Source organism: Apus apus, chromosome Z (assembly GCF_020740795.1).
Source record: "Apus apus isolate bApuApu2 chromosome Z, bApuApu2.pri.cur, whole genome shotgun sequence".
In the NCBI taxonomy this organism is placed as follows: Eukaryota; Metazoa; Chordata; class Aves; order Apodiformes; family Apodidae; genus Apus; species Apus apus.
The window spans coordinates 58,610,925-58,683,013 of NC_067312.1; the positions used below are offsets into that span (position 1 = coordinate 58,610,925).

Sequence of the window (72,089 nt, forward strand, 5' to 3'; positions counted from 1 at the left end):
CCAGTGCAGAGTGGGACAATCACCTTCCTTGACCAGCTGGCAACGCTCTGCTTGATACACCCCAGGACACAGTTGTCCCTCCTGGCTGCAAGGACACACTGCTGGCTCATCTTCAGTTTGCCAACAGCCAGGGCCCCCAAGTCCCTCTCTGCCACACTGCTCTCCAGCCATTTGTTCCTTAGTCTGTGCTTACCACCAGGGTTACCATGTCCCAGGTGCAGAATCCAGCACTTACCCTTGTTAAACTCCATGTGGTTGGTGACTATTACATTCAATAATATGACTGAAATATTACATATTATAATATGACTGGGCCTAAACTTGGCACTCCAGTTTTCCCTTAAGCAACAGAACTGGCATTTGAGTATGTTTTTCCTTTATCTTTCTTACATATAGATAAATTTTTGTAATATTTTGACAGGTAACAAGTCAAAGTATATCTAAGTCCTCTTTTCCCTTAATTTGCTTGCCTAGAAAGCTCATCCCAAGATCTTTTTAGTGCTGTAGTAACATGCCATTTCAATGTTAGGTCAGTGCAGTTAGACAGAGGTTTGGGGTGATTTTTAGTCACAAGAGCCATTCTGCAAAAATGGTGACAGTATGTGGAGACAGAATGCCAAAACAATTTCAAGGTTTGTCTCTTGAAAGGAGAAGTCTCCAGAGAAGAGCTTGCACAAGAAGATAGACTGTAAAATGGGCAAAGTATCCATTGGGCATGCAGACCACCTTGAAAAGTCCCACAGTCTTCTCCTGTGCAGGTACTCTTTCAGTGTCTCCAGAAGTCCACGTGGAGCGCAGGAGAGTAAGAATGCAGACAGCAAAAGCTTTGCTGCAGACATTTAAAATCAAGTAATTTTATGTTTTTCAGCAGTGAAACAAGGTTTTACTACTAGGTCAAAACACTCTGAGCAGCAAGGCATAAATAAAAGCCAAAAACAGTTTCCTGTCCCATTAGAGCAACTGAAACTTTGGTTTTCCTATTGGACTGTCTCTGCTCAAAAGTCAAAACTCATCTCCAGAAATACACAATCCTAACTTACTACCTTACCTAGGGAGCAGCCATATGGCCTGGAGGTGAAAAAGCAGGATGCACAGTGAATAATGCACAACTATTCTGAGAGACATGTTTTGGTTTGATGGCTGGTAGTGTCTGCCTGCTTTGCTCTGTCTTTTTAACTCAAGTATTATCTGAAACTCTATAGCATGAATACATCCTCATGTGTCCTTTGTTCCTCCTTATAGGTTTTCCTTCTTTTAAATTTTGTAATTTTTCCTCTTTTTTCCTTCATAGCCAAGAATTGAGATAATTCTTTCACAGCAATCCTTTCTCACAGCTTTTCTAATACCCATGTGCTTTAAAACCTCATCTATCATTGTTTTCAGAGAATCAGCCTTTTAATCAGATCTGTATGTATATTGGTTTGAGCATGTGGCAGTTTAATTACCCTGTTGAATATGTGAAACACATCTTCATCACATCTACTTATATCTGAAGAGAGACATCCTATAACACTAATTAAAGAAGGATGATGACAATTTTTCCATACTCAAATTATGTCTCATCTGCCTAGTCATCCTCATGTTCACTCTCTGTATTAATTAAGGGTGGGGAAAGGTTGTTTCACTGGAGTTTTGCCTTACGCAGGATGAAAAGTCTGTTTTAATGAAGAAACATACAAAATTCCTTTCTTCTCATATCAGAGTAAAGCATATGGTGAAGTAAAACAGAATTCATTGTTTTACTGCTGTCTAATCAGTTAGTCATATATTATATGTCATCGGGAATCATGCTTATTCAACTGTTTATTGAAGCTAGCAGCTGGTCTGCAGGGACATGCAACACTGTCAGCAAGTCACAGCTTGACACTGTGCCCTGATATCTGGACCCAGAGCTAAAACCAATTTTGTGTGAATAATATGATTAAAGGACAGATTGATATAGTACCAAATGGGTACAGTGTGAAAGCATGTCAGTTTTTCATCATTTTCTTTTGTCAGCCTGGGAGCATTTTGTGCATAGACGTTTTCTTCAGGTATCTCAAACATCTAGGTAAAACACAAAGCCTCCTGGACTTGCCTTGTCAGAAAAGTTTTAAATAATTTATTCTTATTGATGACTGTTTTTGCTTCTAACTAAACCCAGCTACAGTTTCTCTTTGTTTTGAATTGTCTGTGCACACAAACAGACCTCTCAGCTGTCTAGATCATTAAGCTTCATCTAAATAGCAACCACAAAAACTTTTAACACAAGAAAGGATGGAAGGCCCTGAGGAGTCAGAACTCTGTGCCACCAACAAAAATGGGCATTACTGGTACCAGAAGCTGCCAAAGCCATGCTTTATCTGTAGGAGACACATGCCAGCTGCCATCTTGTGCATAAAAGTAAAAAATTAGACAGAAGAAGCTGTTTGACCAAGGCCTGGGCTTCCCTGGCCCTCACTGCACAAGGGGACTGAGGATGATGATCATTTTGATCCATGAGCACCTTAAAAGTTTTTCCACTGCTCGTCCTTTTCTGCTCCCTTTTTCTTTTGTTTCCATTGCTGAGACTAATGATGGAGTCCTTCACCCAGAAGAATATGCAACCAGAGAAGGCTTTATTAGCTCAGAGGGTGGTGGTGGTTTTACTGTCATGGCTTTCCCCTATTTGTACATGGCACTGCAAAAATACTATATGAAATTAATTTATATATATATATATATATATATATATAACTGCATAGTATTCATTTAGGGTCATGAATCACTGAGTCTCTTCTGATCCTCCATTTAGGGCAGGAGATAATAATGGCTATAAACTTGCATGAAAACAAAACAGCTAACTGCTGAAGCTGTTAACATGTGTTTCCTTATTAGCCATCATATTTCATTGTCATTGTTCATATACACTATACAAACCTTATTTTCTTTTCAGTATTCTTCCTGCCTAGTGTATGCTGTCTTTTTTTTTATTTCTCTAAACAATGTGCTTACAAACACTTCTCACTTCAATTTACATGTTATCTGCCACATGCTGATCCATTCTCCAAAATACAATATAATATACCGCTTGCCAAACACAAAAGAGTAATTATAAAATTTTTTCTTAAAGAAAGTTGAAGCTTGTAATTTTAAACCCTTAAAATAAAATGTTCTAGGAAATATATTAAACTCAAACCATGCTAAATTAGAAATGTAGCTTCTTGCTAAATATTTCAGCAGTTGTTATGGCAGTAGGTTAAAAAGAGTGTTCTACATTCTCAATTTATTTGTTGTACTTTGCATATTTTTTACCATAGTCTTCTCATTATTAAATTCCACATTTCTCTCATCATTTTCTCTTCAGTTAGAGCTAAACAGCCATTGATTCTCCCATCAAAGTATTTATTTTCTTATTCTGTGGTTTCTCTTTCTCTAACAAATCTGTGGATTCTTTTTCGTCTGTATCAAACCTCCCTGGAAAAAAATGAGCTCTTCAAGTTAAATTACAGAAGCTCTCTCACACAGACATGCCAGGTTACTCTTATATCAAAATCACAGAGGAAAAATTATATATATATATAAACACACACACCACACACCAGTTTCTGACATATGACAGCCAATGGATACACCCCAAGTATTTCAAGTAACTCTTCCAGACATGCTCAAATCTTCTACCTTTTCTATAGACATAATATCTTGTGCCATTTGCATAGTAACTTTTACCTACAGTTTGAAGTGCTGTTTTCTCCCACACAGTTCTGCAAATAGTGAGCAACTCATAACTGTTTGGGTTTTTTTGGCGAAGTTACACAATCACGTTCATTAGAAAAGTCTATAGACTCCAAAGGATTTTGCATCTGGCTCACCAACTAAGAACACTTTATATGAGACATTAAAAAGTTCCAGCAAAACATACCTGGATTTCTGCAATAAATTTATATTTGAGTCCTTAGAGAAATATTCTCTCATCAAGTACTGTGAAAAAATAAGCTGATGTAATAATGGATTCTGTTTTTAGTATTTTTCATTACCTACAGCCCAATTCTGCACCATGAATGGTTGAGCAGCAGGAGAAAATCTAAAGGGATAAGAAGAAAGTTTTTTCTTAGTTCAATATCAACATGAGAAAACAAGATAACAGAGTAGTATGCGGTTTCAACCTGTGTGTGGACAACAGGATAACATTTTTTTTATTCTCCTACTCCTAGGAAGTCTCAATATAATGATCAAATGTGATTAATTCATCTCATCTGTCTGCAAAATAGAAAACCCAGCCTTGTAGAAAGGTATGACAGTATTTTGTTTTCAAACTATGTATATTTCCTATGAGTTTACAATTTTAGTATCCACTTCCTCCCCTTACCTCAACCATTGCCAAGTTAGTTGTTGGTGTTTTCCTCCCTGTTTTGAAAAAAAAATAACACCATTTTGTAAATAGCCAATACTGGAAAAGAAATATGAAAAGGAGTGGTTTCGTTCACAAACTACGTTTAAACTAGTTCATCGTTATAAGCATTTCCATGAATTTAATAATAGCACTAATATCCAATATTCTGAACTTAATGTAATAAATGAAGGGTGATCACATTACTCAGTTTCAAAAATTGCTTTACATAATGAAATCACTTACTTGCTCTAATTTAATTTCACTTTATATCATTTAATAAATTAATGCTGATCATTTAACATCATTGAACAAGTAGTTCAGTTCGTTCTCTGTACTTAAATCTTGAAGTAGGTTGGGTTTTTGTCATGCTCCAGGATGGTATTTTAAGAGTTGGGTTTAATTTCTCCTCTCAGCTTCTTGATTACCCAGTATAATACCACCCTGTAAGAAGGAACTTAGCCAGCCCTGGAAGATGAAATTTTCAAAATAATTACTTAAAGCTGACAAACTAAAACACATTTTTCGAGGAAGTCAATGAGTCCAGACAACACAATTACTTCTTCCATCATCCCTCCAAAGTCAATAGGGAAATGCTCAGTTTTCTCTTTTCAACACAGGCAGAAAGCTGCACCTCCTTCCATTTCCTGTACACTTGCCAAAATCAACATGATTGTGCTCCTGAAGTTCCTCTGGACATATACCACAGCCCTCAGACCACATCTTGAGCCTAACAAACATTGAAAAGTCTCTCTGAAGCACAACAGAGCCCTGGGCATTTTTGGAGCAGACAGGCTTTTAGAAAAATTTATTAAAATACCTGCAATTCAGTGTAGGCCTTCAGAAAAATGAGGTCACAGACGCCACCATGCCAGTACCACTGCGCTTTTTAGTGATAGGCTCATGATAACAAAGGAGGCTGTGAGGATAGAGAATATCAGCCTATTGATATTACTCTGATATAAACTAAATAAGTTATATGTAGGCAGATGTTAGCAAGGAAAATTTGTTTCCATATCACAAACTGTGTGCTTCAGGTCTTACAGTACCAGTGAAGGTGAAGATCTTTTCTTCTTGGAGATGGTCTGTTTAGAAAGTTCTTCTTAGCCATTCTAAAAGTGCTTTTGACAGGGGCAGACCTCATCCAAAGAAACTGTATGGAAATATCTTCTAAAAGAGAAATGTTTGAGAAGAGCTGCTGCTTTTCCCAGTATCTCTTCCCCATGTAAACAAATCTTAAACTCATTTCTACTAGAAATTAGTTATTGTGTGCCTGTGGGTACAGTAAACCTTAATCTCAGTCTCCTCCAACAGAAGTGTAAGCTCCTGATACCTGTTAACATGCCTGAAATGGCTTTCTAAAGACAAAAACAGAGCAAAAAGCCTGGAGGGTTGGATTCAATATTGTATTGTTTAAACAGTTAAGCGAGTTCTTCACACTTTGAAAGGATTTTCTCAGACTGTGATTATTACTTTTTTCTTTTTTTTTTTAAATTTCTAAGGCCAACAAAGCTTTAAAACTTTTTTTCATTAATTTAGATGCAAAATCTCATACCTCCACTCACAAAGCTGTATTCTGGCAAATGTTCTTAGGAAGAAATGCATAAGTCATGGCAAGAAATTAACAGTTTAAAGTCTAAGACAGGCATACTGACTGTATCTGTTGAATTACCAGAAAATATATTAGTTGACATGACTCACAAAAATTAAGAGACAGATGAGAGGTTTCCTGTATGCAAGTCTCCTGGAAATTTCCAGTGGTCTACAGCTACCATTTGAAGCTTCTTTAATTAGAAAGGAACTTTTTGGAAAAAAAATACTAACTCCCATATGCAATATGTTTCAGCATTTTCATCCAACCCAAGTCTATGCAGAGCACAGCACTCAGAAATGTATTTCTTACAATTAATTATATATTGCTACAAGCTGAATAACGAACTTTTGACTTACTGTTATAGAAGGGGCCACAATAATACCCGGATACGTTATCCATGAATATATGCAAACTTATACACATAAATTGCATATGGTATATTGAAATATTCTCTCTATGAAAAATACATAGATGGTTTGGAAGGTATTTCTCTAGGAGTACATATAGAAGAGGGACAAAAATTGAAAGGAATGCATGCATGGCTGATTTAAGGATTTATTATGGCTCCTAGGTTCTCTGCAGTTCTACAGCCTACTACTTCTATCTTTCATGACTTGAGCAAAAGATTAATATTTCTTTTTCACCAGAGCCATAATTTTTTAAAAAACTTGCTGTTCGTTTAGCTTTAGCAACAATATGGATGCATTTTGTGTTGACTTGTTTAGCTTGTGCAACTTTCTCCTCTTTCAGCATTCCTACATTGTTCTAACTATAGGTTCATACAATTTTTTTGTTAAGAAGGCACAGTAATCTGCAACCAGCTTTAAGGTGAAACTGCAAACATGTTCTCCTGGGTAGTTTTACCCATGTGAGTTTTCCTGAAAAAATTAAGTTATTCACATGCACAGCTGCTTTTAGAGCTGATCCCCTCAGGCATTAAGTTAGTACAGAAAATATTTAGTTTTTCCTGTAGTGGAAAAGATAGATGACATCACTCTTCACTGCAAAACAAACTTATGTGATATATCTGAGCAATACCAAAGCAATTAAACTCACTGTAGGAACTTCCTGAATTCTTCAATAAACCTGTATATCTAGATGGAAAACCAAGTATTCTTTCTACAGTGCTTTACAGAATACAGCAGGCAATAACAGAATGCTTATCTTCTTGAAGATATAGTTACATTATTTTTATTTTAAAAAAAAGTAAACCTCTGGATAAAAACTCATTTCTGACACCTAAAAAAAATTAACAACAGATGACATGAAGTCTTCGTCTTCCATGCTTCAAACCAAATAAATGTCAACTTGGCAACTCTCTGGCTCTCAGAAATGTGCTCAGAAAATGCTCCACTGCTTTGAATAGGTTATTTGGCTCAAGGGACAACCATACACAATGGGATTTCTTACTGATGTTTGAAGTCGCAGCTGCCAGATATTGGCAAATATCTTACTATTGGTGTTGCCTTAGAGAAAATACTCTGTTTAGCATGGAAGAAAAAAAAAAAAAAAAAAAAAAACCAAACAAAAAAAACCCCACAACAATAAAACCTACTCTGTTCCACGTAATCTTTTCTAGCTGGTGGAGATCAGCCAACTCAACTTCTAAGAAAAAAAACACATGGCATAACACTACAACCTCCTTCTTCATTGCACAGGTAAGAAAACTTACCAAATCATAATACCCATAATTTTTATTGAAGAGTAACCTTAAATGATTTAACAATATCTATGGAAGGAACACAGGAGCTGAGTCTTCAATCACCTTTTAGCAAACACTGATCTTTCTGCTCTGTGATACAGAATTTAATTTTAAACTGAAAAAAAAACAATACATTTTATCAAAGTCCACTCATAACTCCAGGATCTGGATTATGAAAGAAACTGTAAGGGATGAGAACTGTTGTAAGAAGAAAACCACCACCTTAAGAAAGCTAGGTGGTAAGAAGTCACTGCATCCACTCCACTTCTTTCTTCAACAAACTTAGCCTCTTACTGGACCACTTGCTGTCACTTTAGTTTCATTGCATCTTCATAGTGTCATAGCAATAACTTCGCATTACAAAACATTTACCTGTCAGAGTACCACAAAGTTGTAAAGACCCAAATCGCAGTGCTTAACTAGACAAGTGTTTTCACTGCAAAATGCATTCTGTGGCAAGAAAACAGTAAGAAGTATTTTCTTCTCTTATGTTACTCAAAGACACAGATATTATCCTTTTGCGCTTTGGAACATTCCTTCTTTTTTTTGGAGGAATTATTCACTCCTGATGAATTAGTTCTTTTATCTAAATGAGGGTTTGTTTTTTTTAATGAAGCTGCCCTGCAGTATATTTCATGTTTGGTATCGACATAGTTACTAATAATTCTGTCAGAGTTCTTGTTCTTTTTTCCCCATGAAAATCAGTATCTGGTGATTTGAGGTCTAAAATCCAGAAGTGCCTGACATTTATTAGAACTTTAAGCAATACTCTGTTAAATCCTTATTGCTTTAAATATTCTAAGAGAGTTGACCAGTCCAATGTTTTTTGTGACTCAGAAGGTTTCCTTGTGCCCAGTCTGGTAAAGTCTAACATGCACTTTCAGGCTGGCCCTGTGGATTCCCCACATACACTTGCCAAAGGATGCAGCAGCTGCAGTTCCTCTTTGCAGGTCAGTAGTGAGGCTGAGTGCATTTCCCCGACAGACACACATGGACAAGCACACCCATGCACACACTGCACAGTCCAGCACAGGTAGAGCACGGCTTTTACTAGCACCTCCCTGAACACCAACAGCGCTGACATAAACAAAAATACAGAGTCCATATGCTGACTTTGACATGTCCCTTTCAGCACACGCAGACTAGAACGACACTCCCAGAAAATGGATAAAACAATTTAGAACAGACATATCTTAAGCAAAAGGCAGCATATTGCTGTTGTCATTCAAATATGCATGGAACTCCGCTTATCTTTTCAGAAAAGGAGAATTGACCCATTCCTTGCTTTGGTACAAAATAAATTAATAAGTGCAGACTTTTCTTCTCCTCCTTAGTCAAGGAAATGCTCCTATGCAACTCTCAAGATTACTCTACCTCCTATTGTATGTCATCATAGTGTTTACTTGGATATTAAACATATATGCTCCATTTAGACTGCATCCTCATACCAATTTAAAAAAAAAAAGTTGCATTTATTTTCGTTAAAGAATAAGTTAGTTTTTAAACCAGAATTTGAAGGAAACAAAGAAAAAAGTATTGCACCTCATGAAAAGCAGTTATTTTAGAAATGCCAAAGCATTAAATGCACATTTGAAAGTGGAGGAATCTGCTCTTTAATTAGTCAAGATTTAGTACAGTTAAGATTTATTCCAAAAGTTCAGGTCATGACCTTGCAACATACTCCTCTGAGCAACACATACTACTGCACATACAACCTACTGCTTCCTCCACACTCATGCATAGTATTTTCATGTTTGCACATACTGAAGACTCTTGCCTCCCTGTTGTGACTTCAAGCAATTGTGTTTTAAAAAAAGAACTGGGGGAAAAGTGATCTAATATTGTAACATTAAAGAAAAAAAATTGAGCAGCCTAAAATCGGTTTGATTTACATACAAATACATCCCGCAACATCCAAAAATGTTCTCTTCCAGTACAACTGCTGAGTGTTACAAAACCAAGAAAACATGCAGCAGGTTTAGTAATGCTGCTAGTGTCTTCAGGCCTTGGAGAAATTAGATGAGTCCAGAATTTGGAAGTTCCAAGAAGGCATTATCATGAGCATGCCATTGCTGACACCAGCCAACAGCTCTAAGACACTTAGCAAAATACAGCACCAAAACACATAGAGCATACCAAAACACAACCGGTCTTCCAGCTTCTTTAGACAGCCTTCCTGAAAAAGCCACTCCAGATGACTTAAGTCACTCCCACAGTGAGAATACTTCTCCTTACAGCAGCTTTCAGGGACACGAGCTTTTTCAGCTGGAAAATGCCAAGAAGCAGCTGTTGCCTTTAGCCAGTCTGTGTAGTTCTGGACCCCGCAACACTGGAGCTTCATCTGTACCATATCCACAACCCTGTTATCAGAAGCCTGGGATTGTGTCCTATTATATTGAGATACAAGGTGATCCAAAGTGCTTTTCAGTTCAGAAGCCATACGAATAGAGTAGGAGTGTGCCATAACTCCAGAAGATATTTCTAGGCAAAGCAACACCAAAAGCAAGTACATAAGAGTCCCTTGCTGGCAGCGGGAGCTCTTAGCAGAAAGAGAGATGGCCAAAACTCCGGTAGGTAGCAAGATAAGTGCAGCTGCAAGAGCCAGCCAGCCAGGGACAGACAAGAAAGACTCCTGAAGTAAATATCTGTAGCTCTTGTACATCAGGATCACAAGAACTCCACCAAAGGCCAGAGCTGCAGCAGTGCCACAGAAGATGATGCCTAGGAACCTCAGCAGAGACTGAGCAAAAGGTCTGAGCCAGGAGTACTCACAGCACCATGATGGCCACATCACCACACCTCTACCTCTCCTCCTTCTGCTCACTCCTAGCAGTTCAGACCCTCACAACCAGCTTTTAATAGGTCTCAAACCCACTTATCCAGGTGCAGTAAATGACATATCCACTCAAAAACAGTTTGTAAAGAAGCAGCACTGAGGAGATTCTCTCAGCACAAAAACTAGGCTCTGCATCAGCTACCCACATGCTGATGCTTGCAGCACAGTCTACAGAAACCAGGAAGGTATGTGCCAAGCTTGCTGTTGAGGGGTCATTTACTCTTGTCATTGGAGACATTTGCTTTTGAAGGAAGAGAAGAGCTGGAAAAGCGCTAAATGTAGAGAAACAGTAAGGTGGTAACCAGCTGTTTTCATTCAGATCACTTAGAGTCCCCAAGCAAAAGAAGTAATCCAACCACCTATCCTGCAGCAATAGCTACAATGGAAACAAATGCACAAGTCAGAGTAATTAACAGATTAACAGTTTAAGCAAACCTATTCAATCAGGGACCTCGGTAGGTACCGCTCACCTAGAGTAATTATCCTTCCAAGTACATTTACCACTTGTTAGATTTTACGAGGGGCATAAAGATGACAATAATAATATTTTATCCTTTTTTTCTCAGTAAGGTTTCTGTGTAGATAGTTTCAATTACTCAAGACACCTGCATGAGAAATTCCTACCATTTCATATTTGTACCTCTCAGTTTGTATCACCAGTGATTTGGCTGAGTGCTGTAATGACTGAATACAAACAGCAAAAACTTTATTAACTTTTCCTTGTGTGTAAAGAAACTGAATTACACACCAGCTAAATTACTTCACAACAATCCCAAAGAGAATTAATGCCACTTATCAGCCAGCAGAAGAGCATTATTACTCAAACATGTGATACAGAAGAGCCAAGCAGGATTGGAAATCTGTAAAAAACTTGCCACAGGCATCAGATCTCAAGGCCAACAGTGGTTCCCTCATCATTCTGATGAAGTCCCAGAACATCTCTTCTGTTTCTCAAGATGAAAACCAGGCCTAATACAACAGGCATACCTTAGGAGAAAACAGAGAAATGATCCTCATTTTCAGAAACATGAGCACCTGCAGCCCCTGCAGAAAATTAGAGTAAGTAGGTGCTCAGATCCCTGGAAAACTGTCAGCAAAGCCACTGATCCCACATCTGTCAGATGTTTTACAAAGAACTATTGCAGTTATATATGCTATGCACACACAGATGTTGGGCTGATCTCTACCAAAATGTCTTTCTATGCGCTATGCAAACATGTAATTAAGGCTAATTATTTTGGAATGAGATAGATTGCTTTTATTATTTTAAAACTTGCCATTAACAGCAATTAACATACAGTGATTAACTTGTTAGATCTTAACCAAATGCTTCTTTCAAAGCCGTTCCAGGATGTGTTTTCCCACAACTGCTCTCTGCAGTCTGTCTGCCCTCTCTGGTGTTCAGCTTGCTGCTACCTCCAGCTCTCCAGCTGTGTTGTTTTTGCTGCTGTTCACTTGCTCTCCTGAATGCCTTTTCTTCTCATTTCTATGCTCTGCATCAGAGAGAGAGAGAGAAGGGGGAAACAGAAAAGATTTCCCCTCATGTCTGTACACAGTGGCAAACTACACTGATTTAGTATTTCCACAATGCATAAGTGAAGTGTGAAAAAGCATATGAGAAACAATCAGAAATTGTGAGGATTAACAGCTACCTACTGCTAGCTTGCAAACTTTGTGAAAACAGCACATGAGCCTGCCTCTTTTCTTCTCTGCCTCCCCCTATACTTATAAAACTTAATGAGATACTAAGAACAGAGTTACAACACTATTTATTTTTAACTTACTCTGCAGTCTCTGAAATACATTAGAAAGACTCCAACTGCCTACAAGAAAATTCTACTGCACCTCCTGTTCATTTTGGCCCAGGTAAATCCTATCCTCTCCCTGAAAACAGAGAGAACTTAAATGGTTCTTGAAGCTTAGAGGCTCTTATTTTTCTAAATGTTACCCAGGTATAATCAATCTCTATTCACTTAAATCAGACTCTTTAGACCACAGTGAGGGTTTCTCTATTTCTTTAATATGTCTGTGGATAGGAGGGCAAAGACAGGGAAAGAAAGAGTGAACTAGCTGCAGAAGCAGGAACATCTGCATGGAGCCTCCTCCTCAAGCCAGGGCTAGTGTGGCAGTGCTAGCAGACAGAGGAACCTGCATGCCTGCTTATCCACCACGGGAATCAGGAGCAGCAACAATAAACAATTGACTGAGAACCAGTTTCAAGGTAAGAGCTCTCAGTGCCATCAGAGACGGTGGAGCATACTCAGCACCATCCAGGAGGAAACAGCTGCAGTGAGGATTAATATTGGCAGGATTGTCTAAACCCCTTGCCCAGTTTGAGCTACGCAATGCATACACACTCATGAAAAAAAGAACTTCTGCTCAAAGTTTGCTTTCTGGTACAAGCAAAAAAAAAAAAACCTGTAGAACTGCCCCTGAAGACCTAAAGGGCACCCTGCATAGCATTTTGTGACAAAGAGAGAACAGGTGAGGCAGAATAAGAATGCTGTTTTCTTTCTAGTTACACATGGCCTAATACGATAAATGCCATCCCTGCTTTCTCTGGAGTTCTTGCTGCTTATGAACTGATGAGTATTGAAATTCAAATGTGGGTGTAACAGATAATGCATCTTACACAAACTACTTTCTGGAATGTTGCTGAAAGTATAATCCTGCAAGTTAATAAAATGCCAACTGTGTATTTTGTGCATTCATTGTTCTAGCAAGCTATGACTGGCGTTGAATGGTTCTGGTGCACCAGGAAGGTCAAGGAGGTTCATTTCGTACAGGTCCAAGAGCAGGAGACCAGAGAGCTGCCAAGCCAACACTGTGGTTGTGCAAATGCAACAAAAGTGGCTGTAATGGGCAACAATTCAAATCAGCTAGTCAACTAGTCCAGACTTTTTGAACTAGAAGAAATCAAGAGGTCAGCACAGGATCAGAGCACAGTCAGACAAGCACATCTTCTAAGTTTAGTACAAACCTCATATAAAATGAGACATGATCTTAAAGCCAGACCCCCAGCCACTACATTCATTGTCACAGTGACACAGAAGAGCCATAAAGCTGCCTCAGAAGAACACATGGCATTTCTCCTATAACCGGTGCACACATGAAGCTACTGTAGCTGGATCTTGTAAGTGATGTTTAAATACTCTGGAAGGGGTTTGGCTTGAGAGTTTAGAAATTTTTTTTTTAAGGTCTTTTTAGATTAAAGCACTCTCATAGCACACAATATGACTTTAAAACCTCACTAAAACAGAGATGGTTTTATCAACTTCATCTATCCCAGGTTTTATATTAAGCTTCCCCTGCCCCATCCACCCTCCTGATCCCTTCAGGGTTGGCATGTGACCCAGCAGAGCTGCCAGAGCCAGAAAAAATGTTAATTGGGTATCACTGGTATCTCTCCTTCATTCCCTGATCCTGCACCTGTCTGCTGGCACTGGAAGTATGTCTTTCCTAAGCTGAAGAGACCTCCCACATAAATTTTCTGTTTCCAAGGAAAGCCCTGGCTGCATGAGCCAAATAAACACACTAAACACTAAACTTTTATTCTTCTCAATCAGATCATTCAAGCTGTGATGTGTAGTCAAAACCAGACAGCAGAAAGACTGAGTATCAGGCAGAAAGCTATTTTGTAAAAACCTAAAACCTGCTAAGAAGTTTATTAGATTTTTGGGAATAAAAAAAACATGTTATCTTAAGAGAAATGTCACATTGCAAGACCACTCTGACAGACCAAATGCAAAAAAAAAAAAAAAAAAGAATTTACAAACCTGGCTGGACCCAGACCCTACAGCTGCTGCTGTGTACAACTGGTTGCAGTAGAAACCAAGGTAAGATGCTGTTACCTTGCAGTAGACTAGTATCTCTCATGGAAAGCCTGAGGCAAGCAGAGGACATATGATTACCACCTCCTATTCACAGAGAAAATGTACTCCCTACAAAAACTGATCTACAATTGTGAAGGTGTTTCAACTAAAGCCAGTCAGATACTTACCCCTGTTTCTGTTTGCCTGACCAAAAGTGGCCTTTTTCAGAACAGAAGAAACACATCAAATTATTTCAGAGGGTTTATTTAGTTTCGCTTTTAAAGCTCAAGGTTTTCATTGGAATTGAAAATATTGCAAATCAAATATCAAAAGTTTGGTGTTTTCATGTGTTTTCTTTCTTTTCTTTCATGAATTGAACATAAGAAAAAATATTAGAACTTTTTTTTTTCTCTGTTAAATTTTCTTTTTCCTCTTCTATTTTTGTTTGCCAGTCTGAAATTTTTGTAAAATATCTTGGGACTGGGATTAATACAGACTTTCAAAAAAAGGGGAAAAAAGGGGGAAAAAGAACAACTAACCAACCAACCAGAACAAACACTTTCTGTATTTCCAGCACTTTTGAGGTTTAGGAGTTGGAAAAGGTTTTAAAAGACACAGAAAGGCAAAAGAAAAAAGGCATTAAAATGAAAACAAACCTTCTGTTCTTTTGATAGACTTCATTTTGTTGCAGTTAGTAATAAAAAGAGGTTGCAGGAAAAGGTATTTTGTAAAAACTTCAGATAATGAAGAAAGGACAGAAGACTAGGAAATTCAAGTCAACTTGGCATTTAAAGTATTTTGTGACTTTTTTTATTGTTTTCAACCATCACTAGCTGCAATATTTTTCATGTGAATGCAGTGTCCTCATTTGCTTTTCATACCATATGCAAGATTTTTGGGCACTTTCTGAAGTTATAAAAAGAATTTTACTATGAATTAGAGGCCCTTTAATTGTTAATTCATGAACACAACTAACAGACTTCTCTTCAGGGAAGAAGAAGTGTCTGAATGTAATATTTGGAAGTTAGTAAACTGTGTAAAGACAAGAAGCTTACACTTGTTAGAATTTTCCATAAATAGAGTTTCCTCTCTGCTGTGTTTACAAAACAAACAAACAAACAAACAAACAAACAAAAAACAAAACAAAACAAAAAAGATAAGGCTTTCATGCAAATTTGGGCCGGACTTCTCTATAGCATAGCCTGTGAAACCTCAGGCAGGCCTTGGCAATGCTGTAGATAACATGCATGAACTTTCTACTTGTGACCCTTTAGCCCAACAACCTGAAGGGATTGAGTTGCTCAGCCATAAAGCAGCTATTTGTAAACAAAAAATTGATCTTTGTTTCATATTGGTACTATAAAAACTGTATACAGCATCTGGGAAAAATCTTTCAAATTAATTTGGTAATAAATCTCAAAATCAGTCAAACACTGGGTCCTAAGATACTGAGATGCTTTTGCATATGTTGTCTTTGGCTACTCTGTTTCTCAGAGGATGGAGACCTTTTAATGTTCTTCAAGCAAAACCAAAAACAAACAAATTTAAAAAAAAAAAAAAAAGCCCTCTCAAAAGACTTTGATCTTTCCACTTCAGCAGTGGTATATTTCTTCTGAGTGTTACAGTATCCTGTAACTAGCTACTCAAAACTAAGCTGAATGGGAGATATCCAGCATGATCACATGTAAAAAAACTTGATTAAAGGTTGCTTTTAGCAGTGATTTAGAAGGACGAAAAAAAGCATTGTAGCAGTAATTATGTGATAAGTGTGGGATTACTTATGAAATTTTTGGTCAGGCCAGAGACACATTCAGGAGTTTCCCTTAAGATGAGATCACTGGTGGAAGCACTGTGGTGCAAGCAGCTTGTCTCTTCAGACCTTTAATGGGAGCTCACCTGAAAGAATGAGATTTGTACAGCTTGTGCTTCATAAACTCATCTGCAAAGATGAAGCCTGGCAGGGTGTAGGATCTTCTGGTGAATAATTGATTTCTTTTTCATCTCATTAACTGAAGAAAAAAAATAGATTAAAACATTAATTTTGGGTTAATCTGACAAATTATTAAAGTTCAGCTTTTTCACTAAGAACAATATTAGCAAAGAATGTTGTAAGCCTACAAGGCTGCTGAAAATTTAACCTAGTGGAAGTAAAAGAAGAATTCAATAATGTCCTTTTCTGTTTTTACTGGCATAGTACTAAGTATATCTATATCAAATGTAATGTTCACCTCATACCAAGTTTTATAGTGACTGTAGTAGAGTATTTTTATTATCTTTCCTAAGTCATTATAGGAGAATATAAAATGTCAGCTTTGTCAGAATTAGTCTTACAGCATATTTGAAAGATGGGGAACCAATTTTAATAGGATTTTATGCATTTTCATTCAGATGAAATGCAGCTTTTTAGAAGAAAAAATAATCAAACCCAAAGATATTTACCATTTATTTTTGTGCTCTGTTTCAATCTACAGTCTCCACCAAACAATTGCCTCTAAGACTTACTTTGCTTTAAACATAGATATCGTCACTGACATGGAAAACATTTATTAGATTTAAACTCACAGAAGCTTCTAAACGTAAAACAAAAGCAAACAAATGAAAATGCATTTCAACATGGAATGTAAAAACACTTTTAAGGGGGAAAATATGAATGCTGTGCACTACCAGGAAAGGTGTTTTTGCTAAATTCCAGACAAGCAGCACAACTTGGCTTTGCTGTGGTAGAAATTGTTCTCTTTTATTTAAGTATGTAATTGAGTTTAATGTCCTCATCAAATCCTGATTTTCACAGAATCACAGACTACCTTGGATGGAAAATACCTTCAATATCATCAAGTCCAACCATTAACCTAACTGCAAGTCCTTAACTAAACCATATCCCTGAGTGCTATGTCTATATGACTCTTAAATACCTCCAAGGATAGTGACTACACCAATGCCTTGGGCATCCTCTTCTGATACTTGACAACCCTTTTGATGAAATTCTTCCTCACATCCAATCTAAATCTCCTCTGGCACAACTTGAAGCCATTACCTCCCATCCTATCACTTGTACCTTTCCTGAACAAACCAGTCCCCAGCTCCTTACAACTCCCTTTACAACAGCTGTAGGGAGCGATAAGGTCTCCCCTCAGCCTCCTTTTCTCTAGGCTAAACAACCCCAGCTCCCTCAGCTGCTCGTTGAAAGACATACCCTCCAAGTCCTTCACCAACTTCATTGCCCTTGTTTGAACACATCCGAGTAGCTCAATGTCCTCTCTGTAGTAAGTGATCCAAAACTGCACACAGTACTCAAGGTGCAGCCTCACCAGTGCTGATTACAGAGGTGAGATCACCTCCCTGGTCCTGCTGGCCACACTATTCCTTATGCAGGCCAGGATGCCATTGGCCTTGGCCACCTGGGCACACTGCTGGCTCATGTTCAGCCAGCTGTCAATCAGCACCCCTAGGTCCCTCTGCTGGGCAGCTCTCCAGCCACTCCTCCCCAGGCCTATAGTGCTGCTGGGGGTTGTTGTGGCCAAAGTGCAGGACCCAACATTTGGCCTTATTGAAACTCATGCCATTGGCCTTGGCCCATCGATTAAGCCTGCCCAGATCCCTCTACAGAGCCTCCCTGCCCTCAGGCAGATTAACAGTTCCACCCACCTTAGTGTCATCTGCAAAGTTACTGAGCGTGTACTCTATCCCATCATCAAAATAAAGCCATTAGTTTTCACCTGAGCTCTGATTCACCACCACCACCTACTCACCGAACTCAGTGCCACACAGTGCCTATGTAAACCAATCAAGGAGAGAGATGCATATTTCAATATTCATTCATGGATAGGACATTGGAGAAATCTAGGAGTGACACAGGCATAAGAAGGAATAGAAATGGAAATCCCTTACTTTGAATAGTCATTTTGGATAGTTGGTCAGGAAAAACAGATAGGTAAAAAATCTTTTTCATGGATTCTCATTGTGCAAATTTCAGCATTAACATTTCATGTGTTAGCATTAAATTAGCACAGAACCTTTCACAGGGGCCTGCTCTGGGCTGAAAACTCAAATATATGGGCCAGGGCAGTCAAAATGAGGTAAACCCTTACATATTTCTCCAGCACTATATTCACTTCAGAAACAAATTTACATTGACAGCCTGTCAACAGTGGAATGTATAAGAAATATGTTGCAGACACCTGATAAGAGCTCCAGTTTCCAGAAAACATGGGATTCAAATGGAGTGGACCTGACTGTCAAGCAGCTTCTGCAGCCAAAGAATTTCTGCAATGCAGAGGAGGCAAGGGGCAACAGTTCCCACCACGGACTTTCCTAGATTTGCTTCATCACAGCCTGCCTTCTCAGCATCTTCCTGCTCACTCTGCACAAAAAAAGTCTGTTCAAAATGCCAGGAGGAGAAGAAGACACACTGCAAGGTAAATGTGAACTGAAGTCCGTCAAGCCCATTGCGGTCCTAACAGGAACAAACTTCCTCCGATTCAGATATTCAAGGTTTTCTCTTTAGACTCAACTTTCAATATTCCCCTCTAGTCATACTTTCAATATGCCCCTCTACTCTGCTCTGGTGAGACCCCACCTGGAATACTGCAACCAGCTCTGGTGCCCTCAGCACAGGAGAGATACAGACCTGCTGGAGAGGGTCCAGAGAAGGGCCACCAAGATGATCACAGGCCTGGAACATCTCTGCTATGAAGACAGGCTGAGAGAGCTGGGGCTGCTCAGGCTAGCGAATAGAAGGCTCCAGAGTGACCTTATAGCAGCTTTCCAGTACTTGAAACAGGCCTACAGGAAAGCTGCGGAAGAGCTTTTCATTAGAGAAGATAGTGATAGGACAAGGGGTAATGATTTTAAACTGAGAGAGAGGAGATTTAGGTTAGATATTAGGAAGAAATTCTTCACTATAAGGGTGGTGAAGAAATGGAATGGGTTGCCTAGGGAGGTTGTTGATGACCCATCCCTGGAGGTTTTTAAGGCCAGGTTGGATGAGGTTTTGTGCAACCTGGTCTAGTGGTAGGGTTCCCTGCTCATGGCAGGGGGGTTGGAATTGATGATCTTTAAGGTCCCTTCCAACTTTAATGATTCTATGATTCTTCTTTAAGGAAGTAAGGCTGAAGTATTTGCTAGTGGCTCTTAGTTAAACTGTTCATTAAAATATACTGCTCTTACAAACAAGTAGATCTCAGATATTGTGCTCCATGCCTTTTTTTTTCCAGTGCTTCTCCAGACAAATTTACAGGTAACAGTACAGAGTAGAACACAATTGAACAAAACATTCAGCTGCCATAGTGATGAAAGCAGCAGGAGCAGAAGGCAATAAAATGAGCTTTGATAAATGAAAAAGCCTGCACAGAGAGAGTAACACAAACAGGCACCCGATGACACAGAGATAACTGATTAGTCCAAACCAGTGCCTTAAAGCAGACTTACTGTTTTTCTCAGTCATGTCTTCACACTAGAAAGTGCTTTTGGGAAGGCAGATTGCAGAAGAAAATGCAGGTGAAATGTCAAATGTCTAGAGAAGGGAAGACTAAGAGGGGATCTGATTAATGTCTGTAAATACTTGAGGGCTGGGCAGGGACAAGAAGGCAGGGACAACCTCTTTTCACTTGTGCACTGTGATAGGATGAGGGGCAATGGATTCAAACTTGAGCACAGGAAGTTCCACCTGAACATGAGGAAGACCTTCTTTACTGTGAGGGTTACAGAGCACTGAAACAGGGTCCCCAGAGAGACTGTGAAATCTCCTTCTCTGGAGACTTTTAAGAACTGTCTGGATGCATTCCTGTGTGATCTGCGCTAGGTGTTCGTGTTGTAGCAGGGAGGTTGGACTTGATGATCTTCAGAGGTCCCTTTCAACCCCTATGATTCTATGATTCAATGTACAAGCAAATTCATAAACCTTCCCTGCAGATGGTGTGTGTTAAAGAACTTGCTGTTACCCACATTAATCAGTTAGAATTTACTTGTCATGCCCATTAATCCTGCCATGTGAACCAGTACAAAAAGAAGTCTCTTCCCAGTGGTCTTTTATGTAAGAAAGATAAAACCCTAAAAACACTTGTGTATCTATGCAGTTGACCACATAACTCCACCATAAAGCCTGAAGGAAAGGGAAAAGACAGCTTTCCAGAGCTCTGCTACATAATACAAAAGAGCTGGTTCTGAACTCTGTTACAAAATGAAGTATCAAGAAACAACATTTAATTGCTGGGGTTGCAATGGTATAAAATCCTATGAGATCAAAATAAGACCCAGCCTGCACATGTTTATTTAAATCACCTCACATTGGGTAAATTTTTACTGTCTGATTTTAAGATCTAAATGTATTCCCATTTTGTATACTAAATGACTACATGACCTGCACTGGCAGAGCTGGAAAAAGCATGAAAGAAGCTAAAAGCCTGAAGAATATTAAAGCTTTAACTTATCAGTAAGGATGTAAGAAATTACTATTCATGTAATAGATTATATTTTTGTGAATAGATTAACTGATGGAGATAGGTGCTCGTCTTTTTATTAATTTTTACTCTTTCTCGAAAGAATAAACTAGTATCTATGGAGTGGATTTTACCTACACTTCAGTAGCTTCAAATATTGACATCTCTAGTAAGGTTTGCTTTTCAAAATGGGTGGTTGGAAACTAAAGGAGCCATTAACTTGAAATGTAACAATTAAAATATACATACCCTAATCCAGCCAGTCCATTAGCTTAGATTTCATGATGTTTGATTAGGAATCATCTTTTTGGTTGTTTTTTTTCTACTTTCCTTTCCATGATTTCTAAATCACCAAGCACAAATTCAAAATATTATAATGGTAATACCAATAAAAATAAGATTATGTAATCAAGTAACAATAGGTAATCCAGAGTATCCAGCCTTAGCAGCCTTCCTAAATTTGCAGTCACCTTTTCTAGATTTTTTTTAAATACTTTTTGGATGACAGGAAAAGGAAAAACAATCTGCATATAATGGAAACTGGATGTGATTTCACATGGTCTACTCCAAGCACACTGTCACCAAGGCGAGAGAAAGAGGAAAAGAAAGGAATTTTGTTGTTCTGACCTCTTAAATCCATAGTCCATGCATCAGGACCTGCCACATAATAAAACACATAATCCTTTAAACAGAGAGTGACTGTTTTAAAGTTAAAGATATTTTTAAACACATATCTAACACTTTAGGTAGCTAATCTCAGAGAATTACTGGCAGGAGGCAATCTGCTCATCAAGAAGGTGTAAATAAGAGGCAAGCTTCTCACTCCTTGTAATGTCTTGCAGGATAATATGAAACAGGAAAGTGGGATGAAGCTCAGTAAACCAAACAAGAGAATGGATGTTGAAGAAATGCAAGGACACACTAAGGGAAGATTATCTGCAAAATTTGAGTGCAAGGGCAAAGATTTAAAAATTAAAAACTACAAGCAATGTTCTTTGCTGATATTTTATCTGCTCTGAGATGGTTATAAACAATAAAAATATAAACCAGGTCACTCTGTTGATTACAAGAGACAGATTAAAGCAGGAAAACAAAAGAAGGATGATGTCTTACCATCATTCGCTTTATTCCCCTTCCAAACTTTATTTGGATGCCTTTTAATTTGTGTATTTTCAAGCTGGGGTTTTCTTCTCACATTGCATGGCACTGTGCTCAAGGGGTTTTAACTCACTTGGCTTCTCAGATTAGCATCAGTCCTGATCCTCAGGTATGCATCTGCACCAGTGCTCTGATTCCCCTTCAAAGAAAACCTAAATATGGGACTAGCAATAGCTCTGCTGTCCTCACCAGCAAATTGTTTGGTTAGGATAACCAGGGTCATGGCTGCTGACAGGATCAGCAAAGGCACAATCACTTGGGATCTTGGTTCTGCTGTGATAGAAGTGAGCAAATATTGCTATGTAACTAAGTACAAATAACCAGAGTCTTTTCCAAGGATTCCTTGAAATCATTTGCATTCCAGGCCTCACTCAAAGAGACTTGTGATTACATGCAGGTTTTAGACTGAGTCATGTCCTTTTCAAACATAGGTAGCTTTTTTGCAACCCATTTGACATTTGTCTGATTTATCACTGCACCACTAAGAGAAGAAACATAGTTTTTGAACATTCGTGGCTAAGTACTGTCATAAAAACAGGCCACTTCCAGAAGAGATCCTATCCCAAATTATGCTTTATCATCACTTGCAAGAAAATGTGCTAGTTTCATATTTTATGAACTATTTTATTTAAAATCATTTTTTCTTTAAAACCCCTAGTCCAGGGTAATTTTTCTTACTTGATTTGTGTCTTTCAGGATATACGCAACCACTAATGGCCTTTTTTTAGTAAAGCCACACATTCATATAAGTCAAAGCACAGTTACATACATCTTCACCTGTTAGTTTAATACCCTGTGCCAATGCAGACCCGGAGATCCTTGTCCTGATACTTTTTTTTGGTGTTTCCTGTATAGCTCTTTGGGACCCTCACTTCACTAAGAAAGCTGTGTTGCCTTCACCAGCCACCACTGGCTTTTGAAAGCAGATAGGAGAAGTGTTAATTTCTGTGTAGTATGTAGTTCATTCTTCAAACTGCATGGTGAAAGAGAGCTTTGCAAGCTGTAACTGCTGTAGAAGGCATTGGTACTCTGAAAGAAAGGAGTAAATTTTACTGCAAGAGTCAGGCACTAAATGTTTCTGAATTACTACCACCACATTTACCCTACCCACAGATCCCACAAAGACACCATCCTGTTCCCTCTGGGAGAACTGGCCCAGTCACACATCTCCCACCACGTTCCTTCACCAAGAGGAACTGATAACATTCTTCTGTCATAGAGGTTCTCTACAAATTAAATCCAAGATGGAGGACTTAAAAAACAAAATAGGAAAAGTGGCATTAGGGTTTGAGAAAGCTATAAATTCAGGTCAGTTTGAGTAATTAAAACATTTTAAAGTCTATGTTCAACTACCTATAAATCTGAGATTATTTTTACCTTTCAGGAGAAAGTTTTAATAAGAAGCAAGTGGAGAAAGCACAATGATAGCTTATGATGAAAAATTAGGTATATCACTGAGACCAGCAGGGACATTTCAGGAATGCAAACAGAAATCACAGTGCTAAAGCAGGGAATCATTTAACTCTCATCTTCTGCATGCTTATTTGAGATTACTGCCTCTGAGTCCCGTGCCTTTTCCTCAAACCATTTGAGCAATTGTCCTTTGCTTTCACTTCCTTTTACTAACCTCCTAGACATTTGACAGGCTGGGCAATCAGAGTACCAGAGCACAGCACCTGAAGCACTCATCTGAGCTCTGCACCCTCCTCAAACCACCCATCTACCGGGTCTAAGTGAAACCACCAGTGCTTCAAACCCCAGAAACCCCAGACCTGCCAAGCTTAGCTTTATTTAATTATATAAGTGAAGTTAAATTTCCCACTGGAGAGGGAAGAAATATCTCCAACTTTACACAGAATCACAGAATCACAGAATCTTAGGAGTTGAAAGAGACCTCGAAAGATCATCTAGTCCAACCCTCATGCCAGAGCAGGATCACCTAGAGCACATCACACAGGAACGTGTACAGGCTGGTTTTGAATGTCTCCAGAGAAGAGACTCCACAACCTCTCTGGGCAGCCTGTTCCAGTGCTCTGTCACTCTCACAGTAAAGAAGTTTTTTTTCTGATGTCTACATGGAACCTCCTATGTTCCAGTTTGCACCCGTTGCCCCTCGACTGGACATCGCTGAAGAAAGCCTGGCTCTGTTCTCTAGACACTCACCCTTTACATATTTGTAAACACTGATGAGGTCATCCCTCACTCTCCTCTTCTCCAAGCTAAAGAGACCCAGCTCCCTCAGCCTTTCCTCATAAGGGAGTTGTTCCACTCCCTTAATCATCTTTGTGGCTCTGTGCTGGACTCTTTCCAGCAGTTCCCTGTCCTTCTTGAGCTGAGGGTCCCAGAACTGGACACAATACTCCAGATGCTGCCTCACCAATGCACAATAGAGGGGGAGGAGAACTTCTCTTGACCTGCTAACCACACCCTTTCTAATACACCCCAGGATACCATTGGCCTTCTTGGCCACAAGGGCATATTGATGGCTCATGGTCATCCTCCTGTCCACCAGGACCCCCAGGTCCCTTTCTCCTACACTACTCTCCAGCAGCTCAGCCCCCAACCTGTACTGGTACATGGGATTGTTCTTCCCCAGATGCAAGACTCTACACTTCCCCTTGCTGAATTTCATCACGTTTCTCCCCACCCAACTCTCCAGCCTGTCTAGGTCTATCTTGTGAAGGGATAAACTGAAACAGACCTAGGTGGTGCATCTGAGATAATTACTGACTTCATGTCTCCAGCTTTAGCCCACAGGCACCCTTCAGTCCTGCAGCTCCTGCATGGGGACATCTACAGAGATATTCCAAAGAATTAGCTATTCTCCATATCTAGTCACCTTTAATGACAGTGTACTGACCAGTGCCAATATCTCTCAGAGTTCAGAACAAATAAAATCTTAGGAGCTACATACCGAAGTCTATTAACTTAATGGAATTTGTCTGCCGTCTGAAGACACAGAATATTAGATGCCAGCAGGGTTCTGTTATTATTCTCAGATTTACAATGAATATGTATAAATTAATGGCAATTTCATATAAAATAAAGCAGAATAATGGTTTGTATAATTTAACTGACATGTAACTCGGCTGTACCAGCCATTAAGTCTGATCAGACATGACTTTGATTTCTTCCTGTTGCTCAGTCCTCACAGGTAACCTGAGATACAGCATGCAAATATCAATTAAGGGACATGCATTTATTCAGGAGCTGCAGCAGAAACCTCTGCAGCTGCAGCATTTACAAGTGGACCTAGAAAAATATTTGAATGACAGCACAATAAATCACCAGCTTTATTTACACCACCTTTTATTCATTTATTATCTCCTCAAAAAGATATTAAAAATGGGTCATTAATGCAAACAAGGTCACAAATTCTTACTAAGAGCTGGGTGGAGAGTAGTGTACACAGATGAGAGAGAGAATCTGGAGCCATGAGAGAGCTGGTTGTCATTACTTGAGGAGTCTGGCAATGAAAATCAGAGTTAACACCTTTGTCCCTACTTCTGTCAGACCAGTGTGTGACTATGTGCCACACCAGAACATCTCATAACACCAAAGAAACATGCTGTTGGATTTCATGTGCCACTGATGCAGAATGAATTGTTACCACCACATGCTTCACGCACTTCTTTTCAAAATTAGGTCATGATTTCTGTAAAGGACCATATTCTTTTGAGTCTTACAAGGAATGTAATAATTTCCTCAAAATTTGATCTGTTTCCAAAATTAAACTATGGTCACTAGACATCAGCAAACTGAATAAATGCTATGTAGAAATGTCAAAGCTTACCTATTTAAGAGGTATTTGTCAGAATCTCAGATTCAGCTGGGATGTGTCAAAGTGTTTTTGCTTCTTTGCAAGTCTTTTGGAGATTTTTGATATAAACATGAATTGTGCCTCAGACTGCCTGGGGAAAACATTAAAATTGAGGAGTTTTCAAGATTATTTTGACCTGAAATTTATCTAGGCACTGCTAGGTATGCTTACATGTCATGTGGAAGACAAACCATTGAATTAAGTTCTTCAATTTCATCTAAGATCCTCAATGGAAGCACAGCTGCTTTTATTCACAAAATGACAAAAGCAATACAAACACAGACCTTAAGCAAGATGATGTTCTGTCATAATTTAAGGTGATTGATACTTAAAGTATATTAATATTTTGGGCATTTTTTACTTCTGTCAAAGTATGATATTTTCTCCCTTTAACTGTCTGAAATTTTTCACCTGAAAACTTTGGTGAAACTTTATATTTTACATCTAAAGACATCCCAGATTTTTTCTCTGAAGCAAATCTGATGGAGGTGTGCTCACCACATTGCTCACTGATTAATAAATTATTAATAAAGCTTGTACCTCAAATAGCTGAGCCATTCACATTCATTGGCCTTTTGCTGGGAGCATCTGCCTGAATTCACATTTTCAAATTAATTTGTTGTGCATCACTTGTTAATGACGTCACCCTGCAAAGCAGAATAGTGATTCCCCTACAGGACAAAAGCAAACTCACTGTATTTCGTATTTAACTCTACTTACACACACTGAAGCATAGTTTATATTAATGCAGCTTTCATACACAAATATTATATCACTCCTTTCCAGAAATTGTACAAGTTCTCAAAAACTTCTTTTGGATGAAAACCAATATTTTTCTGTGAAGTGCGGTATTCTTCAACCAATTTGTTATCTGTTTTTTTTTCCCTTTAGATTATTTTACCCTTTCACAAAAGGAGATTTAAGATATTAACTCACTGTGGACACTAACCATATTTACTGTACAACAAAATTTTACAATAAACCAAGAAATATTTCCTAACAGTTGAAGGGGGTAGCAAGCTACACATGTACTCCACAAATCAAGATTCCATTCGCATTAACAAAGTAGAAAGGTGCCTAGGAAATATAATATAGCCAAGTAAGTTACTTGCACAGTATGTTAAAAGCCAGCCTCAAGAACCTTCTTAAAATTACTAGCCTGACAGCTGAGTTGACAACTAGAATTTTCTTGGCAGCTAATCAAAGCAGGTGGAGAAGTAAAACAGTTTAAGTACTGGACACTGTGGAAAGAAGAGAATGGAGGTGAAGGGACTGAAGAAAACTCACCTATTATTAAACCCAGAAAGGTTAGTCTCAATCCTTGCTCCAACTTTCCTAAATAATGAGGAGAAATCGGGATAATTACAATTCACTAATTCCTTGATGAAGCAATTTTACTCTTGAAATTAAAAAGCAATAAGGAAAATTGAAAAAATCAAATTCCCTTTTTTGGGGATTTGTTGTTGTTGTTGTTCCTCTCTTATTTTTCATTCTTGAAAAGTTTAATAAAAGCACAGAGCAGGGATTCTTGGGTTGCAGAACCAAAAAGGAATGTTGAAATTAGGCAATCTCACTTCAGACTTCGCAGTGGGACACATGGTTTTGCAATGAAAGGGGACAGCAAATGTAGTCAGAGACCTCCCAGCCTCACTTGCCTCACTAACTGTGCTACCAAACGTCACAGCTTCATAGATCTAATCTAACCTGCCCCACTGTACACTAGACGGCGCAGAAACATAAGGGGCCATTCATAATGTAGAAGCAGAGTTGTGAATGCCCAGTTTTTAAAAACAGTCTCACATACTCTGTATTGCATACAATGGGAGTGGGAACACAACAATTGTTATTTTAATTCTATGTACCTGCAGTTGATTCCTTCAAAAAGTATTCCTGGAGGTCTGCCTTGAAGCTGTAGACCAAACTTGCATACACCCAGGGTAGGCATGCTCCTGCTCTTGGTCAGCACTTCAGGGGGCTCACATGAGTTTGGAGGAGATGTTTGTGACACCCAAGGCCTGTACAGGGACAGGGTATGCCTGATCTTCATGTGTTTGTAACTGTGCCTGCATGTGTGCATGTGGGTAGGATTAGACCTTCTTGTGGTTTACTACAGAAGAGTCTTTATAAGTTTGTAGGTGTTTCCTAATGTTTTATAACTGTCTGTTAGTGTAATTTATACGTTGCATTTCTGGTATCGATCCAGAATGTACAGTTCACTGAGTTTCTGTTTAATTAGGTCCCATTAATAAATCAATATATTACTGCAATCCCAAGTTCTGAACTCAGCAGCTCTTTCTCTTTGATACTCCTACATCATTGTGTTCATTCATCACACAGGAAGGTCTCAGTCTTTGCCAGTATGGACATTGAAAATTTCTGATAACCATGTCTTTTCCATCCTCAGAGTGTGAAAAATACCTAAAATAAAATGCAAATTTTCTATATACTAATTTACAAATATTTCTACATCTTATTCATGCAAATAAAAACCAAATCACTAACAAAGGGATGTTAATCCAAACAGATCAAAGACCAGATCTTTTCAAATCCACTCTCATTTGTTCTCAAGCCAGTTTTGTATTGATAGGTGAGAGGTCTAGGGGTTTGGGGGTTCTTCCCCAACTAATACTGTTGAATTTCATAAAAATTAGCAAAAACAATGCTGTATTGTTTTTATGGACTCATAATTACTTTTTCAGGAGACAAACATCCTCCTCCTTCAAATCAAGCAAGGATAGTAGTGCTGCAATTCTCTTCCCTTGATTTCTTCACAGAGAGAACACTCTTTTCATTGTGGCTTATACGCTGATAATATTATGTGAGGTAAATGAGTTTATCTCTAGAGTGGCAAGTACTCCGGCAAGACACTTCAACATTGTTGTCTGTTATTGCAACACCGTTACAGAAAGGAGGGTCTTTTCAGTGGTCTCCTGTGCTTAGATAATTACGATTTTGGAACCTGCGATCACTACTTGCTACACATGCATGTAGTATTTAACACCGTAGGGACCCAAAAGATTGTCTGTTTTTATTGCAAATTGGTTCTAAACAACTAATTCCAGTAATTCTCCCTGTTTCTCAGGTGAAAAACTCAGAGTCACAAAGACTCTGTTCCAAAGCTCTGCTGTCGGCCACTCTTTGCCAAGCAAGACCTGCCGTGTTTCACAGGCAAGCGTGATCTCTCTGACCTAGCCTGAGCAGCAAGTACTTGTGATATGACACAGCATCATATGAACTCGCAGACAAATAAAAACAGCTCAGTACCCATGTTATTACAGTTTTGCTTTTCATCAGTGCTCAGGAGTTTATATTCATTCTGGAATTACCATTTTTGAGCTCCATTTCTACACATCTGCTTTTGCTATATAGCAAATTTTCTTCTTTACTACTCTTTCCAGTCCTGCTGCTACTAGGGCTTGCACAGTTGGATTAAACTTGCACGTCTCCTAGACACATATAAAAACTCACAAAAGCCTGTGAAGGAGATACTTTAAAAGAGTGAGATAAAAAGTAAAAAGAAATTCAAAAGGCCAAGAAGGAAATGAAAGTGAGATCACAAAGGCAGCATTGTCACCTGAATCCAGAGTATATGGGCAGTGGAACAATTTCCATCACTATCCCAGTCTGGGATTTACTGTGTGGCAAAGCAGTACTTGTGTAGGAAGTAAAATTTAAACAAGTAAACCTGAAAGTAAAACAGAAGCACATCAAGAAGAGCTAGGAAAACTTGGTGAACTTTCTCTAAGTTTACTTTGCCTCATAATTTGCCCACAGTAAGAAAATCCTTCTTTGAAGCTCTGGCAAGGTAGGTAATATCTTTGAGGAGGACGTTAAAACCTGTTAATTGCTCAGATGATCCCTTTGACTGCTGATTTCTAAAACTTCTGGCACTTCATAAAATAGACAAACAGAGTGAGCAGGGGAAAAGCTGAGGAATAGCTGTGCTACAGTCCTTGCTGATTTTGTTTTCAACCAACAGCTTTTGAGAAGACTCCAGGTTGATTACAATACCCATTTTCTATGAAAAAGATTATAATATTCTTGCAAGCATTTTAATGCTCATCATAATAAAAGTAATAAAATCAACTTATCCAAAGCCTTTTGACTAGTTTCTGACTTTCTCTTCATCACTTATACACCAGTCTGGCCTTCACAGGGTCCTCATGGTTTTCAGTGAGAGCATAAAAGAATAATCAGGAAGAAAGTGCAACTGAGGTGGCTTTTCTGCTTTGAGATCAATGGCAGCTGAAGCTAACCTGATTAGCTTTTAGAAAATGTGGACTATTATGATTTGACCTCTGGAGTTTAGGATAACATAAGGCAAAGGAAAGGTTTTTTTCTAATTATTTAGTGATACTCTATGATGGGTTGTTGCAGCTGAATTCAATAGCCTCCTGTTAGGCAAGCTGCCAATCACAGGTGAAGCTATTCTGAAGAGCTTCGTTCATTCATCCCCTCAACTCAAGAGTCTGGGTTATCATGCAGAGAGTTTCCCAAGTGAAATAACTAGTCTAATGGGAAAGTTGCATTATTATCTCAAATTCTGTGGATTTTTTCCTCCTCTGAAGTCACATATTTAGCTGTATGAAATTTCTTCTAAGAATCAGCCTCGGTCAAAACCTACTTGTCAATGCAACTTCCCTCACAGAATCCCAGCATTAAAAGCTTTTTTCAAACTTGGGTAATCAACAGGAAATGCTGATATATATTTACTTTACAAGACTTTGTATGGAGATAACTATAAAATGTTGCATTTATACTAACTCAGTCAAAATCTAAATCAGGAAATCTTACTCTTGCAGATGTAACCAAGAAATAAAAAGTAGAAAAATACATATAGATTGGTATGTAGCAAAGAGAAAGTTCCAGATAAATGAGTTTGTTTACAGAACTTGCTATGACAACACTAGCAAAAATGTTTCACATAAAATAAAATTTATATCAGGCTTCTTTGCCACTGTAACACTAACAATGTAATTCTTCCCCCTCCTGCCCAAGGTTTCCTCTGTGTACAAACACTCAGCAAGTATGAAGTATGCTTCTGAAGCATAATGGGTCTGCTTTGCAGTTGTGGTTCAGCCAAAGTGCACCCATGCAGAGAATCCAACTCTTCCAAAAAGTGTCAGATATACCATGTGTGAAAGAGATGGCTGACCTGAGAACACAGTGTAGACATGTCAGATTTCCAGATGGACAGTCACAACATGAGAGGCAAGGCAAAGAAGTAATGAAGAGGGGTTTCTGCAGGGTTTCAGACCACCAGAAATCTCTCACGCAGACATGTGGTAGTCTACAGGCTACTATAGGCTCCCACAGCATACTTGCCAATACTTAACAGTAAAAGTGGATATGACTGCCTTCAGATTAACACCCTTGACAAAAAAGTAAGAAGTCAATTACTTTTCTTTTGATTCAGTGCACCACTGATTATTTCAAACCTGACTGAACAGCTTGAAAAAGATGGAGGAAAGAGCTATCTCAGTCCTGCAAGTCTTCTCTTTCTCATCAAACCTGGGCATGAGTGCTCACTCTGGTTGGAGAGAGACTAGACTGAATCTTGTCCAGTAGTGAAGGAAACTTACCTAGAGCTCACTCAGCCTGGGTGAGAACCTCAGGGATGAAACCCATGTCTGTTGTTGCCATTATCACACAACATGGCTTGAAGGATGGTTGCAGCTCTTGGTTTTTGAGCAGAAGACCAAGGATCGAGCCCAGCTACACATTTAAAGGCTACTGGCTGGTACTTTTATTGAGCAGTGCAAAACTCCAATCCTTAGGTGTTATGTCTTTTAAAGACCAGAGATTCACAGAGATTTATTGCACGTCCCCTGAGGATGTTTCTTTTACTGCATGGCAAAGGCAGCTTACAGCACCACCTTCCCATGGGACAGCCATCCATGTTCCCACTCCTGTCTCTTTCCTCATCCATAAATATAATCCAAAAAGTCAGCATCCTCCTCAGATCCTCCCAATCCAGCATCTCTTTACTTCCTGCAGACAGAGTAGCTATTTTTATTTTTTGCATAATGATCAATTTATTCAGGAGTTTCGTCTTTAATTCTTATTTGCTACTGTCTGACCTCTTTAGGGTCTGCTGTTGTTCCTTTGAATTCTTGCTGAATTATATATTTTTTCTGTGTCATGCTATTTCTCTGAAATTTCTCTCTGGACTGCTAAGTGATAAATTATTATTATTTTTTTTATTTTATTTTGTTTTATTTTATTTTATTTATGAATAGGCCAGTTTTGTTGTGCTTTCTTAATCCATTATTCTCTGGTTGCAGACACTGATTTTTTCTGAAGTTCAGCATAATCAGCACAAAATATTTTAGCAGCCTCCCACAATTATTCAAATAATAACACCTACAATAATCTGAGGACATTTATAATATATTACCCATTGTTCTGTGAACTGGAGGGACATTATTCTTCCACAGGGAAAAGCCTAAAACCCTGTTTGTTTCCTATATACATAACATAACCATTTAACTTTTTTCCATTGCTGTTTTCTTTATTTTCTTTTTCCAGCCTTTATCCTTTTTGCACTACTCTTAAGCATTGTGCTTAATAATAGCCAGCACCAGTCACATAAATTACAGAGACTTTTTTCAATTAAGGATTACATCAAGGAAGAAAAAAAATTGTTTATATGCCCCTACCCTCTGCTCTGCAGTACAATGAGCTAGGACCTATAGTCTATGAATGCATTTTAAAAAATTAATAAATAAATACAAATTCCCCCTTTCCTATATCCTTCTGGCAAGTCTTTCTGGATAATCCATTCATGCCTTATCAAGATACCTAAACATATAAGGACCCACATAAATAGAGATAGGTAAACATTTGCATGTAAGTCATTGACAGCTACCAAAGCATTGCAGTAAGTGGGAGGCCAGCCTTGCAGCAGACCACCAGGGCCACTGAGGCACCCTGGCTCTGTTGCCCCTCTGCCATGTTCCCCAGAGACCTTCCCTACTCAATTCTTACATTGGTACAGACATTCAAACCCACATTTAACAATTTTCTCTCTCCACCCTTTTCTCCTTGGAACTATTTCCATTCATTCTTATAATGATTTGGTTTTGGGGTGAGTGATTGTTTCCTTAAATCTTTATAAGTTAAGATGGTTAGAAGAACACTTGCGTGGATATCCCACTAGAGATACCACCTGGGTTTTTGGCACTGACAAGACCATTTCCTCAAAAAATATTTTAAGTTGTAGAGGAATTTAGCACAAAAAATCTCAGGACTTCAGACAGCAGCAGCAGTTGAATTGTGAGATGTTGAATTGTGTTGAATTGTGATTCCACCCTTCTGCATAAATGTCTATTAAGTTTCATGAACTCAAGATGCTAAATTCTATCATGCTTCCCTGACACCAACATCAGGGGTAGAAATCTGATTTTCTAAAAGTCAACAGAAGTTTTCAAGCTTTCATTTCATTAACACTGTTTTAGAAAGACAAGTCAAACTAAAAAGGAAGAAAATTCAAAGTTTTTCTTTGGAAGTATTGCAAATCATCTCCTACTCCATTTCGTGCTACGGAAACCATCACTGTGCTATGGAGATAGTTCTGTGCACTACCCTGAGTAAACGAGTCACAGAACAAATAGAGGATAATCTTCTAGAAAAATCCAGCTCTGTAGCTATTCAATAATACTAGCTTCACCTGATTGAAGGCTATGATTTTTTTTTGTTTGTTTTTGGAGGAAATGTTTTGCATGTCATTACTTGGGGACATTTTGGTAATGACACTGCAAGTTCAGAAGATTTTTCGATGAAAAATTCTAATATTTCTTTCTGGAAACCCAAATGGTCTCTGCAATCATCGTTAAGAGTTGTATCCGTATCTGTACAGTACAGATAAAAATGCACAGCCCTCCAGGGAATCTTTATGTTGGTCACGCAAATAAGGAACACACTGACAGAAAAACTTTAAATGAGTGTTCTATACTGGTGGTTATATTACCTTCTATCATTACCTATATATTACCTTACATAAATACTTCATATACAGCCTTTTATATATACCATTATATTACCTTTATATAACTTATCACAGAGAAGACTGTTAAGTTTGGATCATGACTCAGTAAAGTATGGTGTCCTGCTAAAAGAAATGCAAGGACCAAGCTTCTTTCCTGCCCGCAGGAAGCAGCAGCTCCTGGTGAGACAATCAGTCATGTATTGCTAAGCCCAGAGAGTGCATAATTATTTTTTTTAATTGTGTCTAGGTTATCAGAGTATTTTAAGATAGGGAGTAGAAAAACAAAGACATCACAATTGGGAGTAGTGACAGCTAGACAAGAGATCAGTTTGCACATACTTATTTTCTTTCAATATAATAAAAATTAGAAATCTGTTTATGGAGAGCAAGATTGTGTCTTGTTTTATACGTACATGTACCAGAAAAATGTGTTGGACACACATTTAATACTTGTCAGCATTAAAATATGTACAGGACCACTGCATAGTCTTTACTCTTCCTTGGGGAGCCAAAGAAAGAACAAATCTTCCTAGAAGGTTTTGATCACATGTTTGAGCACAAAGCACTCAGTAAACCTAATATTACATTGACTTTTTCTTCATGGATAATTGCCTCAGCTTAGTATTATTAACACTATAATGTTCAAAGCACTTCTGACAATAAATGTGGTAATTGCTGGTAGCTTTTTAATCATGGATCCACTGCCTCATTTGTCAGTATAGCTACTAACTTGGATATCATAGCAGCCTCCTAGTTCCTTTAGAACAGAGGAGAACATCAAGGCATCTGTGTAATTAAGAGTGATGGTCTTATATTGCAGGAAGCCTACTATTCCAGCCAATTTGCTAAAGACTGGACTGGGATTGCCGCTCTGTTTGTTTACTCGATGAACATCTGCAGAGAAATCTGATGTGGTTTGCCAGGAATTTTTACTGGAAGAGAGCTGAAATATTTAGAAGCATAATCAGTTTGTTTCTCTGCCCCAAGGAGTATATGGAACTGTCAGTTCTTGTTATTTCAGCTACATGTTCTTGTATATCCATATTGAGGTGCTGATCTGGCAATTCAGATAAACTCCTACGTAGCTTAAATAAGGTGCTGACTTGGCAGTTCAGACAAACTTATACATAATAGGACCCTGAGAATCTCCTAAATTTTACTGATGCTTAAGAGCCTAGCTGCCACTAAATTTTTTTAGGAAAATAACTCAGATAAATCACAAAATATTAATACTTTCTTTAGACGTATATATTTCTGTGTGGCTTCACATTACCTAGCTCAATGGCATTTGTTTCTGATTTGAGTGACTGAGAAGGGTCTTCATACACCAAAAGGTTATTTGCTTGTTCAAGTGCATGCATATTTACATAGATATATGCATGTATATTTTTATATATGTATATATCTATTAAAAAACCCACCACTTTTGGGTTATTTCTCTCACTGCAAATCAAACAACAAAAACTTGGATATCTCTAGACATCTCAGATGTCTCAGAAAGAAACCTGTAAGGTTGTAGGCAGCATTCAGTGCAATGCTATAACAAAGATATTGTCCAGCAATAAGGCTCATCCTATGCCCTCAAATGCTGGGTTTGTGCCTGGATCTACTATTCCTATCAGCACATTGGTCCTGGACCTCTCAGAATAATTCAAGGCATCCTTGGGCTGAGGAGCCACACAAGCTAGCAAACCTAGCAAAACTAATTTACTTCCTCCCTTCCTCCCTTCCCTCTCTGTCTCCCTTTCTTTCTCTCTCTTCCTCCTCCCTTCCTTTCCCCAAAACATACAGTAACACATTTTTCAAACTGCTTAAATCAAAATGAGGCATTTCAATGAATGGGAAAAACGCCTACCAAAACAGCATCAAATCATCAGTGATCTTGCACTCAACCATCAGCTTTTGGAGTTATGGAAAGATCCTCCATTAAGACCAGTGTATGAAGAATTTGAAATTACTTTACTGAGCAAATTAAGGTTAAGCATTCTTATAGAATTATAGAATGGCTTGTGTTGGAGCACCTTCAAAGATCACCTTGTTCAAACATCCCTGCAGTGAGCAGGGACGTCTTCAATCAGATTAGGTTGCTCATAGCCCTTTCAAGCCTGACCTTGCATGTTTCCAGGGATGGGACACCTACTACCTCTCTGGGCAACCTGTACTAGTGCTTCACCACCCCCATTGTTAAAAAAATCTTCTTATATCTAGTCTAAATTTATTCCCTTTTAGTTTAAAACCATTACCCCTAGTCCTATTACTACAGGTCCTGCTAAGAATTCTGTCCCCATCTCTCTTATAAGACTTCTTTAAGTGTTGAAACACTACAATCAGGTGTCCCTGGAGCCTTCTCAAGGCTGAAAAACACCAACTGCCTCAGCCTGTCCTCGTAAGTAAGGTGCTCCAGCCCTCTGCTCTTCTGTGTGGCTCTCCTCTGGACTCACTCCAGGGACTCCATGTCCTTCTTGTGTTGGAAGTTCCAGAGCTGGTCACAACACTCTAGGTAGGGTCTTACCAGAGCAGAGAAGAATCAACCCCTTAACCTGCTGGCCACGCTTCTTTTGATGCAACCCAGGATACAGCTGGTTTTCTGGGCTTCAAGTACATATTGCCAGCTCATGTCCAACTTTTCCAACTCCCAAGTCCTCTTCTGCATGGCTGCTCTCAATCCTTTCATCCCTCAGCCTGGATTGATACCAGGAATTATCCTGACCTACATGCAGGATCTTGCATTTGGCCTTGTTGAACCTCATCATGTTCACACAGGGGCACTTCTTGAACTTGTCCAGGTCCATCTGGATGGCATTCTGTCCCTCAAGCATGTCAACTGCACCACTCAGCTTGATGTCATCTGCAAACATGCTGAGGGTGTCCTTGATCCCATTGTCTATGTCATTGATTAAGGTATTAAATAGCCGTGGTCCCAGCACGGACCCCTGAGGGACACCACTTATCACCAGGCTCCATCTGGACATTGAGCTGTTGATTACTACAGTCTGGACATGAGCATCCAAACAATTCCATATCCACCAAACAGTTAAACCATCAAATCTATATCTCTCCAATTGAGAGAGAAGGATGTCATGAAGGACAATGTCAAAGGCATTATAAAAGTCCAGACACATGACATTTATAGATCATCTCTTGTCCACTGATGTAGTTGTGCTATGATCAAAGGCCACTTCGTTGTTCAGGCAAGACTTCCTCTTGGTGAAACCAGGTTGGCTGTCTCAAATCACCTCATCTTCCATATGCCTTAGCACATATTCTAGGAGGATTTGTTCCGTTATCTTCCCAGGCACAGAGGTGAGGCTGACAGGTCAGTAGTTCCGAGGGTCCTCCTTTCCACCCTTTTTAAAAATGGGTGCAATGCTTCCCTTTTTCCAGTCACAGAATCATAGAATCATAGAATGTCAGGTTAAAAGGGACCTCAAGGATCATCTACTCCAACATTTCTAGGTACTACTATAATCACAAGGGACTTCATCCAACTTCCATGAATTTTCAAATATTATGGAGAGTGGCTTAGCAACTACACCAGTCAATCCCCTCAGAACTCTGGTTTGCATCTCATCAGGTCCTATAAACTTACACATATTCAGGTTCTTCAAGTGGTCAAAAACCTAATCTTCTCTTACAGTGGGACAGACTTTACTCCCCCAGTCCCTGCCTTGCAGTTCATCCACTTGTGAGGTCTGGGATGAGAGGTTGCCATTGAAGACTGAGACAAAAATGCTGTTGAGTACATCAGTCTTCTGCTTGACGTTCATTACTGGTTTGCCAGTTGTGTTCATCAGAGGGTGGTTCACTTTCTCTGACCTTCCTTTTCTGGCTGACATACTCGTAGAATCCCTTCTTATTATTCTTTTCATCCCTTGACAAGTTCAGCTCCAGCTGTAGCTTGGCCTTCCTGACCCCATCCCTTCAAAACTGGGCAGTGTCCCTGTACTCTTTGCAGGACACCTGTCCCTGCTTCCACTGCCTGTGCATTTCCTTCTTGCCCTTTAGTTTGACCAGCAGGTCTTGGCTCAGCCATGCCAGTCTCTTGCCTTTATTGCCTGATTCCTTAACACCTGGAGATCAAGAGCTCTTGTGTTCTATGGAAAGCATCCTTAGAGATATGCCATGTAAGTCATCCCATTATCAAAGAGCCCAAAATTGTGGTGGTTACACCAGCTCTGGAGTCATGTATTAATACCCTGGGTCTATCTGTTTCTTCCAATGTTGCTGCCCATAACTTGAAGGATAGAGACTTTTTTTTCTGTGTTCCAGACTCCCTCACCAACTGCCCCAAGGCCCTGAAGTCTCTTTTGATCACCCTTAGACTACACATTGCCATTTCATAACCATCCACAATGAAGGGCAGTAATGAGTAATACCCAACGGTTGTACCATGCTAGAAAGTTTCCTACTGATGTTCTTTACCCAGGCCTAAAGAGTCAGCAGACTTCTCCAAGAGGAGTGTCTGTCTGGCATATAGATCCTCTGTTCCCCTCAGAAGGAAGTCAATTGCAACTATAACCTGTCGTTTCTTCCTTATGGATGTGTAATACAGGGGGGTAGACCTTTCTGACCTTGGCAACACTGGAGCAGACGGACCATCATCCACATCATCCATTGACTAGCTTTCCACATCCAGAGCCTGATACCAGTTGTACAGATGCACCTAGGAAGGCAAAATAAGTAAGGAGAGTGTTCACCTGCTGCCCTGAGTGTAGGCTTGTCTCCATCCTTATCTGGCTATAGTAAACAAGGTGAAATTGTTTTGGATGTGTACCTTGGTACAGAGATCACTCCTCTTTAAATTCATCCTGGTTTGGACAGGGGTGGCAGCATCAACTCTGTGTTATGGCTTTGGATTTACTTTGATGTAGTAAGACTCCTCCATCTTTCAAAATGATTCATAATGTCAACAAAACACCGGGTAAACTGGCAAAAGGAGGTGACACCCACAGAGCAGAGTAAACAAGGAGTTCAGTGTGTAAAGCAAGGCACATCTCTTTCCTCGCAGTGGTACACACATACATACAGGGGGAAAAGGATCTGAAAGTTATGTTCAGATCTCAGGAGTCATCACTCCCTGCAGCTTATTTAAGACTTCCATCTACAGACTTTAATGATACCCAGATGTTAGTCTTCCATTATTAACAAAAACATTCACCTGGGATCACGACCATTTCCCACCTCCACCATAGAAGTGGCTGCTTCCTTGGTTGCCCAATACAAATTCTCATATTTCCTGGATAGATCAGCAACAGTCAGACTGGAAATTAGAAGGTTTTTAACTATATATAATAATGACAGCAGTCTCCAAACCCTCCTTTTCTCTTTAAATACATGAACATGAAAGCAAATGGAGAGATGGAATCACTCCGTCATTTACAGCTCACCGCTGTACCTGGAAATGTCTTTTGCTCTTTATGCACCTTTTTATAAATCAGTGTAAGTACTTTTCAGCTAGAAAAGTACATGTACTATTACAAAAGATAGATACTGTAATTTTCAGAGAAATGAGCAAGGAAGTAAAATATTTGTATTTTTCCATTTTATCATCCTGTCATGGTTTGGGCCTAACCCCGCAACAAAGAGCCAGCCACATGGCCACTCACTCACCATGTCCTCCCCACCCCCCACATATGCACACTTTGGGATTGGGAGGACAAAGCAGCTCATGGGGCAAGACAAGGACAAAGAACATCTCACTCACTGATTAAGGTCATGAGCAAAACAGACTTAACTTGGGGAAAAAATAATAATTTAATTTACCATTAATCCAATGCACATATGACACAGAAAACACACAGAGCAGTGCTTACACACATTTCCCCACCCCTCCTACTTCCTGGGCCCAAATTATCTTGTTCCTGATTTCTCTACCTCCTTCTCCCCAGCAGCAAAGGGGGACAGGGAATGGGGTTTAGTCAGTTCATAGGCTGGTTTTTGCACTTGCAAAAATTGCTTGAAAATCTTTCACTCTCTACACTCCTAAATGAATGGAGAAAGGCACCTGCTTCAAGTCTTGCGACATAACACCTGAATAGTCCAGACTCAAGCTGAGAGTCATCCTGTACTCATCTGTATTTGTATATTATTATTCAATTGCAAGCAAACATCTCCCATATTTGGGTAAGAAGGTGACTCCTCAGCACAATTCTGCCACTTGTGAAATACAAACAATCGTGATTAACAAAGAATTTCACTTTATTCATCACACATACAAGATGTAGTTAATGGACACAGAGGGTTTCTAGACAGCTTTAGAAATCAGGAACCTCCAAATCTAAGATCCGAGTTTTCTAATGAAAGAAGCAATCATGTCTCTACACTGCTCCTCACTGGCTTAAGTACATTAAATCTTAGGAATGGATAAGTCTCCAGCTGTGGATGGACGGTGTAAGACCCCCACACTACAGCATGGAGCAGCAAGCATTTTTCGTGCTCCTTGCTACTATTTCACCCCTCCCCAGACTGAGGTTTTTGTCTGTGACTATAGTGTAAGTCCATGTAGGTCTTCTGCTCTGCTTTTGCAGCAGCTCTGCATCTGGCCCAGGGATCAATGTTGAGACTTCATCAGGAAAGTTGAAGGAGAAAGCATCAGAAAATTTTGTCTCCATAGAACACAATAATCTTCAACTGTTCAGCCAGGTATAAGGAAAACATCTATCATTGTGTATTTGTCATGTACCTCAAGTACAAGGCTGTTTTAACAAGTCTCAGCGTCTCCTTTCTAATACAAATAAAAGCAGTTGGAAAAGTGAGTTGGAAAACTAAGTTCACAACCCTACATACTAAGAACAGGCAAGGAGACCCTCCAGTTCCCTTGCCAGTTGGAAAATACTTCCTATTGCTGTCCCCAGATACCATAAACCAAGTAAAAACAGTTAGGTCCATGGTGGATGGAAGCTAAGTGAAACTTCTAAATAGGCAGATGAAGCCCAGTTTTCCCCAGTGAAAAAATAATGGAATTCTGTTGACTGTAAAAATATTTACTCTAGCTGAGCATTTTTCCCTATACTAACCATTATAAATACTTTTTAAATGTTCTATAAACTGATACAAAATAAAACCCAAGATCTCATCACAATCTTTCTAAGCTTAAACCAAAATTTTTTTTATCATGGAAAAACTAATCCTAGAGACATTTTCTGGGGTACCAGGGTTCCACATCAGCCCAACAAATCCATTTCCAACTCAAGTTGAATAGGCACCACTGGAATGCCTGTCACCAGGTAACTCACCCAAAAATTTTCATTAGTTATAGTTTTTAGTTATTTTATACAGCTTTGTCACATTTCAGAGACATTCACTCTTTCCAATTATCCATCTGGCTTACAGTAATGGACCTTGTATAGTGGCATTGCATGGGAGAGGCTGGAGGGCAGGTGGTATCACCTGGAAGAGAAAACACAGGACATTAATTGGCAAACTGCACCCTTCCCTGGGCTGATCCATCTGCATCAGAAATGCCACTGCCGCCCACCGAGCCATTAAGGATATTAGCGTGTTATTAGAAATTGAAAGATTCCATCTTGCCGTTTCATCTTGATTCTGACTTTTGTTTTAAATTACTTTGTCTCTTGTGCCCTGTTAAATTGATTTGTTATGCTAAATTTGTGCCAAATAAATAATGAACTTCCTAATTAGCTTATGCTGAAGCAAGGGAAGGATGAAATTATATCCAACTGTCTTAGTGTCTGGGGGCCTATGAAAAAAACATACTGAAGATACTAGAAACTGTGCAACCCGTCAATACATTAGTTGCTACCATGTTGATTTCCAGCACTTTGATGCTGTAGGAAGACAGTTGCTTTGAATGCTTCTGAGAGCACAAAGCTTGGCTCTCAGCAGAGAAGTCTCAAAGATAGCTGCAAACTGCAGATGCAAACTCCAGTAAGCAGTGGAAGAAAAATGTGTATTCACATATATCTCATGAACAAATAACTGACACATCCTTCTGAGGTAGTAATTATTTTATTTTGGTTTTATCCTAAGTAATACATAACCTTGGACAACAGGTAGCAATAACCTCAGAACTCTGACATCTTTTCAAGTTTTGAAGGGGACCTGAGCTCCTATCCCAGCCCTAATGTAGTGTCTGTCTTGTACAACACACAGATACATTGGAAAAATTTCCCTTGAAAGATCAAGAGGAAATCTCTGCCTCCGCATAAGTCAATGGCAAAACCCTTGTTAGCCACAACCATCTCTGTCTTTAGCCCTCAGCTGAAGGTCCCATAGGTGGCTAGGACAATTATTGGTCACCAACTCCCTGTCACCGTCTGCCAAAAACAAATCTCTGCCAGGCAAATCAGCACCAGACAAACTCTCCACCTTACATTTCTACACCAATCACTCTCCACCAGGACAACTGCAAGCAGATTGGCAAATGGTGCTCACTCAGCACTGGGAACAGAACCTCATTCAATGCCTTTGAATAGAACCCCAGGTAGCAGGTGGTTCTGCTTACAGTGCTGTGACTTTTGCAAGAAAACTGAGAGTCATACCATTTGTAACACATGATAGCTGGTTAATCCCAGGCCTTCATTGTGCTAAGCCATCAGAGGTGTTCACCTTACTCTGCAATTGTTTTGTACTATCTCACAGCTAGATAAAGGCAATTCAATCAAATGTAAGCATCAAAAAATTAACTATGAGATAAAGGCAACTCAATCAAACATTAGATATTTACTGAAAATAATGTTAAACTAGTGTATTTTTAAATACTTCAAAATGCAGTTTTTTTAAGGTGATGTTAAATGAATGCAAATAAAAAACTTTCAAAAATATTTTCTAAAAGTAGCATTAAAAAAAATCAAAACAGTTTTATACAGTGATGAACGAGCTGTTCATAATATGTTTGAATGAGTTCGGTTCAAAGGCACTGGACGAGATTCTGTTCACAGTGGGGAACAAATGTGATCTGCAATCTGTGTACAGTTGTCCTGGCAGAGAGTCAGTGGTGTAGAACTGTCTGACAGACAGTTGGTAGTGTACAGTTCTCTCTTACAATTGTCTGTTGTCCTATAGATCAGGCAAAAGAGGAAAGAACCAGAACTGAGACTCCGCTATGTCTCCCTGCTGTCCTAAGTAAAACAATACCCATCATAACAGCTCTAACTATTGTTATTATTAGTGTTACTACTTTTGACTGTTGTTATTACTATTAAAATTGCTAATATTACTGCTAGTATTAACTATGCTAAAGGATTATTGCACTGTCCAGACAACTTGCGGTGTTTTTACAAGGTAATATTTCTGACCAGATGTACATAAATCTTCTGCTGGTCTTTTCAAACATTGTACTTAATGAGAAATTCAGGAACAACCTGTTTTTTTTCAAGAGTTAGATGCTGAAAATAGTGCAGATGAAGCAGAATAGATGTCAGCAACTTTAAAAACTAAACAAAAGAGCACATCTGCGCTATCAACCATGAAAAGAAGTTTCTTCCTGCATGGGAGAAATCTCATTGAAATACACTATGAAGTATAATTAGACACAGGCATCAAATATTTCTCAAGAAAGGCAATACTGCCTAGCTGCAAGTGTTCATCATCAGATAAATAACCATATGCCATAGTTAGCAACATAATGAATCATAAATAGGAGAACTGTTCACCAAATTTAGCTAGAAGCTAGTGATGTCTAACTAGTAGAAAAAAGACTTCGTATTTAAACAACATCTGTTAGATTACCAGTTAGACTCAATGATCTTAAGGCACCTTTCCAACACAAATTTCTCTATTAGTTTGTGATTTAAGGTGGTGAATCATCCAGGAGTAAGGGTCATCTTTCCCCTGTCATACTGAGGCACAATAACTCAAAATGTTCAATCTTATGTGGAGCTGATCCTTGAGGAGCCCTGCCTGATGCTATTAACTCTCATAGTGGGCTCAAGGAAGTCCATTTAAAAATATATTGCTTACAAGTGACATATCTTAAATTCAGCATAATCTCCCAAACACATGTGTATGTACAGCAATACACACACACACATATATATACACACACACAAATCCACATTTGATCAAAAAGGGGTTACCAGATGGCATGAAAGTGAGGTTTGTTCTGTCAGTGCATTTCGGACACAGAAAAAGGGAGTGTTGGCTAACATAGCCATTAAATAACCCAGCTGATTGCCTGTGAAATCATGTAAGGTACCTTTTGAGCATTTTTATTGTTGGCCATTTATACTTACTGCATTGGTCTGAAGTGAGTGAAAAAAATAATAACCTTAAAATAAAGATAAGAAGCTGTCACATTTCCATATCTACCCATCTATGAGCCTGTCTGCTTCTGAGGACATCACATATGCTTTGTGATTGAGCATCCTGCAGCTTCAGATTATTTCAAGCTTGTCCAAATGCTCATTGGTTTAATGCAGCTCTTGGAAGACAGCTGGCTCACCCTCTGCCAGACTGGACCCTCTGCAAAGTGGAACTCTACATTAGATGCACGAGGTGGACTTGGCATGGCCTGAATTGTTTTCAGGGTGACACTGTAGGGCTTTTCTGCTAGTGCTTGACAGGAAAGCTGCAGCGGCTTCCCATTTCCCTGAAATAATTTCTTCTAAGGTCTGTCTAGCCTGTGTGTCACTTGCACATGAAGCTTTCAAGTACAGTGCAGTTCTGCTGTCAGACCTCTCAGGGGCGTTGACCCACCCTTAAGAACTCTGCATTATCTTTTGTTTCTTTAATGCAAAGAAAGGTAAGAGTCACCTTTAGCTGAATTGAAAGCAAAAAATAAAAGCTATCTCAGTTTTTCAAAACTATAATAGTGACATTCTGCATGGAAAGCTCCACTTGCAAAGATGAACGTTTCATTAGTTTTTAAGTATGTGAAACTGCACTGGAACATTAACTAGTGCATTTGCTATCTAGCCAATGCACTAATACCATGCAACAGTCATATTATTTTATTCTGTTGTAATAGTCATCAAAAAGCTAGCTAAACTTAAAATGGTGAAACATCAAAGTGGGGATTTTATCTTTATGAGTAATTACTTTGAAGAAATTACTAGTTTTCTCACTGAAAAATTACTATAAATCCTCCCTCAAAAATCTTGAATAATGTAAACCTCAATCTAAAATGCTGCCTGAGAGAGATGGGGTAAATTCTATTATTCATAGAGTGTGCTATCCCTGGAAATTAATTCTCTCTAAACCTCATTTTTCTCTATTACTCTTCAATACCCTGTTAGCAGACAACCAGTGTTCAGTGGCTTTATTTGACCATTATTAGCACAGTGATGTGCTCCTCTTTTCTTAAAAACAATTTATCAGATAATATTGGAAATAACAAGGCAAAAGACTGATTGTCTTCTCCCTTACTTGAGGTCTTGTGTAGTAATTCGTGTTAGTCCAAAAAAAGGCAATAAACTGATCCAATGGAAATTACTTTGCAGAGCAGGAAGCAGTGAAAAATGAACAGTGTTTGTAAAGCTTGCTGGGAACTGATTGTCTTCCAAACGGAGTAGGATTGTATAGGGAATAGGAAATACGAAGAAGTAGTCTCCTAATTTATATATTTTTTAAATTGTCAAAAGGAAGCATGAGATAATTTTAGTTTGTGCTGAGCATATCTACTTTCACTAACAACAATTTTCCTAAACTTTGCCTGTAGTTTTCAGATTTTCAGTTAATGTGTATCTTTCCCTGCCTAAAAATAATCAGTTGGTGTGCAGATATCCAAACAAAAGGTCCAGGTAAAACAGCTGTTCTCAAAGGCTAAAAGTGATGAGAAGTCATTGCAGGAGTCATTTATCTACCTGCTTTACAGAACAGGGTTTTCATGAAGGTGCAAATGCATGCTGTGAGAGAACAAAGGCTTGTTTTTAGTTTAAAGTACTAAAGGGAAGGCAAAGGCTCTTGGAAAAGAGATTAACCCTAAAAGAGTCCAGAATGCAGATATATCAGCCGTTAATACAGTCAGAAAATAAGGTCATTGAAAAATCTTAGGACAGGCTTTATACTTTTCATTTGGAAAAAGTCTCTTTTAGAACAAAGGTAGAATTTTATTTAATATTTTATTTTATTTTTAATTCAGTTGTTCTTTAAACTCTTACAAAGGAAGAACTGCACAAAATTTCCATAAGAACATTTAGAGTAGGGGGGAAATAGCACATTTCTAAATCATGTATTTTGTATGCTGAATGCCATTGCATGAAGCACTTTGTTTTACTACAGAATAGTTTGGCTTGGAAGAGACCCTGAAAGATCATCTAGTTCCAGATGCCTGCAGTCAACAGGGATATCTTCAATCAGATCAGGTTGCTCCTAATGCTGTCTTGCCTGATCTTGTATATTTCCAGGCATGGGGCACCTTTCACCTCTCTGGTCAACCTGTACCGGTGTTTCACCATGTTCATTGTAAAAAATTTCTTCCTTATATCTACTCCAAATCTACCTCTTTTAGTTTAAAACCATCAACCCTTGTCCTATTGTGACAGGCCATGCTAAAATTTGTCCCCATCTTTATTATGCTCTGTTTCAGTATTGAAAGGCCACTATGAGGTCTCCCTGGAGCCATCTCTTCTCCAGGGTGAACAATCCCAACTCACTCAGCTTCTCCTTTTAGGAGAGGTTTTCCATCCCTCTGACCATTTTGTGGCCCTCCTCTGGACCTGCTCCAACAGGTCCCTGTCTTTACCGTGCTGAAGGCTCCAGTGCTGGCCACAGGACTTCAGGTGGGATCTCACCAGAGAAGAGGGGCAGAGTCACCTCTCTCAACTTGCTGGCCAAGTTCATGTTATACACTTACACCTTGGGTGCTGCAGAGACCCAGTCAGTGTTAGGTCATTCTGTTAAGTGTTGAGAACCCAAGAATATTAATGTAAGCATTAAAAAAAACAACAACAACAAAGCAAACCAAAACAATTCAGAGATGCTGTTGTTCATCTTCAGGTTTGAAGAATCCAGGTGGGACACACTGCACGTTATAATCACAGAGTGAAAGGTAGAAATGTTACAGAGAAAGATCAGAGAAGATTGTTATTTATATGTGCCAAAGTACAGGGGTCTCAGTGTGGTGAAACTTACATTCAAGAATGTTTTTGAAATCAGGAAAGATCACAGATGTGACACCATCTCTTCCACCATCTGAAGGAATTTGTTTTCAAGCAATCTACAGGATCCTTATTACTGTTTGAAATGTTTTGTGACAGATGCCATATTCCCTGAATACATTCAATTAATTTAATCATGTCATTCTATGTTAGCCTCCATTTTAGTTATTAGCAGGTAGGAAACAATATTTATTAGATCTTCACCTAAAGCTATAGGTTTAATTCTGTTTATCCTTTCTACAAATACAGGAGTCCAGCCTGTGTAGGAGCAGAGACTACAGCTGCAGGAAAAATCAAATGTAGTTAAGAAAGGCTTAACACTACTTCATCTAGATCTACCTGTATTTTCCTCCCTTTCTGTTACTTTATCCATTTTAAATATATGTTATCCTTTTGCCAGAAAAACATTATGTTGGAAATCTGTAATTCTTTCTCACTGAAATAGAAGCTTTATAAGAAATCAGTGTTGTTGAAACACATTTTCTGGTTGGCTTACGATATTATAAATTTTTCTGACCTCTAGTATGAATGTTGCAAATTCTGCAAAATAGATTCTGCCACTGAAAAGTTGCTAAGCAACTAATCCTGTCTGATCTATTGTAGTTCAAATAAATGAAACAGACAGATAAAACAGTTTATAAACCTACTGGGTTGTAAAAAAACAAACCAAAATAAACCCAAAACCAAATAGACATATAATGTATTTTATCTCAAAATAAATAATTCTACAGGAAAAAGCCCACAAGAATTATTTAAAAGGATTTAAAGCATAAGCAAAGAGGGTCAGTGCTGGCACTTCACAGGTCCAGACTGGCTGTCACCTTAATCTGCTCTTTGGTGATTTTAATGTTGATTGACATGTCCTTTTTGCTGGCTATAATATGTGATATTTAGATAGTAAAAAATAAGCTGTTACTCCTCATTCAGAAGAGCTGTAATAATTTTTTTATTTGTATTATTTAAAGTTTAGCTCTGGGTTCAGGGGAGAGCTCTGCTTCCACACACAGCTTCCCACTATACCTCACATTTTCCTTTTGCTGCTGTCTGGTCTTTAGGACAAGGCAGTTAAAAACAGAAGAAGGAGCTGGAGTCTCTTGTTGAGGCTCAGAGGAGAGGCTGCTGGCTGGGGATCGTTATCCAGGTGCTCATCATCTTTACAGTCAAATAGCTTTTCCTGTTTGAGGCAAACTATGCATGGCTTTTGTCCACATAGTGACTGTGCGGGTTTGGTTTTCTTCCCACAAGTTCGCATTAGAATGAAAAGTTCTTTGGTTTTTATTTCTAAACCAGGGCCCCAACAGCTTGAGCTGCTGCCACAGGTTTGCTCTCCTGGTCCCCTGTGTCTGAGATTTTGAGGCTTGAGTTTCTGTGATTTATAGTAACCACTGCAAGGTTGTCCTTACCACAGGAATCCTTTGGATGCTTTCAGCTGTACAAGACACTGCATTCTTTCCCTCCATGGCCAGGACTTCAGCAGAAAAATAGTGTCACAACATAACGTTCTCAAGGAAGAGAAAGCCAATTTTATGATACGAAATCTTTAACAGTTTGATTTTAGCCTTCAGGTTCTGGCACTTAAGTGTTCCGATGGTCTCACCAGGGTACCTGTGTGAAGCATGAGGATGAGTGATGCTGTCTACATATTTTGGTTGGTAACAACAAAGCAGTTTTTGTACATAGCTTTTATGTTGCAGGGGAAATATCAGCTTCAATGAGGTAATTCTTTTCCCAGTTCATACTTACTTTGCCTTTCATAAATCATGGGTCAGGTTGCTGGCCTATCCCTTGTTTAAAATATGTATATTTGAGACACATGTCTGCAGCCCTTTCCTGTCTGCCTAACACAACAGAAGAGGTATAAGTGATATGTCACAGCCTTCTAGCAATTCTGCTGGTGTGAGGATTGCAAGGTCTCCTGCTGATGTACTGTCTGGGCTACAGGGTCATCAAGAGCACTCGCCTGACAGAAACTGCATTCATTCCAACTCTAATGCTACATAACGTTACAAATTTCTGCACTGATTTATGAGCAAAGTCACAGCCCTTTACTGACAGCCTGTAGCCTGAGAGATGAAATGCTGGTAATTTGAAAACAGAAAATAAATCTTCTCAGTTCTCCTGTCTGGTTACATATTTATATGCTGCAAATTCTATACTGGACATTTTTAAAGTAATTATTAGGACAGAAAAAAAAATGTTGAAATGAAAATGATGATTATAAGAAAAGGTAATGAGAAAGAAATAAAGCAGCAGACTCTTCCAACCATTCCAGGTAAGAGGATGGTCCTTTTAAGGCCTGACTCAAGGTTAAGACTTTTCTGCTGTCTTGTTTGGGCCAAGACTCTGTTTTATTTTGGTGTAGAAGCTCTTTGATCTAAAAGCAAAGGCGAGTATGTAGCTCAGAATTAAACAGACACCTCAAATCATAATATTTTCTCATTATTATTCCCGAGAGGAACAACTTCTGGTTCAGCCTTGTTAAGCTGTTGACAGAGAAATCAGTCACTTCTCAGACACAAAGGAATGGAAATGAGTTATTTCTATTTTCTCCTGGTGTTTATGCAAGCTTCCTCCTAAAGCACTTACCAGAATGAAAGCCTTTCATCTAACACTCTTAATTCTGTACACCTTTTCCCTGGGACTGAGAAAATAATAGTGGCACTTAATGAAAGGAAAAAAAGAGTCACTGGAGAGGAAACACTCCAGGAGCCGGTAACACAACTTTTTGAATACAGTCAGAATAATGATTAGACCTTTTTTAATGACTGTTGTTGCATGTGAATGCTATTCATGGAAATTCCAGATGCTCATGGGGAAGCCAGATTGTCTTACAAAATAGGGAAGAATAGGGATTTTAAAAGATAGGTCTTCCCCTGGTATTTTTACAAACACTTTTTCTCTCAGATTTTCATAGAATCACAGAATTACCAAGGCTGGAAAAGAAGTTTAAGATCATCAAGTCCAGCCTATGACCTAACACCACCACATCAGCTAGACGATCCATGAAGTGTCACATCCAGCCTTTCCTTGAGCACATCCAGGGACGGTGCCTCCACCGCTTCCCTGGGAAGTCCATTCCAATGTCTAATCACCCTCTCAGTGAGAAAGTACTTCCTAATATCCAACCTAAACCTCCCCTGGAGCAGCTTGAGGCTGTGCCCTCATGTCTTGTTACTAGTTGCCTGAAAAAGGAGCCCAGCCCCCACCTGGCTACAACCTCCCTTCAGGTAGTTGAAGAGAGTGGTAAGGTCCCCCCATGAGTCTCCTCCAGGCTAAAGAACCCCAGCTCCCTCAGCCTATCCCTATAAGACTTTCCCTCTAGTCCCTTCACCAGTCTTGTTGCTCTCCTCTGGACCTGCTCCAGCACCTCAATACCCTTCTTGAAGTGAGGGGCCCAGAACTGGACACAGTACTCGAGGTGAGGCCTCACCAGGGCTGTTTACAGAGGGAGAATCACATCCCTACTCCTGCTGGCCACTCTATTCCTGATACAAGCCAGGAGGCCATTGGCCTTCTGTGCCACCTGGGCACTCTGCTGGCTCATGTTCAACCAGTTGTCAACCAGCTGTCAACCAGTACTCTCCCTCTGTCATTTTAAAGAGATCTTGGGAGTGAAGAGCTTGACTGAGACTTAGATTTGTATGAAATTCTTTTGTTTTGCAAATGTTCTGCATTATCTTAAAGAAACTTTTTAGTTTGTCTGGTATTCCGCTTACCAAATAAGTATAAGACTCTGAGCTCTCTTCCATTGCTGACCTCTCTGAGCTATTCAGTTTGACACTACTTGGGGAAAGAGCATGCCACTTTTCATTTTCCCAGTAAAATTCCTCATCACAGCTGACACCACCAGATTGACTCTCACTTAATGTCGTTCAAGGACCAGAGAAAAGAAAGAGGAAGCATCTGAGTAAGGCTCTGTATTGACCACAAACACGATAGGATTGGTATGGGGGATTCTTACAGCCTCTCTCATGCAATGCCTACAAAACCATATCATCCCACTCCTTACCACCAGTGCTCATGAGGATTGTTCTTGCTGCACAGAAGAGATCATAGGCTATTTGAAAAGTGATCTGTGGAAACCAGATGAGCTGCAGATGCATGCTGACAACCTTTTGCTTTTTTTATCCCCTCATCTATTTTTTCCTTCTTCTCATTTCATGATATCTGATGCATAGGCATTAATTATATCTTTGGCACCTTTTATATTATTTACTTTCAACTAGAAGAAGACGACTAGTCTGCCCTTGTAGAAAACAAACATATTATGCTTTCTGCAAACTTTCACATTGCTAATCTTCCCCTTTTAACAAATCCATTGCCTTGTATGTTTATATTTCCTGAGGCCTTGCACAAAATTGGCAAGACTTCTTTGAAGAACATTTAGCAAGATGAGCATATTTTTGGAGAGTCCTGATTCATGTTCCTGTGGCAAAGTGAAGATATGACTAACAAACTTTTGCACTGCTAGTCCAAGCACTACAGAGTAGCTACACTTCCTAAGAGGCCTGAATTGGGTGTCTCCCTACTGGGCAGCAAAAGTGCTCAATACTCACCTTTTGCTTAAGAAGTTGATTATTAGAAATAATAAGAATGCTGGGAAAAAAAAGCATCTTTCCTTTGTTACATGCACTGTATGTGGACTGCTACTTTATGATGTGTTTTGGCTTATAAAACTGAATTTAGACTGCAGAAATATGTGTTAAACTTTTATTTATCCTGTCAAGGTAAAACGTCTCTTAGGAAATGTGAACGGTCTTTCAGAGCAAATAGTTTGAGCAATCTTGCCTTGGCTTAAGAATATACTCTTGCATATCCAAAAGTTTTTTTTTTCTTGTGCAAACCCCATTCCTTCTTCCTACCAAGAGGACATGTGCAGTAGATGCTGTGAGGCAGAGAAGCAGCAGAAGACTTTAGTTAAGTGTGCTGCTGCATTTTCAGCACCAAATCCTGTGTAAAGCAGACATTTCCTAATTGCTATTTCCCTCCTATGATCTTTGTTTCTGCCAGCCCAGAGCCCTTGCAATGCTCTGGTATGGGGGAGCAGTAGATCTTCCTTTATACTTATTAAAACATGAAACCCACATGGGAAAGAGGGTGAAAAGGATGTAGCCCACAGAAAGTAGCACATTGGAGAGAATCAGGAACTTCTCAAGTGCTTTGACTTGAATATTGGGAATGGACACCTAAGTGATGTTAACATCCAGAACTTAAATTTTTCTGAAGATAAAACAGAGCCATCCATTCATCTACCCATATACCATAGCACAGGTATGCATCCATCTCGAGTATTAATTTGGAGTGACCCAGGAAGTCTCCACCTAATTGTCATCAGAATGGACACAATGGACTGGCTGGAGATGATGGAGCCCCTTGGAATCAGGTGACAGCTTCAACTCCTGTCCACCCTCAGAATTAGATATTTACCTATATGGTGCATGAGCCCTCCCAGTGGTAATTTTGTTCTTGTCCAATTAATACACTTTAAAAGTATCACTCAGTATCTTGGCTGCACAATCTGATCCTTCCTTCCAAAGACTTTAGGTGGTCCAGGCTGCAGAACTGATCAAATAGCACATAGTTTATACATCTGTAAACAAACATTTTAAGTTGTTCATGCAGGAGGAATCATGATGTGCAGTCATTTGTACATTTGTAAGATATTTCAGAATTTTGCATCTGGCTGATACATAGTGATGAATTATGGATGTGCTTGAGGGGCCACACAGGACTATAGGCAGATGGGCTATAAGGGCTCGGAGAGTTAGAGGTATGAGGAGTCTCACCCCACCAACACAAGAAGCTATTGCAGGGACTCCTGCAACAGAAACATCCGTCACCACACAGATAGTAAGCTACTGCCCTATTTGGAAAACTTGATTCCTGATGTAAGCACCACCCTGTCCCAACATCCCAAAAAATTTGTTTTACTTTTCCACAGACTGAGAGTGTCTTTGCAACAGCCCTTATGCCTGAGTCGTCCATTTTTTCACCTTTAGCTAGTACCTATCCCTTCAGACATCATAGCTCTCTTGACACAATTATGTGTACAAAGCTGAGGTCATTCAGGGAAGAAATTACTAGGCGCCTCTTCTAGTGTTTTCTCTGTCCCACTCCCTCCCCGTTTTCTTCATTCCTCTTCCTGTACATTATGTGTTAGAGCAGGCAAGGCCAAAAGCATTCCCAATTTTGGTAATTTTATAAGAAATAGGGGGAGAAAAAAGGTAAGGTTAAATTTTGCAGCCCTTTTACTGTTGTTACAGTCAGCCATCCCCCAGTAAAATGAATCACTATTCTTATAAGGACCCATGCTCATGATAAAAATAGGCAAAAAAAAACCAACCACTGTCTCTTCAAACCAGCAACCTCCTGTGCAGAGGGGCCAAGCACTCCCAGTGGAGATGGGCACCAGTTTCTTTCAGCTGACAGTAGGAGCAACAGTAATGCAGGTGGCTGAAATCTGTGTAGAGTCTTTGTGCAGCAAGGATGATGAGGGGTGTCCGGGGGATGCATTGGTGTCAGCTCTCTCAGTAGCAACTCTGAACATTTCTATAAAACCCTTTCTCATCCTGCCTGAGGGCAGGGGCTGACCTAAGCTCAAGTGAAATGTCAACAGCTTCAGCTTCCATACAGCATCTTCAAAGGGTGCATTTCCCTACTGGATACTAAAGTGTTGCTTGGTGTTTCCAAAAGCGCTGGAAGAGGGAAAGAAAGGAAGACAGAGCTTTAAAAACAGAGCTGAATGTCTTTCATCATTTGCTAATATGTCCTAACCTAAATTTAATCTCAGAAATAGAAAAGTTCAGCTTTTTACAGATTGTAGTCTGTTGCTTGTCAGTTTTCTAATACTTTGTTCAAAAATATGACCCTGTACATGAGACACAGTCAATCTGAGAGCATCTTGGTGCAGGCAAAAGTCTCCAGTTACTCACAGAAATCACACACAAGCAGCTCAATAGAGCAGTAGGAACACTTATAAGGGTTTCTTAGCAAATCTCATCTCTTGGGATGGGGTGAGGCGATTTTGTGTTCAGTCACCATGGTGTTATTATTAATTGTTTTGAGATTGTCTGCCAGGCACCTGGAGAGCTTCATGAACATTTCCTGAGAGTAAAGTAGTTTTGTGTCTAATCAGTGACAAGCAGTACCCTTATTTTGAATAGTGGCTTTCAGTTGATTTAAAAAATGAACTCGTTCCACCCTTGGTGACAAAAGAACATGATTAGAGAGTTCCAAAGCCAAACACTTAAACAGTATGTAGTGTCAGATTATGCCTCCAATCTCATTTCAGCTGCCACTTTATATCCTCTGATAGTAGATTATGTGCATACTTATTTTTCTCCAAAGTGACCCATGTCTCCATTTGGTGCTTGGTTACACGAGATGTTATTTGACATTTGTATTACCTTTGTTCTTTATCATACACACTTCAAACCCTACTGTAAAGACAGAATAATTAATTTCTTCATCGGCTGAAAGGTGAATGTTGCTGTACTGAGTGCCTTGAACACAGGACTTCATATATTTGTGTGAATTAAAAGGAATATTTATGCCCATTTCACTGATGGATGAGCAGCTAGAAAAATGTGTCTATTAAAATGTTTGATAATGCAAAGTGAGTCACTGCTATATGCCACATGAAGATGTCAAAGACCAGTTCTCATTGCCTTCAGCTGCAGCTCTGAGAATTCAGCTCTTCTACATTCCCCCTTGCTCAGTGGTACTTGAAAAATGTGTCATACACTTAGTGATTTGTAAAATATTGAAGCAACTTGTATCCTGTTACACAAGAACTCTGAGGTAGATACCAGAGCTGGAATCCAAGTCTTCAGGGCAGCATTTAAGAGTATAAATGAAGAAACTTCCCAGTTACAGCTACAAACCTCTGTCTTGTTACATAGTCCTCGTCTATCAGCCAGCCAGCTCTGACCACCGAGGGACCCAACCAAATCTTTGCAGCTGACCTTATTCTGACTCTGATTTCTGTACACCTGGTTCTTCAATCTTAAATTACCTTCCCAATAGTTCTCTATTTCACCCTTTCTTTCCCATTCCCAGCCACTATTCAAATTATGTCCTCAAAGATAAAATTCCAATAAAAGTAAAAAATACTACTTGACTGACCAAATTCCTTGAGAGAGTGGAGTTCTCTTATATCAGGTTGGCAACAGCAAAGCTGCCTAGATACCACCCACTGGTAAGTTATACCAATTTTTGTTTCTGAATCACATGTTAACATTACAGCAAACATACGAACACATGAAGAGTTTAAATCAATTTTTATATAGATTTAAAGTTCGTATTTCTTCAGCTGAACAAAAGATCTTAATCTTAGTCTTCCTGGAATGATTTAATTTCTCAAAAACACAGGCTAAATATTTGTTGAGAGGTAATTTATATGTTTATGGTTAGACTTCTTTCTCACACTGCTTATAGCCTTCCATTCTGAGAACACTAATTTGACCATTTAGACATACTGGGTTTTGTGATTTTTTTCTTGAAATTAACAATAAATCCATTAGGAAAATTTGTGCCACAGAGAACTCCATCTCATTGTAGCATTAACATATGTATAAACCTTTTCAGGTTGCCATTTCACCTGCTGTGCTGTGATCATGCTCTGCAGCACTTTCTTGTCTTGACAAAGCTTGAAATGCATCTGTTTAATTATATTTCAAAACATGTTTCCATTATACACCATCAACATCAGATACTTCAAGAAGAAACTGGAAGCTATGTCTATAAATTTCCTTTCATGTTTTTGCCAAAACCATTCAAAATGACCCACTAAAACAATAAATAAAATTTTAAAAAAACCTTCTAGGCTGGCACTTATTTTCATATGCTTAAATCAAAACCCAAAGGAGCTCAAAGCTACTAAAGAGTCTTCTTGTATCCAACAAGCTCAATGTTTATTGCACTCATCTGAACCAGCACATTCAAGCTTCCAGAACAATAGTGCCATGTTGGAGCTATGTAATCATTTCTAAACACTGACTGATCTGGGAAAGCAACAACTCTACAGACCTACACTGAGAAAACATCTCCAGTTCAACAGTTCATCTCAACTATTCTCTCAGTTCATACTACTGCCTCGTTATAAGTGCCAGAAATCTGAGCACTTCACAGATCTGTCTCCCAACACCTTTTCCAAGTCCTGCTTTTGTTGTTTGGTTCACATTTGGCAACAACCAGTGAATTCAGCTCAACCTAGCAAACAGTTTTTCTCCAACATATGTATTTGCAGCACATGGTGATCTGCAAAAAAAGTGGGCAGACAAATTAGCAAAACAAAATTATATCAGTATGATTTTAGATGCATAAATAAAAGATTTTTTAAAGTCTTTGAGACTGCCAGCAAACTAAATCAGACAGAATCTTTCTCACAGACACTTAACTAAAATTAAGCTATTACAGCAAACTTCATATTTTATTTAGATCTGGGGTAACATAGGGATAATTCTTGAACATATTGAAGGCATTTAACATGTCAACATGAAGGCATTAACATTTTAATAACATTTTCATCTTAGTAGTTTAACTATTTCATTAAACTTTGCCAACGCAGTGGTCCTGGCTTAAGAAGTGGAAAAAGTCCTAGACTGTTATAGATATCCTACAGGATCTGACCCTAGCCTCATAGTCCATTGGAGCTGTTAGTGAAGCTCCCATTTCCCTTGAGCAGAAACATGAATGAGATGCAGAAAAACAATTAAGATATGCCTTTTGTAACATGGGGGAGGTGTAAAGAAGAGGTGGCTGAAGGAAGTGATCGAGATTAGCATTGCAAAGGAAAACAGAACTCCATGGAAAGGGTTCCTATGTCCTGTCTCCTTGAAAAATACAGTGTTATAAAAAAAAATTATAAACCATAGAATGTTTGAGGATTTTCATTTGTCTGGGAAGTTTTGCAACAGTGGAGAAAGACAAAAGAGAATTGACAGTTGTCAACCACACAGTTTCTTCATTTGGAGATGGCACCTCCTGCACTGCCCACGAGTGGCAGCACAGAACACGGGAGGGCTGTGCTGGGACAGACAGCATCTGGAGCCCCTGGGTTGAACCCGCTGGATGATTAGACGCTGTGCAGAACGTGATTCCCTACTGAGGGCAGAGTGTGGAGACAGGCAGCCCCACCTTGCTGTGTCTGCAGCCAGGGCCAGCCCTTGCAGGAACCGCAACTTGAGGCTGGGAGCTGAGCGGCTGTCCGCTGCTGCTGGAGCAAAGGAGAGATAAGTCAAAGAAGATAAAAAGGAATAGGAAACCAGATAAAAAGGAGCCTACTGGGGACGGAAAAAGGAGCTTGTTCCTCCCTTCTCTCATGGAGCTTGCTAGCCGAGAAGCTACACAAACAGAGGATAGCCGGGGCACACTAAAAAGCCTGGAATCGCTGCTCGCTCCCCAAAGACTCTGTCATCAAGCGCTTCTGAAGCAGCTGTTGCAGCCACGCTCCCGAGCTCCAGCCGCAGCTCCAGCCACAGCTCCAGCCGTGTCCCTGCTGTCCCCTGGGCTCCAAGCCGCAGCAGCCCAAGCCCCAGCAGCCGCAGCCGCACTCCCAAGGCAGCCGTCGCCGTTACTCCTGTCAGTGTTTCTGAACCGGGAACTGCAAGACTCACTAACCAAGAAACCTTTCTTTTCCGGGGTTCTCTTCCCCAGGCAAAAACAATCGGCCACACACACATACACGCACCTCACCTTATACGGGAAAGGCGTCGGGCTCTCTCAGCACCCAACTGTTTCTTTCTTTTTACCTGCCGGTATGTTTGCATCTCCAGTTTTACACACACACACTCTTTGGAAACTGTTTCAGTCAAGAGGTATTTTAAACACATAATCTGTGTGTATGTGCTTCCGAGAGGAGTTTATCAATCGGTTATATATCCGGTGGAAGCAAGCGAGCCCCAAGCCGGGGACGGACCCACCAGAATAATTAAAATGCTCTCCTGAATATATAATTTGGTTTCAGAAAATCCTGATAAACAAAAAGGGTGATTGTGCCCTCAGTTAAGGCGGCTTCTACCCAAAACTGGATTCGAACCAGAGGGTTAAACCAGAAACTGAAAAGGGAGGATGGTTGATTCACCTATGCCTTTTAATTGAACTACTATTTCCTTTCAAGATCGATTATGATTTTCATGTCTGGAAGGCTTTGGCAGCTATTCCAGATATTTTTCCATTCCTGTGAACCTGCAGTTCTCCCTCAGACAAAATTTCTCATTTAATAAACATGAAGGACATGTAGTATTTGACCCAGTGTAAACAACTGAAAATAAATTTCCATGTGTTCAGACGTAGAAAGTCTGTGTTTTTCCGGAAGTGTTACTGAGGTGCAAAACAGCTTGAAGTCATCACATTGTCACTAGAACACTATCTTTGTTATGTTGTGAAGGAGATGGAAGCTGCAAGCTAATTACCAGCCATCTGTGATGGGAGCTAGGGACTCTCACTCTCTCTTCCCTTCCTGCTTTTATACAGAGACAGATTGAGATCAGAATCCCTGGACCATCAGCCAAGGGATAAAAGCACATGCAGAAGTTTCCTGCTGTGTGCTGATATGTAGCCCACAAGTGAACAGCAAGAATAGGATCGGCTAATCATCAGTTTCTTTCTAATATTTAGGGCAGCAAAAGAGCAAAAACCTTCCTGGCTCGTCCTATGATGCTTATACTGAGCCAACAGTGTAGTCCAGCCATAGTTCTCATACAGAACAACACTTAAACTCACTTCACATCTGTGGAAGCAAAGGAGGCTTGTGCAGAGCTGTCAGCAACCACACAACAGTTTTCCATGCTCTGGAGTGAGCATAGATGGGCTTCAGAGTTTAGACAGTCCTTGTCACTAAAGCAGGGGCTGTCCTTGCTGGTAGGTGGACAGAAATCAGGAGAAAAACAGAAAATATGAATTTTCCTTGTGGCAGGTTTATCCCTTTGCCAGACACTGTTCTACCCAGGAACTCTTAATGTCTACTGATTTACACAAGATAAAAATTGTTCTGGACTCGTAAGTCACACACTGAATGTTACTGCACAGAAAATCTGAAGAAATTCTCCTCTGGAAAGTACCACAGTCTTAAGCTATACAGGACATGTAATGATATTTCAGTACTTACAGTCTTTGGTAGAGCTGTCCCATCTATCAACTCTCTTCTGTTCATGTCCCTTTGCCTTCAATAACAACTTGAGTCAATTTTTTTTACATTACTGCTGATGCAGATCAACAGCATTTGGCCTCAGTGCAAAACTGCCTGTGATACACACAGCAACTTTCTTTCTTTTCCAGACTAAACAAGCTGAAAAGAATTGCTACTATAAGATAAAGTAGAAATTACACTGTTTCTTTCAATAAAATATTTGCAAACTAAAATTCCATCAAAGACCAAACTCCCCAAAAGTTTTAATCATCTTTATTTTCCTATATAATAAAAGGTGCCTGTGATGGGCAAATGTAAGAAAGAAGTACAGTGATAAAACAAATGGAAGAAAGGTAGCAGATAATATTAATTTTCTGAATTTGTTTATCCAGCAGAAAGAAATCTGAAGAAAATCATCAGCGTAGCAGTAACAGTTTTAGTTTGGTTTTTTCTAGTAATAAGTTTGTGGTTTGATTTTTGGGGAAATAACTTAATTTCAAGCTCTTTGGAAACAGCCTTTCCAATGTACATTTTTTCGGTTGCTGAAAGGGAAATGGAGGCACACCTTCACCTGTTCCTCTATCAGCACAAGCTGTCATGGGACAAACTCCCATGCTACATGATGGCTAATTCACATACGCATGAGCTCACCCCACTTTCTGCTTTATGCTTCTACTCTGACCCTGAATTCTACCAGAATCAATGAGGACTTTACCTGGAAAACAGGTAAGGTCAGGCCCACTGCATTTCTGCAGGACAAGTATAACACCAGGCTCCAGTATTTCAGCATTGCACTGCTGAACAAAAGCAAGGAATTTTGGTTTATGGAACCAGAAAAAAACAATCAAGATCTCTGTGATGCTGGAACATGAAAAATAGACTATCTGGGAGTTGTGGGGGATGAAAAGTGTTATAGATCTTCTCTTTCAACCAAAGCTGATTTACTCCTCAGTGGTATGAATTGTCTTGTGATGTCCAATTGCTATCTCTTAAATAGATCTTGCTGTGGATATAATAGGAAACTTTAACTTGCTTCTAAAAACATAGTTATGGTTAAGAATACAGATGATATTACAAACTGATATTGCCATTCCCAGTCCCTACCTTAATGATATAAATCAGAGTTAATTATATATAAATCCAGTGACATCAAACAAGTTGGAAGGGTATCAGGATCACTGCCAGTTTGAGAGTACTGACATTTTTAAGTGCTTAACTTTGAAACCGTGTTTATATATGTTTCTTTTTCTCTTGACATTATTTTTCCAGAATCCAATTGCTTATCATAAGAAGAATAGTCCATGTAAAGTTGCAAGCTCTTCCATTTCACATTTGTCTTAAGCATACAATCCAATCTAGTCCAACTCAGAGTCCTAGGAAGCCAAGTTTTCAATTTACTATGAGGAGATGGCCTATGCAGAGACTATGTCCTGCTGTAAAACTCTGGGTTTGCAACAGACTGTTTCAGCTACCAATGTAAGACAAATCTGCTTTATTGTGAGTGTGACAGAGCACCGTAACAGGCTGCCCAGAGAGGCTGTGGCATCTCCTTCTCTGGAGACTTTCAAAACCCCTCTGGACACAATATTTTTGTGACCTGCCCTACATGATCCTGCTCTAGCAGGAGAGTTGGACTCAATGATCTCCAGAGGTTCCTTCCAACACCTAATATTCTATGATCCTGTGATTCTATGATCACTGCTGGGGGAAAAAAACCTTTGAATTGCAAGAAAATTAAAATTAAACATATCAACACATATCAAAACAAACACCCAGCTTCACTGAAGTTGTTATTTTTGTAAAAACAATTGTCCTTAGATAAATTAACAAGGGAAACAAAAAATTCTCTTTAACTTTTGCATAAAGCACTTCCTTTCCCACAACCCAAGCACTGGCTCAGAATTATTTATAGTCTCCACCTTCTTTGATTTTGTTTCTTGTAACTGCCTCTCCTCAGTCTCCTTACTGAGCTTTCAAAATCCATACTGTTTTCCAAACAACAATTCTGTCCAACAGATGGGAGGCCAAGATTTAGCAACACAAGTAGCAATTTCATCAGCCCTCCTTATGGAAGTTTGAAAGGAAATATAAAAGTTGTATGGCAACATGGGAGACATGAGTCCCAAACCTTCCACTGACTACCAGAGAGCTTTAAGGAGATCAGTTCCCCTTTCTGTTATGTCTCAGCTTTCTGCCTGTACAATAAGAATGGAGACATGTCCCTCCTCTCAAAAGCTTCTGATTTTTAAAGTGATTTCTGAAACATGTGATGTTGCACACATGTTCGAGGATGGAAACCAGTGAAAAGAGGTTTTCAGAAACCACTAGAAGCTTTGCCTGATGGAAAAGCATGTCACACAGTAAATCTCAAAAAAGAGCTGGTGGGCTGAGACAATATTCATCCAAATCTATGCCACTGAAGTCAATATGAGTTCTTCCACAGTTTCAATACTAGCATTTATTGAGATGCTGCTGCTAATAAGGACAGCAACACACAGCTGAATCTGCAGAGCTCTCCACGGGATCTTTGAAAGTACGTTGGTGAAATGATTAAATAATTCAGACCAATTCATGTTGGGCTTACCGTCCTTTACAACATCTGAGAAAACACACAAAGAAGAAAAGATTTATTCAAGAAATTATAATTTTATACCACAAATATGGAATAAAAAATGCTAAGAAGGACAATATTTTATCACGCAGAACAAAAGCTGTAGCAGTTTTTTTTTACATCATGTCTCTTTAAATATTTGAAAAGGCCCTGTCATTTTAACTTTTGAAAGTCATATTTTTAAATTTGGAAATTCAGAAACCTATTAAGGCCTGCTGACCTCTTTTCTGCATTGCACACATTTCACTCCCAGTCTTCCCAAAGAGAGATAAATGTAAAGCTGTCGTTGGCAGCTGTCCTCTTCCAGTTGATCTGTGCCAACTTGAAACCATGCAGGTTTGCAACCTAAGTACCTTACAAGGGCAAAAGTTACCTGGCAGTGAAACACAGCACATGCCACCCTGAGCCAACCTGCAGACTGCAGAAGAGGCACACACAGACAAGGCTGGGCACAGCTGCTTCCAGGGGGTACAAGGACACAGCCATTGCAGACACGGAATATGGTAGGGAAGTACCAATATACCAAAATGTCAGTATATAACAATATACCAGGTGTGGTTTCCTGGGGAGGAGAGAAATCTCACTCCTGTTAGATGCCCTTCAGTCTTCACTCTGAGGGCTGAACTTGTCAAATCTATGCCATCTTTCTCCACTAGGTACAACCATTGTTGATTTCTCAAGCAGAAAAGCTATACAAATCTAATGGGGGACCTGGAGGTGACAGCACTGTTAGCACAGCTCAGTTGCAGAGAATTTTGCCCTCCAGTCTTCACATGTCTTCCCACATCACTGTCTCTGATGTGAGGATGCTGTTGAGAGTAGAATCAAGGCTTCAAATATATATATATATATATATATATATATATATGTAAGTAAATATTAAATATATATGTGTGTGTAAAATTATTATTAATATATGCAACCACATCCCTCAGTCTGAGAGGTTCACACATATCTAATTTCTCTACAGAGCAAACAGAGGCACAGAGGAATGACAATCCCCTGCTCTTAAATATCTTTGAGAAAAGCCCTACTTCAGTTTTCGAACAGCTTTTCCTCACAGCAGTATTGCCCTGTAATTTCAAGTCATAAAACTAACACCAAGTGCAAGATAGAGTAAATGCAGCTGTTGCACTTTCCCACCAACACCAGCCATGCCACCTCTGCCTTTCTGGACTGAGTGCCTTTCTCAGTTTGGTGGGCTGGGTGGACCACTCCACACCCCAACCCAGAAACGACAGGGTGAAGCTACCGAGACTATCTTCTGGTTGGGATAATTAGCTCACAGAGTAGTTCATGTGGTGATTGCCCCACACAGGGGATCCACCAACTTCAGGATGGAATTTTAGAGTGACAGACCTCCAGTCAAACCATGGCATGCCCACAATCATACTATGGACACATAATGTAAAAATAACAGGGACATTCACTAACAATTTATAACTATGCCAGGTACACAGTTCAGGCAAGGTAAGGGGTATTGAGATATAAGGGGTAAGTGTGTTTGTGTGGGTTCTCATTTGAACTCCTGAGTTGCCCGAACAGGTAAGTAATGCTTAGGGTGAAAATAAAGGCTAAGATAGAGATGTTAACCAAGCCCAATGCCGTGTCCTCCTCTATGAGGTCGTCGTTGTATGTGCGTGTGAGGAACTATTACTGTTCACAGGAAAATAAAGGACAAGAAAGTATAGATCACGCAACCTTACATGTCCTAATTGAGTCGTAGAGGTGGAGAGGAGTCTCAGAGATGGAGGAGTGCCACCTTCTGATGGCACTGAGGTGCAGCTGGACTGCAGTGGGGCAGGGCCTTCAGGAGCTCTTCTTTGGTCTCTCTTCAGTGGCCCGATTTGGTATTTGAGTAACTCGCCCCGGAGCCGTGGCTCCCTTGGGTCGAGTAAGTGATTCAGCAAGTGATTTAGCTCGTTCTTCTGGCCACTCATGGAGCTTGCTTGTAGGCTTCGCCACCACCACTGGACGGTCATGCTGCTGCCCACGCTGCTTTCTGCTCCTGCTGCCTTCGCTGCTGCTCCGAGGCCTCTCCTCACACAGCCCCCTGTAGCTGCTCAGAGTCCGCAACACCCAGCAGCTGAGCTGCCCAGTAGTCCTTCTTTTATCCTTCTTTGGGAGGTGAACCTTGGTTCCTGTTTGGTATATTTTAAATGCTAGTGCTCTGGCACTTTGCCAGATCCAATCCAGGACTGTAGACCATCTTTGAAGTGTCCAATCAGGAGCTGGAGGATGAGGTCTGCAACGTTGTATTGTTTTTCCTGCCTTCAGCCTGTCTGTCAAGGTAGCAGCACTGGTTTCGGGTGTGTCCTTGACAGGCTGTCACAGGTCTCTTGTAAATCCTTATTTACTCTATACCCAAAGGGACATAACTAGAAAGAGGAGGGGACATCCCTTACAGTGCCTTTAGGGGCTCACCCACACATGCTTCATCTGCTTCCACCCTGCCTGACACAGCTGCAGGATGGTTTTCTTCACTGTTCAGAAGAGCTGGTGTATCACCTGCATTGCTGGTTTCCACCTTATATCAATTACTTAGTTTTGTACATTGAAAAACCTGCTAATGTCCCAAACAAATGATGCAGTTGCAGCAAGGGCCTTTGGAGGGTCTGAAAGAAGTGGTATGATCAAGGATACGGGAAGGAAAAATCCATTAGGTTGGCTGAAGGGGCTATTCAAGCACTTTTTTTAAGAAGGCTGGTGGGAAGGCAAAGCAAAAAAAAGATGATGGCTGGGCTGCTGTATCACTGCCCAGATGCATCCTCCCAGGAGCAGGGAGAAATACACAGCACTGCAGCTCCACAGAGCATGAGTCTGCTTCTTCCCTGTGGCTTACACTGCTAACACAGCAGCAGCACAAGAGAAGAGGATTATTTACCTGAGTGTAGCTCTACTGACAGCCAGAGAGTCCCTCTCAATAACAGAGGAAGTCGTGGAAGCATCCTGACTTCCAGCTGCTCGCTAGTGACGTCAATCTGCAAGAGAGGAGGACAAGGAAAAGGGGAAAATAAAAGGGACAGTGACTGTGCACAGTGACAGAAACTGAGCCACTAAATCAGAAAGGAGTGAACTGCTTCCCCACCTGCTACAGGTGAGTGAGACCAGCTGGAGGCTTGTGGCCAGTGCCACTGGCATCTCCACAACAAAAGCATGCAGGTGGCCCTCATTTCCAGCAAGCGTCCAAATGTCAGGGCACTTGCAAGGTGCTGAAATATGATCTCCTTTGGAAGGGGCAAACCTCTGCCCAGCAAGGCCAACTCAGGAGAATACTTCTAGAGATTTCCTTGCAACCATCACATACCACAGGCATCTTCATGGGCTTCCCCAATAGTCAAAGCAATTCCAAAATGAGGGAAAATTTTTGTGCCATGCTCAAGAGAAGCCTGAAAATTTAGTGAAAGGAAAAGGCACACAGGTCTTCTGCATGCTAAGTGTGAGTCAGCATCATTGTGGATCTTTACATGGGACAGGGCTTTTGTAATTTTTAGGTCTGCATTTTTGTGCAAACCACAGAGATGTAAAGGTCGTAATCCAGCTACCTCCAGTATTTGGTGCACACTTTCTGTGTTATCCATGAACCAAAGAGTCCTGTTAAAAGGTATGGGTGCCTCGTGAGAACAATGCAGGCTGAAAAAATAGGAATGGTATATAAAGGAAAGCAAATGAACTGTACAGGTAGACATATATAGTAGAAAAAATAAGTAAAAGAGTTAAATTGCAGACAAATACCATGTTTTTTAAATGTATCATACTGATTTTGTCCAGTCCTTCCAAAAAAAAAGTGTGGTAGAAAGCAGTACAGGTCTGGAATATGTGGCACAGAGATGCTGTGGCATCTCATCACTGGAGGTTTTGAAGGCTTGTCTAGACATGGCACAGACATCATGCTGGCAGCAGCACCACTTTGAGCAGGAGGCTGTGGAGCTTCAGAGGTCCCTTTCCACGATGTCTAAGATTTTATGAAGTACACTGCAAGCTTATTCCTAAAGAGGGCATCATAAAATCCTATTGATTTGCAAGTATTCAGCCCTCTTGCTATCAAACGTGAAATGTGAGTGTTTAGCATAACCTTCTCAAACTATGTCTGCTAGCAAAGCTGCAGTTCTCCCCCAGCTGTGTTAACTGAAAATCTATGAATACCAACTATCTTAACTTGTTATACCACTAATCTTCTATAGGTAAAAAAAAAACTATTCATGTGCTGTCGCCTTTAAAAGACCACTTCCAGGGACCTGATCAGTTCAGCAGAAAACAAAGCAACACCTTTTAAAGTGGACAATTGTTTCTGCAATCAATAGCTGTCAGCACTCTCTAAATGTGTAATTTAATTTCACAGTTCATTAACTTTTCCCCTTCCTAGCCCGCCATTGTACTGGCATTACATTGTAATCTTTAATACAGTATGGGAGTACTTCAGCCTTTAACCTTTAGGCTTCATATTATTTCTTACCTTGTACCTCATGCTCTCTGGGCTTAAATAAAAGGAAACTGGGAGGAAAAACAAAACAAAACAAAACAAACAACAACAAAAAAAAAAACCACAAAAAAAACCCCCACACCACACAGATTTATATATTATTTTTGATTGACAGCCAGAAAATAACTAAGGATTGAGAGCAGGAAGCAAACATCCTGTATCAAAGCCCATAGATTTTCCCTGAAAGATTGTAATTAAGTTGTAGTTCATAGAACCATATGAACATAAGAGCTGTCAAAATGGCTCTCACTAGCATCCTAAATCCTGCAAGAACCAACAAATGCTGCTTCAGAGGGAAAGAAATGTTATACTACAACAAAATATATCCTTATATGAACTACTACAAGCTAGTTCCTCACCTAGCCAATGATCAACACACGCTTCCATAAAAGAAGAACAATAAAACAAATAAATAGATATGGACCAAACAGATAAGAGCAAGCACTTACCAAATGTTTTTTAGAAAAAGCTTCTAGAAAGGACTGTAACTGCAAAAAACAAACATATCAATAAATACATTCATATAGAAGTTTTTGTATTATTTTTGGCACTTCTTTTCTCACATATTAGGCCCCAGACTGTTTGTCCCTTGCAGCTGATGGCACTGGTGTTAGGCATGCCTGTCCACCTCAGTCACAGGTCTAGTGTTCCATTTTTGGTGACAGGCGAGACGGTGTCACTCAGACTGTCACTATAGACTGAAGCCATACAGGTCCTTACTATGATGGTTGTGAGAAAATGACTCCTGCACAACTCTTGCTTGGAGAGCAACTAACAGTTTTGCCAATTTTTGTTTCTTGTTCTGGGATCTCTCTTTGATTTCAGCACAGGAGTTTGAATTTTTCTGGTTTTAAGCAGTAAGAGGAGTATAATACCAAGCTGTACTCAAAGCAGCAGGGCCCCATTCAGAAACATCTAGTGCAGAACATTGCTGCTGTGGTGTTCCCTAGCCTCAGTTTAAAACTGTTCAGAAGCTTATTAATTTTTGACTGATGCTGTAAATTGAGCAGATGTCTTCACTGAGATTCCACAATGCAACCCATAGCTTATTTTTTTCCCTGGGAGGTAACTACTAATTCAGAAGCCATAGATTCATATAAGGAGATTAATTTGCTCCATCCAATTTGTGTTCCCATGCAGCCATCAACAACAAATGTAATTTACTAACATGTTGCCCACCTACACTAGCTCTTTTCATCAGCGAGTTTGGCCATTTTGCTAGTCAAGCACCTTCATTCAGTAATAGCATAAACAACTGTGAGTTTAAGAAGAAAATTCCCCTCCAGGTAGGTTAATCCAGAGCTCCTGGTAGCAGCCAATACAAAAAAATAGGGCATAGGAGAGAAATTACCTGGTGGCTTACATATGGCATTCTCATATGTTTAGGGATGTTGTGGCATTCAGAATGTACAGTGCTTGTCTCGAACAATCCAAGAGATAAGTGATGGACTTTGGCACTCAGGATATCTGTTGTCTGTCTTGTGGCATCTGAGAGTTGAACAACATTTGTTGATGGACTAAAGAGATGTCTCAGCAACCCACTCAACTGTTTTGCTTCCCCTCCTGCAATGTGTACCTGAGAACTGGGGAGTTTAATGTGGGACATGCTGAGCTTGGAGAAAAAAAGGAGATCTACAGCTGGTGCTGGGACAGTGATAACCAGGCCTTGATATGATATCTCATGAAAACCACCAACTTAGCAGGACAAGACAAAGAGTGCTGGTCTCAAGCCACTTCCTAGGACTGAAACTCCACTGCAATAAACCAATCCTGTGGTGCCAGTTGTCTCAACCTCCTCTTTGAAATGGCTGGTCTTAACACTTAGCCAAACAAAGACTATCTGCAGGACATAGCCCTGGAGCCGTACCTACCCCCCTGCTATCTCGGAGGAGCACAGAGAAGATAGCAGGATTTTCTCCCTTATTCAGGGAGAAAAGTGGGGGTGCAGTGGGCAAGAACTGTATAAAAATCTGTGACACTATGGGTGCATTTGAAGCACTTCCCCACCAGGAACCACTTCCCCACCGACGACATCGCTGGACTGTGGTGGTAACTATGCTCTTGCTTGCTGTCCTCTGTATTTCTGCTTTCTCCTTTCTTTTCTGTCTCTGTTTTCCTCCCTGTCCTATCCGCTCTAGGGACTTTGCTGTGTTACTCTAATAAAAGTTTGTTGTGCGTGTGACATCTGACCTCGTTTGCGTCTTAATTTCACCATTTGGGATCACCTTTAATAAAAAAGTGCCACGTATCCGAATACCGGATCGTGACAGATGTGAAATTAACTGCACCAGCAACACATTTCTAAGGTGCAATACTGTTGTTATCCTTTTCTCACTCTTGCGTGAGCAAACAGATTAAGGACTACAGTTCCTGAACACACTATTCCTGTGGGCTTCACAGGTCAAGTGTTTGCTCTTAGCATGTGGAAAACAGGAGGCCTTTCAGGTTCAACTAGCCCTTAGTGGATAAGAATCAGTGTCCTTCAAACTGACCCACATTCACAGCCAAGAAATTATTACGGATAGGCAAATGTCCAACAGCTTGGTCATTAGCTGTGTGACCTGCCCAGGGCCAAACATGGAGTCAGCAATGGACCTCATATCATGACTCAGACCTACAGTGATTCTCTAAGTATCCTTCTGCTCAGGGAGGGAGTAAGCAGGGCCACTAGTCTATAAAATGAATTATATTAGAAAATCCATGTATTGTGTGTATAATCTACCTTCGAGAAGGTTTACTCCATCCTTAAGGATCTGAACTGCACTATTACACCCCACAGAGAGTCACTGGTCGAGGTTACACTGGTACCGCAGTCACTGTTACAATGGCTGCACTTTCCACATGCATGCAGAGCATGACAGATTTGACAGTTAAATTAGACCTAAGCAAATGGTTAATATGGAACATCTAAAAGCCTTGGAAGTCTGCTGTGAGTGTGATTTATAATGATGGTATTGCCATTATGTCAGAAAACATACCAACCTGCCAATTTCATTTCAGAAAGCCAGTGAACTCCATTAATACTCTTAATTTCAACTTCCCTCTGCCTCTGTCTGCCTTCCTTTCAGCTTTTAACACACTGCAGTCCAAGTCATTGTGCAGGGAAACTGAATGAGTCAGGAAGCAAGTGTCGTTTGTGACTGACTCTAGTAAGCTTCTCCCCAGAGGAGCTCAGAGAGTCAACAGTCTCTCCTCCTCAGAGGAGACTAGTGCCACCAGGAACAGGAGTGTGAGTGAGAGAAAGGACAAGAGGTAGGTGTGATGCCATTGTATGGAGGTTTATTTAGTGATGTGGGCAGGAAAATTAAAAAAAAAAAAATCAGGAGTTACACTTCTAAACCACTCAAGGCCAATAGCAGTCCAACACTTAAAAAAATTAATTTCATACTCATGAAGTCTGTCAGACGCAGAGTCACAGGCTGGAGATGTATGTGCAAATGCCTGTTGCCACCACTGGCAGCTGCAAGGCCATATTGTCTTTGTTACAGGCCTTGTCAGTGTGTCTTAGTCCTGACTTCAAGATGTCACTTCCAGGCTTGTCAAGGTCACCTACTCTCCAGCAAGTTTTTATCTGCAATGCCTGCTTCAAGAAGTGACGTGCTGAAACAAGAAGCACCAGCAACAGCTAAGGAGGCACTAAACACTTTTGTTTAAAATAATGATGTGAGCTGACAAAAGAGAGGTCTAGGACCTCCTCTTGATTCTTTTCTGGCTAGAGGAGATGGGCACAGTTACACACTGCTTCGTGATGACTGGTAGAGTGAACAAACTGAACCAGCTCTGTGTCTTTTGTGTTCCCATGTAATGACTCCAAGACAAGAGACCCCTGCAGCACCGGCTCCTTCCCGCAGCCGTCGGGGCCGAAGACCCCCCGTTTTGCTGCCGGTTGCCGGGGAAACCAAAACCCAACCGCTGCCGCTGAGGGGGAACAACCGCAGCTGCCGATCCGCGAGGGGCTGCCCCCCGAAACCACGGACTGGGGGACCCCGCCGTAGCTGCCTGCCAAGGAGAGGAGCCGCCGCTGCCTGCGGGAGGGGGCACCCGCTGCCGCCGCTGCAGCTGGAGGAGCTGCCTCGCCGCGGAAGAGTAACGGCTCCATACAACCCTCTTGCTTCCTCTCCCCTTACCTGCAGCCACAGCGTGACCTCTTTAAGGAGGAATGTTGTCTGGCTTCCTCCCTCCTCTTTGCTCCCTCCCTCTCCTTTCATCTACAACCCTCTCTCGGAAAGAACGCCTTAAGGGCACAGTGCTTTTTGCGTTACCTCCCCGAAGGGCGCAGTACTTTTTGATTACTTCGCTGATATATATCCCTGGTAGCCATTTGCTTTTTTTACATTTTCCCTAAGCCTCATCCCTCAGTTTGTGTTAACCCTTAATAAACCGGTGAATTCGTAAACTAAACATTGGCCTCAGTTACAGCTGGTTGCAGCGGTGGGGGTGCATTCTAACCTCCACCCTAAAACACGGTCCCGCAGCGGCCGTTCCCCTGTGAGAGGCAGCGCCACGCGTGACCCTCGGTCTGGTCCAACAACCCCTCCAAACTGGGGGGGAAGTCTCGGAAGCACCTGACAGCCGGTAGCCTCTGTGCCAGCATCAGCTCATGACACTGCTACATGAGGGTCTTGTATCTGCAGGGGCTGAAAGACAACCTGTTAAAATCCTGCCCATCCATGAAAGGTGGCATTTGTGACTTTACAGTACAGGTCATCATAAAGTATATCAAAACTTCTTCTGCACTCAAGCTATCTTCTGTCCAAATATGCATTTAAAAAAAAAAAAAAAATCCCAAATGCGGTGTTCTTTGTGTGAAGCTAGGTGTGCAGATGACATTCATGAAGCAATGAAGGAGGATTTCATGCTCTGTGGGATCTCTGGCTTTTACAGTCAGTGTTGGCTTTGATTTATCCAGAAAAACTGCACAGCAATTATCTCAGGCTATCAGCAAGTTATCTAGCAATAAGAAAGAGAAAAAAAAACCCAGGCAATTTCCTAAATCTTAAAAGGGACAAAATCACTGTAAGAAAACAGTCAGGGTAGTGAGGAACAGAGCGAGAGACAACAAGGTATACTGCTGTTGCAGACCACCATGCCTTCAGGCATTAGCAGAGCAGCTATGTTTCTGAAACAACTTCACACTCTGAAAAGTACGAACAAAGATAAGTCACCAGGGCCAAATAAAATTCAACAGAGAGAATAAAAACAGACTGAAATAGAAATTCAGTGTGATCATCCTGGAGAACTCCATTAATTCTAAGGAGGTCTCTAGAGTTTTCTACATTAATATTTGTAAGCCATTAGTTTGAGGCTTCTAGCTTTGTAAAATGGTGAATACCTGCAGGCAAGACAGAGAAGGCACTGCAGTAGTGGACAGCATATACCTCCAAAGTATATTCTTCAGTATCCTTTTAAGGAGCAGAAAGTAAAGGCTGGAGAGAGAAATAACAAGTATAATCTGGCAGGACTTCAGAAAGTTGCACCAGGAATGGCTTTTGCTTCCTGCAGTAATCCAAAGTGCATTAAATGAGTTAAAACTCTAAGGTCACTGTGGGACTGAAGTGTTTCATAGAGGCAGGAATCCAGTGACCACAGCCATGGTCTTACCAAGCTGCCTGGGCTGCAGCCACTAGAGAAAAACCCTCCATCAGTGTGTCCTGTGCAACACAAGACTGAGCCAGCCTCCTTTCACAACAGGCTGCAGGATCTAATAGATAACCTTTTCTTGTCTCCAACACACCAGAGACACTGCTGCCCTTCAGTTTGTACAGTTTTTATTTCAAGGGTCTGTGAATTAATACTTGCACCATACTTGCACTTGTACTTGCAGTGCAAACATCAGAGAAACAGAACTAGGTGTGATGTTTCTGTAAAGGATATTAAGATGAAGTGTGCCCCCTAAGAAAAGACATTAAAGACCCAAAAGATAAAAAACAAAACAGACTTTTTAGTAGACAAAGAATTATTTACCTTCTGGCAGAGGAGAAGCAAACTGTACTGCTGACTGTGGTAGGTCTATGCAAACACTGTCTTTGCTTGCTCTCAGACTCAGCCTAATTACTGTGTACAATATCTGCATTCTCATTAGGTGAAACACACTTAAACTGAGACAGTAAGAA

The 72,089-nt window shown here is 40.0% G+C and overlaps 1 protein-coding gene across 1 annotated transcript; it reads right to left on the reverse strand.

The window, feature by feature from the left end:
• Positions 1–9,643: 9,643 nt before the first annotated feature.
• Positions 9,644–35,055, reverse strand: LOC127396026 (tetraspanin-3-like). Its single transcript, XM_051643576.1, has 2 exons — positions 34,968–35,055; positions 9,644–10,470 (listed from the first exon to the last, which is right to left on the reverse strand). Exons 1-2 carry the CDS (start codon positions 35,053–35,055, stop codon positions 9,644–9,646), a joined length of 915 nt encoding a protein of 304 aa, XP_051499536.1.
• Between the last annotated feature and the right edge of the window lie 37,034 nt (positions 35,056–72,089).

What these genes read in the sequence shown, in the direction of transcription:
- LOC127396026 (XM_051643576.1), bottom strand. Translation starts at nt 35,055, where the DNA reads ATGCATGCACTTGAACAAGCAAATAACCTTTTGGTGTATGAAGACCCT. An exon ending in AACAAATGCCATTGAGCTAG is followed by an intron (nt 10,471 to 34,967) that starts GTAATGTGAAGC and finishes CTGAACTGCTAG; the next exon opens with GAGTGAGCAGAAGGAGGAGA.